Source organism: Gobio gobio (genome assembly GCF_949357685.1).
Source record: "Gobio gobio genome assembly, chromosome: 7".
In the NCBI taxonomy this organism is placed as follows: domain Eukaryota; kingdom Metazoa; phylum Chordata; class Actinopteri; order Cypriniformes; family Gobionidae; genus Gobio; species Gobio gobio.
The window spans coordinates 2,721,184-2,793,272 of record NC_137103.1 but is presented as its reverse complement, the minus strand read 5'-3'; the positions used below and the strand labels follow the sequence as shown (position 1 = coordinate 2,793,272).

Sequence of the window (72,089 nt, the reverse complement as noted above, 5' to 3'; positions counted from 1 at the left end):
CAACGGATGCCCTAAAACAATGGGGGTATAAGGAGACTGAAAAACATAAAAATAAATAGTCTCTTGGTGGTTGCCGGAGAAGATGAGACTCACTGGAACGGTGACACGGCGAACCGAAGAGAGCTCTCTGCCGTCCAGGGCAAATACAATAGTGGAGTCAGTTAAGTTGACCAAGGGAATCTTGTGCTCACAAGCCCATCCCTCGTCGATAAAGTTGCCCTCGGCCCCCGAGTCGATGAGGGCAGGACCAGTAGCTGAAGAACCCGCCCAACGGAGAACAGCAGAGATCGTAGTGCGAGATCTGGGTGAGGAGGAAATGGCAGAAGCGCTCACCAGTACTCCTCGGTCTACTGGTGAGCTCTGGCTTTTAACGTGCATGATGCCACGGCGTGACCAGCCGTTCCACAGTAAAAACAGAGACGATTGAGTATTCGCCGTTGTCGTTCCTCTGAGGAGATGTGCATGCCCCCGACCTGCATGGGCTCAGCCTCAGACTGGTTACGAACGGGAACAGCAGCAGTAAAAGAAACATCGCATGGCTTTGAATAAGAACGAACCCGTCGCCTCTGCTCGAAACATCTATCCAACATCTATCTATCCAAGATCGATGAGCTGATCCAGCTGAGTCGGCGACCCCCGCGCATAAATCTCATCCTTAAGGTCCATGTTCAACCCCTCCAGAAAGCGAGCGATTAGTGCTGGCTCGTTCCACTCACTAGTAGTCGCCAGTGTCCTGAACTCTATAGCGAAATCGGCCACAGACCTTCTGCCCTGACGTAGAACAGCAAGAAGACATGAAGCCTCACAGCCGAAGACAGATCTATCAAAAACCTTTATCATCTCATCCTTAAAGAGCCCATACCGACTGCAGCACGCCGATTTAGCCTCCCAAACAGACGTTCCCCACTCGCGTGCACGTCCCGTGAGAAGTGAGAGAACAAATGCAATGCAAGCCTGATCCTCCGCATACGTCTGAGGCTGCAGAGAAAAGACAACCTCACATTGTATGAGAAAGGCTCTGCACTCAGTGGGCTCACCGGCATAACAGGACGGGTTGTTGACTCACGGTTCTGAGAGCAGCTGTCGGTTGAGCGTCACCGCAAGTTCTTGGTGATAGTGGAGAAAACGGGCTGACAGATCTGAAACTTGAGCAGAAAGACTCCTAAATGCTTGATGGGCGGCAGCCAACTCCTCTTCGTGTCTGCCAAGCATCGCCCCTTGGAACTCGACAGCCGATCGGACGGGCTCCTCCTCTGCTGGATCCATGGTTGGTTGGATCATTCTGTCAGGGTCAATAAAGAATGGATCCAAGAGCAGAGGTTGACAGGATAACAACAGTCTTTAATGAGAATATAAACAAGGCAGTCTGTCGTTAAGGCACACAGAACTGGTGAAGCAAACTCAGAAGGCAGCTGAGATGAACCTGTCTTGAAGAGGTGAGAGATCGGGACACCCGTAGAGGTGGAGGCAGTTCTTGAGAATTAATCACAGTCTGGTACAGAGGACAGCGAAGGTACTCTTGCAGCAAATGCAGAACTCAGACAAAACTTAGGTGCAAGGCTGTATCAGACAAACAAGACCAGGTGAGCACTTCCAAAGCTAATCAGACATGAAGAAAGCAGCAGTCATAACGCATGACATGAAACAATGATCCAACAAGAGGCAGTAAGAACAAACACTAGATAAAGGGTAAGCACTCAAACAAAGCAGCGAGGCGCTGATTGCGATGACTAACAGGTACAGGTAGACAGAGAGAAGATGAGCGTAACGAGCGAGTGAGTGAGTGTAAGTGTGTGTGTGTCTGAAACAATCAGGAAGGAGAGTGAGTGAAGAAAAGGATAGTGAGAAGCAAAGAGAAAGAACCTGACACATGACAAGTACAACATATGGCAGTCTCTGGGGTGGATCCAACCTGGTTCCAGGGGGGAAAGAACACACCCAGAGATGACAGAGCGGGCTCTGTCAAGGGAAAGACACGGGGCTAGCCGAGTAGGGTAACTGCTACCATGGAAGAATACACATATGGGGTTGCCGTGAGGGAACTGCAACATATGGAACCCAGGCTACACACACGTTCCACAAGCATACGTGTGCAGGCCTGGCGTCAGACAGCCGCCACGTCTGACACCGAAGGGTGACGGAGGAGCTTGACAGGGTTAGCCATTTACGGGGAACTAAACTGGAGAAAAATAGACGCACGTATCCGGCCCAGAGGGCGGGAGTGGCGTTGCAAGCCGACACTAGAAAGGGTACTTAGTGCTACTGGCCACTGGGGGCGAGAATGCGGGAAGATACCGGCTCTACACGGAGGCTATAGAATCTAGCGAACGTGTTAGGTGTCGCCCAGCCCGCAGCTCTACATATATCTGTCAGCGAGGCGCCTTGAGCCAGCGCCAAGGAGGAAGCAACACTCCTTGTGGAGTGCGCTCGCACCCCGAACGGGCAGGGCACATCTTGGAACTGGTAAGCCAAGACAATGGCATCCACTATCCAGTGGGCTAACCTCTGCTTGGAGACAGCCTTTCCATTCTGCTGGCCTCCGTAACAGACGAAAAGCTGCTCTGAGGTTATGAAGCTCTGAGTCCGGTCAACGTAAGCGCGAAGAGCGCGGACGGGACATAACAAAGCTAGGGCTGGGTCTGCCTCCTCCGAAGGCAGCGCTTGCAGGTTCACCATCTGGTCCCGAAAGGGAGTGGTAGGAACCTTGGGCACATATCCAGGCCGGGGTCTCAGGACATCTTGAGAGTTGGCCGGCCTGAATTCTAGGCACGATTTGTCGACAGAAAGTGCATGCAGGTCCCCTACCCTCTTGATTGAGGCCAATGCCGTCAGGAGAACTGTCTTCATGGATAGGATTTTTAGCTCAACAGACTGCAAAGGCTCAAATGGAGGACCCTGGAGTGTTCTAAGCACCAGGGCTAAATCCCAAGAGGGTAACGAGGTTGAACGAGGAGGATTCAGTCTCCTCGCACCTCTGAGGAACTTGACGATTAAGTCGTGCTTACCTAAGGATTTACCGTCTACTGCATCATGATACGCCGCTATTGCCGCGACGTACACTTTGAGGGTGGAGGGAGACAGCCTTCGCTCCAACCCATCCTGCAGGAAGGAAAGCACAACGTTAAGAAGAACACCACTCGACTAACAGGTTCCACTTCAGAGAGTAGAGGCGCCAGACATGGAGATTCCAGAGGTCGGGACGCGGGTGCCATAGAGTGCCCTGCCCCTGAGAAAGCAGGTCCTTCCTCAGGGGGATCGACCAGGGAGGGGCTGTCGAGAGGATTGTGAGTTCGGGGAACCAGGTCCGGTTGGGCCAGTTGGGCACAACTAACAAGACCTGCTCCTCGTCCTCCCTGACCTTGCACAGAGTCTGTGCTAGAAGGCTCACTGGGGGAAACGCATATTTGCGTAGGTCCCGGGGCCAGCTGTGCGCCAGTGCATCTGTGCCTAAGGTACCCCCGGTCAGGGAATAGTACCACTGGCAATGGGTCGACTCCGGAGAAGCGAACAGGTCCACCTGTGCAACTCCAAAGTGGTCCCATATCAGCTGGACGCTCCGGGGGTGGAGTCGCCATTCGCCTGGAGGTGTCGACTGACGAGAGAGCTCATCGTCTGTCTGGTTCAGCGCACCTGTGATGTGAATGGCACAAAGTGACCTCACAAACTTCTGACTCCACAGGAGAGATGGCGGGCCAGCCGGAGCATGCAACGGGAGCATAGACCACCCTGACGGTTGATGTACGCAACGGCCGCAGTGCTGACCGAACAGACCAGTACGTGCTTGTCTCGGAGCGGTTTCTTGAACTGGGCCAGGGCAAGACGTACCGCCAGTAACTCTAGGCAATTGATATGCCAACGCAGTTGGGGCCCCGTCCACAGACCCGAAACTGCGTGCCAGTTGTACGTGGCCCCCAAGCCCGTGGATGAGGCATCCGTGAAGACCACAGCATGTCTGGACACCTGTTATAAGGACACTCCAGCCCGGAGAAACGAGGGGTCTAACCACGGCTTGAAGGTTTGGCGACAGTAAGGAGTAACTGAGACCCGGTACTGACCGCTCTGCCACGCCCATCTCGGGACTCAGTCGTGCAACCAGCGTTGAAGCGGTCTCATATGAAGCAATCCGAGCGGTGTAACCGCGGCTGCAGATGCCATATGCCCCAGGAGCCTCTGAAAGAATTTCAGTGGGACCGCTGTCCTGCCTTTGAACGTATTCAAGCAGTTCAACACTGACCAGACGCGCTCTTCCGTGAGGCGCGTAGTCTGGCTGACCGAATCCAGCTCCATTCCGAGATATGAGATCCTCTGCGCGGGGCAGAGTTTGCTCTTCTCTCGGTTGACCCGAATTCCCAACAGGCTGAGGTGACTGAGCACCATGTCCCTGTGTTCGCACAACTGCTCCCGAGACTGGGCGAGTATGAGCCAGTCGTCGAGATAGTTGAGGATGTGAACGGCGCGTTCTCTGAGCGGAACGATGGCTGCCTCGACGACTTTCGTGAAGACGCGAGGCGACAGGGACAGCCTGAAGGGCAAAACTTTGTACTGATATGCCCTCCCCTCGAACGCAAAGCGCAGGAACGGTCTGTGTCGAGGAAGGATAGAGACATGAAAGTACGCGTCCTTCAGGTCGATCGCTGCGAACCAATCTCGGGGACGGATGCATTGGAAAATGCGTTTCTGCGTTAACATTTTGAACGGGAGCTTGTGCAGGGCCGATTCAGAATGCGCAGGTCCAAGATTGGCCTTAACCCACCACCTTTCTTGGGTACAATGAAGTAGGGGCTGTAGAACCCCGACCTCGTATCAGCAGGAGGAACCGGCTCGATCGCGCCCTTCGCCAGCAGGACATCGATTTCGGACCGCAAGACATGGGCATCGCTGCTCCGCACGGAGGTGAAGAGGATGCCCTTGTACTTGGGAGGCCGGCGTGCGAATTGAATCGCATAGCCGAGTCTGATGGTACGGATGAGCCAGCATGACGGCCTGGGGAGACCTAGCCAGGCCCCCAGAGACCAAACAAGCGGGACCAACGGCACCACAGACGTACCCGGGGTGAGGCAGCAAAGTGGAGTACTCAGACCCGACTCGGGAGGCCCGGAGGCGGCCCGGAGTGTTGCCTGAGTATTCCAGGTGGGGCAGAGTGTGGGTGAGAAGGCCCGGGGGCGTCCTCGGTGCCCACACTACTGCCCCCTGGCAAGGGGTGAGAAGGGAGGAAAGGAGTGGCAAGGCCCGGGGGCGTCGCACACCGCCAACCTGTCCCTCTCGGGGCTCACGGAGGGAGGAAACTGCTCTTTTATTGAGAATGTGGGTACCACTGGACCCCGGAGGGCCCTTTTAGTAGAGGAAAACCGCTCCGATCAGTGCCGAGGCACACAGGGGAAATGGCTGCGGCTCACAGCAGTTCAAAGGTGCAAGCCCGCTATGAGCACTCAAAGGAAAACACACAGCAAGCTGTGATAACAGCTGTTTGTTTTTCTTCTTCCAAGCGACCACTGTTGCAAGGCACTGTAACACCGACACTGGACACCGGAAAGCAGGTAAGAAACTTCTCTGACTCGTTAACAAAAACACTCTTCGTAGGAACGTACAAATAGTAATGCTCGGCTCCGAAGTTGAAAGTGATATGCGGTATGGCAAGCCGTTTTAACTTTTATTAATTCGCAGGATATGTATTTGTGATATCAACAAAGTTAATTAATGATATCAGAAATTAGATTTCGACTAGTAACAATGGCAATTTTTGATATCAGAAATTATATTTTCACTAGTAAAAATGTTAATTCTTGATATCAACAATGACATCATCACTCGCAGAAATCGAATTGTTGATATCAAGAATTAAATTTCAACTAGTAAAAAATATTATTCTTGATATCAACAATTTATACAATGGGAATGGCAATAGGCAAGCCGTTTTAACTTTTAATCAATCACAGGATATGTATTTGTGATATCAACAATTCAATTTTCACTAGTTAAAATGTTAATTCTTGATATCAGGAATTAGATTTCCACTAGTAACAATGACCATTTTTGATATCAGAAATTACATTTCCACTAGTAACAACATTGATTCTTGATATCAACAATTCAATTTTCACTAGTTAAAATGCTCATTTTGATATCAAGAATTAAATTTCCACTAGTGAAAACTCTAATTCTTGATATCAGTAATTGTATTTTCACTAGTGAAATGTCCCCATAGACGGCCATTCAAAATCAATTCTTGATATCAACAATTGATTTCTTACTAGTAGAAATTCCAATTTCAGATATCAGAAATACAATTCTTACTAGTAAAAATGCTAATTTCTGATATCAATAATTACTTTGTTACTAGTGCAAACATCTATTCTTGATATCAACAATTGAATTGTTACTAGTAATAATGTTCATTTTTGACATCAATAATTTGATTGTCACTAGTAACAATGTTCATTTCTGATATCATGAATGTGATTGTTACTAGTAAGAAAGCCATTTTAGATATCTGGAATTATATTGATATCACAAATACATTTTCAGATATCAAAAATGAACATTTTTACTAGTAACAATTCAATTGTTGATATCAAGAATAGGCATTTCAACTAGTGACAATTGAATTCTTGATATCAGAAATCCGCGTTTTTACTAGTAACAATATAATTATTGATATCAGCAAAGGCAGTTGATATCTGAAATTGCCCTTGCAACTAGTGGAAATAGAATTGCTATCTTAAATAATATTTTAACTAGTAAAAATACAATTTCAGATATCTAGAAATGCCATTTTTACATGTAAGAATAGCTATGGTAATTAGTTCATGAATATTAATGAGATCTGGTTTTCCCATAATCCTCTTTAGGCCAAAGATGGAGGAAGAACATCCATGCAGAGAAACGGCTCCTCCTTTATTTATTTGTTTAGTTAATGAAACATAAAACATATATGACGGCTTGATTTTTCCTTTCCTGTTAAAAAAAGTAGTTTAATCCTGTTTATTTTTATCGGCCACTGGGTCCTTGAGAATTAACGGAAAAAATTAACAAGGCATTAATTTATCTTTTATTTTATCATTGTCCTGAACATAACATCATGTCGCTTTTTCATGTTTATTTTAGTTTTAATTACACTTTATAATGCATTAAATAAAAATACAACCAAAACCAAACAACCAAAAAGATAATGTGTAATGAGTAAAAGTTTGAACGTTTTACTGAACGATTTTTATATCGTTCAACGACATTTACATATGGATAATAACAAATTCTACAGGTGCGAGTGAAATAGAGCACAGTGTAATGCAATGTTATTAACTCCTTTTCTTTTTTTTTCTTTTTTTACTGTAAATTTTGATGTATTATGTACACAGACACTTTATCTTATGGGATAGCCTGTGCTGAGCTAAACTATTTACACTCTACCCAGCTCGGCTGTGAAGTGACTGCTGCGGTATCACAATTGTGCATGTGAAGTGCATTAAAGTAAAGTGTATTTAAAACAGAATACTGTCAATAACAGACTTGACACTTGAGGAGACCATGCAGTGACAGCATTGTTCGCATTAAAATAAACATGCATTGACAGGAAAATCTAGTAATTTAACCACAGATGCATAACTTAAAGTCTACTCTGTTTCAAAGTCAACACATGGCTTTTTTCCTCAGGTAAAGCTATAATTCCTCATTGCAAAGCTGACAAGCCATGTTCAGTAACAAAAAAAGGGATTTGAAATTAAAAAATAACGAATAGATGTGTTTGTGGTGTACAACCGCGGATCAGTTGTGCACTGCAGACGCGGCATATGTGAAAGCACAACAGCTTGCGCTGCACCTGCATCGCATCGCATCACAACACACACCGTATACAGACTGCAGACGCATATGTTTGAAATTGTTCGCATTAAAATAAACATGTATTGACGCAAAAATCTTATTACATAATTTAAAGTCTACTCTGTTTCAAAGTCAACACGTGTAACAGCATGGCTTTTTTCCTCGGGTAAAGTAAGGAAAATGACACCTGGCATTTAGCATAAGTATCTAATTATAGCACTTGTTCTTTCTTCGAGGTGGAAAAACAGGTTATTTATGAATTATTGTAAACATATTTAACCCTCAATTGGTCCTTGGGGTCAATATGACCCCAATCGACTTTTCATTAGTTAAAAAAATGGTTCCCTTCATCTCAGAGAAATAAAATTTTGCGACTTTTCCTACATTATCTATACATACACAAAAAAAAACTGGGCTTGATTCGGTTGTTCTGAAGTTATGTAAAAAAAAAAAATATTAATCTGGTCTTCGGGGTCAATATGACCCCAATTGAAAATGAATGGGAAATGCAATTTTTTTTATTTATTTTTTCCATTTGACCAAAAAAGAAAATCTATAATTCCAGCATAAATCTGAAAATGTTCACACAGAAATGAAGGCCTGGTCCTTCAGCACAAATGCAATGTAGAAAACACATGCTGACACACACACACACACACACACACAAACACACACACACACAAACACACGCATGTATGACTGCCACAGAGAGCATTTGTATATCATTTGGCAAATAAAATCAGCCACAAATGCAGAAAAAAAATATATAAAGGGGTGAAACCTAATACACACACACTCCCTCTCTCCCTCTCTCTCTCTCTCTCTCTCTCTCTCTGTGCGCATGTGCTGAGTGAGTGGGCGGAGCGTGGAGTGTGAGCGTTTGGTGTGTGTGTCAGGTACGAGTGTTCTACACTTTTCTATCTTTTCTTTCTTTTCTTGAACTTTTTGTTGGAATATTGTTCAATTCAGTTTGTGAGGGTAGGGCAGTTTTAACGTAGCCTGCCTGAGCATCTGCTCCCGGTTTTGTATCGGGAGCATGGCTGCCCCAGGTAGCGGGAGTTTTGATTTCTTGACACGGCGCCATGGTGTTAAAATAGACTCTGCTGTGAGTGTGGAAGAATGCAGTCTGGCAATAGGTGAAATAATTGGTGCTGAAAACATCGTGTCTGCATCCCGCATGAACAACGCTATTGTAGTGTTTGTAAAGACAGTTGATTTAGCAAACCAGATAGTTGAAAGTGGAATAGTGGTCAATGGTATTTTCACCCAAGTGCTTCCCCTTTCTACTCCCTCAAAGAGAGTGACTTTGTCCAATGTGCCACCTTTTATCTCAAATGAGGTTTTGACTGGAATGCTCTCTCGCTATGGCAAACTTGTTTCTCCGATAAAGATGATTCCAATCGGGTGCAAGTCCCCTTTATTGAAGCATGTCGTTTCTTTTAGACGTTATGTCTATATGATTTTGCAGGGTAATGTGGACGATTTGGATTTGGCTTTAAATTTTCGTCAGGATGAATTTAACTATGTTATTTTTGTCACAACAAACAGCATGAAATGTTTTGCTTGTGGGGAAACGGGTCATTTGATCCGTACTTGTCCGGGAAGATTAAATCAGCCTGACGAAAACCGTTTACCGGCTGATGGAGAAAGAAATGTTGCGCGTGGTGATAAGACGCAGAATGTTATTGTTGCGGCTGCAACTGTTGATGCGCCCAGCACAAGTCTGCCTCAGAAATCGGTGTCTAAGACAGTAGTTGACATAATTACAGACGTAATGCCGATTGATACGGTTGATGAAGAGAGGGAGACTGCTGCGGGAAAAGATGCGTCTTCCCCGGTAGATGAGCAGGCAGCACAGGCTTTGGTGAATGAGTCGCGAGATAGCGATGAACCTGTTACAGCTGAGGAGCAAACCTCTCTCAATATAGAGCAAGATCAGATTTCTAACATGGATTTAGACGATGATATTGCTTTTAAGACGCCTCAGAAGAGACATTTAAAGCAACAGAACGCCGGTAAACACACTAAAAAATCAAGTAGGGATATTAGTGACGTGAGTCAATCAGATACAGAAAGCGAAAGTGAGCTTTCTGAATGTAGCATTTCATGCAGTTTACCTCAAAGTGGATTCTCTAGCCGAGCGTACACTGTAGAGGATATAAAATCCTTTCTCAAGGTGACCAAAAATGCCAGAAAAGTACGAGTTGAAGAATATTTTCCTGATGTTCTGCAATTTATTGAAAAGGCAAAGGTTTTTAGGAGTGATGGAGGTTTTACTAACCAGGAAGTGTATCGGCTAAAGAAAATTCTGGCCAAACTTAATGCCCAACCAAGGCTTAATGCTAGCAATGAGAGCACATAAATATTTTCTCCTTTTTTGTTTTTTTTGGTTGTGCTCATTTTGTTTTTTTCTTTTCTTATTTATGGGGGACATTTTTGTGGCTTCTCTGAATGTGAATGGAGCTAGAGACATTGGGAAGAGATTTAAATTATATGAGATAATTAAACAAAAGAAAATTGATGTCTTATTTACTCAAGAAACACATAGTGATATTTTAAATAGTGCTGACTGGGCTAAAGAATTTGATGGGCTATCTGTTTTAAGCCATTTGACTTCAGCCAGTGGTGGGGTGGCCATTCTATTCTCTAAGAATTTTATTCCTCTTTCTTATCAGGTAGAGGAGGTTAAAAAAGGCAGGCTTTTGAAGGTTGTTGCCCAGTTTGAAAATTCTTCTTTTATTTGTATTTGTGTGTATGTCCCAGTCAATGCTTTGGAAAGAATGATTTTTCTAGATACTCTGGGTAAAGTATTATGTAATTGTAATTCTGAGAATTTTTTAATTCTAGGGGGGGATTTCAATTGCACTGAGAGCATTCTTGATAGAAATCATGTTGAACCACACATGCCCTCACAAAAACGACTTATTCAATTATTAAAAACTCATGAGATTGTTGATGTTTGGAGAAATTTCCACGGTATTCAAAAGCAATATACTTGGGCTCATGCTTATGATAATTTGTTCTCACTGGCAAGGTTGGATAGATTTTACTGTTTTAAACACCAGCTTAATCTTTTTAGAAGCTCTTCAATTTGTCCAGTGGGTTTGTCTGACCATAGTCTGTTACAGTGTGTTGTATCTTGTAGTTCCATCAAGCCAAAAAGTGCTTATTGGCACTTTAATAGTAATTTGTTATGTGACAAACATTTTAAAGATATTTTTAAGGAGTTTTGGAATAATTTTAGAGCTACGAAGACTTCTTTTCAATGTTTGCAGCAGTGGTGGGATATTGCAAAAGTGCAAATCAAACAGTTATGTCAACAATATACTCTCAATGTTCCGAGGGACATAACCCGTTCAATGAAAACAATTGAGAAAGAATTAGTAGAGTTTCAAGCGCTTGCTGAAAGTACAGGTAATTTGGCTCATTTGGATTCTGTTAATAAGAAGAAAAAGGTTTTAGCAAAATTATTAGACACAGTTACACAAGGAGCTCTGGTCAGATCACGCTTTCAGAGTATAGAATTGATGGATGCACCTTCCAAATTTTTCTTTAATTTGGAAAAAAAAAATGGGCAAAAAAGATTTATACATGCCTTAAGATCTGATGGTGGATCTTTGTTGTCAGACCCCTCTGACATTCGGAAAAGAGCAGTTAGTTTTTATGAGGAGTTGTACAAGAGTGAACTTTTGCATGAACAAACTGCTGGTAATGTCTTCCTTGAGAACTTGCCTCAGTTATCTGAGGAGGCTAATGCTGAGCTCAGCAAAGCTTTAACTCTGGAGGAGTTGGAAAATGCTCTTCAAGGCATGGAATGTGGAAAAGCACCTGGAGTTGACGGGTTGTCAGTTGACTTCTATAAGTCTTTCTGGCCAGAGGTGGGCCCGGATCTGTTAGAGGTGCTGAAGGAAAGCCTGGCCAATGGCCGGCTACCCACAAGTTGCCGTAGAGCGATTCTCACCTTGTTGCCAAAAAAGGGAGACCTGAATGACATTAAAAACTGGAGACCAGTCAGTTTGTTGTGCAATGACTATAAATTGCTTTCTAAAGCTCTGGCCAATAGATTAAGAGAAGTTTTGGAGCAGGTGATCCATCCTGACCAGACCTATTGTGTACCTGGTAGACAAATATTTGATAATATATCTTTTATTAGGGATGGTTTGGATCTTGGTAAAACCCTTAATTTGGATATTGGTTTTTTGTCACTTGACTTAGAAAAGGCTTTTGATCGTGTTGAGCATAATTATTTATGGGATGTTTTAGGGGCGTTTGGCTTTAGTTCTACTTTTATTTCAATGATTAGGGTTCTGTACAGTAACGTTGAGAGTATTTTGAAAGTTAATGGTGACTTATGTGCTCCTTTTAAGGTTTTTAGAGGTGTAAGGCAAGGGTGTGCTCTTTCAGGCATGCTTTATGCTTTAGCAATTGAGCCTTTTTTAAATAAGTTAAGAATGGATTTGTGTGGATTACAGATTCCAAATTGTCCAAATGTTTTTAAATTATCAGCATATGCTGACGATGTTGTTATTTTAATTAGTTGTCAGAATGATGTTGACTTGTTGTTAAAATTGTTAAAAGATTTCAGAGTTTTCTCTTCTACTAAAGTAAATTGGTCTAAAAGTGAAGCTTTTTTGGTGGGGAGATGGTTAAATGGAGAGGTAAACCTTCCAGATGGTTTATCTTGGACTAGGGAGGGGTTCAAGTATCTGGGAGTGTTTTTAGGTAATGAAGGTGTTGTACAAAAAAACTTTGAAGGAGCTGTTGAAAAAATAAAGGGTCGTCTTGATAAATGGAAATTCTTGCTTTCAAAGATGTCTTATAGGGGGCGTATATTAATTATCAATAACTTGCTAGCATCTTCGCTCTGGCATCGGTTAATGTGTGTTGATCCTCCACCAAATTTCTTATTCAAAGTTCAGTCAAGTTTGATTGATTTTTTTTGGGACAAATTACATTGGGTCCCAAAAGCTGTTTTGTATTTGCCCAAGGAAGAGGGTGGTCATGGTCTTTTGCATTTGCAGAGCAGAACAGCAGCTTTTCGGCTTCAATTTGTACAGAGACTTTTGACTGGGCCAGTGGACTCAAACTGGAGATCAATAGCTTTTATGGTTTTGCAGTCTTTTGGAGGCTTAGACATGGACAAATCTCTGTTTTGGTTGAATCCTAAAAAGATGGATTTATCCAAGCTTCCGATATTTTATCGTAATATTTTTAAGGTTTGGACTTTGTTCACTGTGCAAAGACCTTACGGCATAAGTTCCTTATACTGGTTGTTACAAGAACCTTTAGTCTGTGGTTCACGTTTGGACTTATCTCTTAAGGGCCCCTTCCATGCACTCAATGGGATTCTTCTCTCGTCTAAAGTAACAACTCTTGGGTGCCTATTACAATCAGCTGGAAAGGACTTCAAAAATGTTGATTTAGTTGCTGGACATTTGGGCCTTCACTCAAAACGTACAGTTGCTAAACTTCTTGAGCAATGGAGAGCTGCTCTTACAGCAGAAGAACTCAAGATGCTGGAGGACTATCATGAGGGGCTAACTGTTCCAAACTGTGATGATCCTTTTCCTGTTTTGTCATTATCTCTAAATTTAGAAGATTGTAAAGGTGTTTTTTTGCATTGTAAAGATGTGACCCTAATCGGCCTAGATCCAGCTTCTGGAAAAGAAATGTATAAAATGTGTGTGAAATCTTTGAACAAAATGTTTTTAAATAATAGAGTGGATACTCCCTGGCGTAATATTTTACAGCTGGGAGAGGGTGAGTTTCCTGAATGGAGTACGTTGTACAAGTCACCATTAGCTAAAAAACTTGGGGATCTTCAGTGGAGAATTTTGCATGGGGCAGTTGCTGTCAATGCTTTTATCTCAGTTTTAAATCCTGATGTTGGTCATGATTGCCCTTTCTGTCTGCAAAGAGAAACTGTTTTTCATACATTTATGCACTGTTCTAGACTTGAGACCCTGTTCACTGTTTTACAAAATTTATTTTTGTGTTTTGGTGAGACCTTTTCTATTAAGACTTTTATTTGTGGGTTTAAATATGCACAGAGAAAACGGTTTAAATGTCAACTTTTGAACTTTTTATTAGGTCAAGCTAAAATGGCTGTCTATGGTACTAGGAAAAACAAAATTGAACGGAACATGAGTTACAATTTATTGGCATTTTTTTTCAATTCGGTCAAATCCAGAATCTTTATTGATTTTCGTTTTTTTAAAGCTATGGATGATCTTCTTTCTTTTGACTTGATTTGGTGTTACGGTGGGGCTTTGTGTGAGGTTATTGAAAATAACTTGGTCTTTGCGCCCATCTTGGAATAAGCGCCCATCTTATTTTTACTTTTTTAATTTTAACCGTTACTTTTTTTAATTAATTTTATTATTAATTAATTTTCATTTAATTTTTTTTTGTTAAGAAGTATGTTTTTGACTTGATTGTCTAAACAGTGTGTTAATATTTGTAATAAAGTTTTTTGAAAATCAAATCTCTCTCTCTCTCTCTCTCTCTCTCTCTCTCTCTCTCTCTCTCTCTCTCTCTCTCTCTCTCTCACACACACACACACACACACACACACACACACACACACACACACACACACACACACACACACACACACACACACACACACACACACACACACACACACACACACACACACACATATACACACACTCTCTCTCTCTCTCTCTCTCTCACACACACACACACACACACACACACACACACACACACACACACACACACACACACACACACACACACACACACACACACACACACACACACACACACACACATGTTGGGTTTTCATGTTTTATGGGGACATTCCATAGGCGTAATGCATTTTATACTGTACAAACCATATTTTCTGTCCCCCTACACTGCCCCTACCCCTAAACCTACCCATCACACACACACACACACACACACACACACACACACACACACACACACACACACACACACACACACACACACACACACACACACACACACACACACACACACACACACACACACACACACACACTGCCCCTGCCCCTAAACCTACCCATCACACACACACACACACACACACACACACACACACACACACACACACTGCCCCTGCCCCTAAACCTACCCATCACAGGAGACATGCTGCATTTTTACTTTAAAAAAAAAACATCACTTAGTGTGATTTATAAGACAACATAATTACAAGGTAGCCTGCAAGCTTTCAAACGAAGGCGCTTTAATCCAGAAGCAAGGCTGGATGTGATTTTTGTGGATTCTGATGGAGTTGGAGAAGGAGCTGTAGATGAAGGGGGACCGATCAGAGAATTCCTACGCTTGCTGATGAGGGAAATCCAGATGTCAAAAATATTTGAAGGGCCAGAAGATGACAGACTACTGGCTCTTTATACTCATGGTTAGGATTATCTAATTGGCTTTTCTTTATTTCTTATGAAATTGAAATTTATGTATGTGTGTATATATATTTATGTATGTGTATATTTATGTATGTGTATATGTATGTATGTATGTATGTATGTATATATATATATATATTGTTGGGGTAACAGCCTAGGACCCAGGACCAGATGAAAAATGAAGACCAGGAGTCAGGAGTCAGATTAATTAAAGAAAATTTTACTGAAGAATAGTTTGCAGTTTCATCAGCAGAAGCCAGCTTCAGAGGAGTTCGTAGGCCGCACTCCCTCTAACAGTCTCCCCGCCTCCGTCTAACATACATACAATTTTCTGAACAGTTATACTGTTTTCAAGGTCTAGACACGTCATTACTGCCATGTGGAATGATTCTGATTGGTTCTAACAACATGCAATGTAAGCAACTTTCCACACGTAGACAGATATAGGAGCATATATCACTAAAAATGCGTAGACTTGATGTCGCCCAGGCCCAGATTAATCCCTAGCGACCTCGGAGGTCATAGAAAAGACGCCTCCAAGTCTAGAATCGTCTGCCGAAAGGACCATCTCCAACACTGGATCTGCACAGAATCATGAGACGCACACACAAAGCTTCACAGAATAACAGTTTCCATCAAGGTCGGGAGCATCTTAACTAACTATCAACAAAGCACTTCTCCAAAACATGCTGATACTAACTCTAGTTCAGACGTGAATTTATTCTATTTAGTAAGAAAGAAAAGTATATCAGAGAGGTACATTTCTGTTACATTTTGAGTCCCCAAAAGAGTCACATAGCTGTAACATAGATGACCCCGGGGGTCGCTTTAGGAAGACATACAGTTAACACATGCTGAGCTCTTCTCACTTCAAACACCAAGGACATTTGCCTGTCAGCACGTCTTGACACAGACATCAGAGCTGGATTCAAAAGCACAGAGCAACTAAAACACTACAATATCCAAAATCACTCCTTGAATATAGAGAACTGATTTATCAAATGTAGGAAATGGTTATAACTTGATTATCATTCATTCTTATTTTAATATTGAACATAAAATCATTCTTGAAGGATATGTGTCTGATGAAGAGACAAGTGATGTTTGGCTTGACCCTTGACCCTTCATTCCCCCCTTTTAGACCATATGTGGGGGTCCCATACCGCCACGTCTGGTCTACAAGTGAGGTCACTACGGAAGGTCAAGTGGTGACGCATGTTTCCCGTTAGGGTCACAATTGTCTCTTCACCTCATCACGGACATGCTGGCCACTAAAAAGACCAGTCCCCGTTTTGAGGCTCTTTACCCCTTCCACTCACAAACAAGGCCCCAATGTTCTTCTTTTCTCAAAACTCCTGATCAACCTACTGATAACATGCTTTCTCTCATTGAGAGGGGAACAGACAATATAGTACAATAGTATTCATACAATTCTTTAGGGTTTCAGTAAAAGGAAATATAAAATAAAATAAAATAAAATGAAAGACAAATCCATATTTAATCTCTGGAAGCCGGGCTAAATGAGCAATCTCTGTTGCTGCATTCCCATCAAGTTAGAGGTGTGTGATGCCTCTAAAATCTGAACACATGACTGAAATTTGCAAGGTTAAAGTGACCAGAATGATCTCAGCTGACCCTTGAATGCCAATCTTTAAGGTGTTTCCTTGCTCTCAATTTTGCGGTATTTGGTGAGCGGTATAGAGGGGCCAATATTAGGGCAGGGGCTGCTGTGTCCAGTCTTGACCTTGGCCCCTACGAAACACAGCTTCCCCTCCCCACAGTGATGCTGCTGGCCTCACAGACATCTGCCTCACCTCTCATACACACCTCACATAAAAACACCCCCCCCTTCTGGGAGGTGCCCCAATGGCGGTGACCCCCATTGGCTTAGGTTGTCCTCCGCTGGCCAACAGAAGAGCTTACCCGTCATCGGGGAATCACCTCATGCTCATTGGTCATCGCTTAAGATCTTTGACCCTCAACAGGTTCCGATATTCTCTGGAGCCTTTTGGAAAGTGCATTCAAGAGTCAGCTGAGCCCCGGGTCTGCTTTCAAATGAGTAAAAACATGGAGACAGGTTAATAATACTTCCTGATCACAGTTTTCCTGATACGAGTGTTCTCGTCAGACATCACACACATCTAGGATAGACCCTCAGTCACAACTCAGAGACCAAATACAAACTTAGAACAATATAAAGAAAGAAACAAAATCATACCTAGGGAGGATCATTCAATTCATGATAATAATATAGAAAGATAAATATTGACTAAGTCTTTGATTATAAATTTAATTAAGATATATATATACAATTATATTGGAGAGGCAGTGGATTCTAGAACCCACCCTTTAAGTTTCTACTGAGGCCAATGTGGGGGTATTAATGGTCTACCAATTTAGGCTGGTTCCTAATTTCAAAACAGACCTTTTCAGGTATAAAACTCACTAGTGGCCTGAAATAAAAAAATAAAAATAAAAATAAAAAGTAAATAAATAAAAATAAACAACAGAATAGTCCATCCAATTGCATTCAGTCTTATATAGCATGCGCCACATCAAAAGAATAGAAAATAAAAGAAAACATTCATCTCATCCATCTCATTATTTCCACTTAAAACATAAACTTGTTCCTAATTTTTACTCAAGACCCCTTTTGCTAAATTTACTTTTTCCAACAGACTCATTTTCTCCCCTCATAGCCCACATAACTGTTGATGAACTTATCCATAAAAAGAAAATAGTTAATGTTAAAACCTTTTCATCAAAATGACTTAATTATCAATTCGTATTCCATTCAATAAGCTTGTTCACTCATCTTTATCTTGTTGACATTATGCTTAATCATACTAAATACCAAATTATTAATCACCATGTTATTAGTAAAACATTCAAAATCATTCATCAGGGTTTTCTTTAAAGTACCCCTTTTTTTTAATTTTCTTTTATTCTCAATGTCTTGTTCATTAAAACTCTTCAGGTGTAAGCTCCAAATGACCAAAATCTTAAACCTCTTAATTCATGTCACTTGGTAGTGATACTTCATCGAATCCTCACTAGCCTTATCTTGCCACTTACACCCAAACGTGTCATAACTTTACAAAGAACTTACAGATTTCATAATCTCCCATATTACTTTAAATTTGGACTATAAGTCATCATCAATTTCTTTGAAGCTGTTTTAAAATGATTTGTTCATCCATATCACTCATTTCTATTTATATCAACTCTTTACGGGTGTTCCTAAATTCTATTTCACAACATTAATCTTTGGGCTATTTCTCATTATTCTTCTATCAAAAATATGGTCTGCAGATGCCACACAATATGATCATTATTGTTTCTTATCTCTCTTGCTCTGCAGAAACCAAAATATTATATTCTTCTTATCCCAGTCACACAGAAAGACTTAAAGTCACTTGCTTCTTTAACATTAATTGTGGTTCTCTATATAAATCAAAATATCATAAAAGATTAAAATAAAGTAAAAATAAAACTTTTCATTTTTAGAAGTTATCTCTTTGGTCGCCCTCCGGCCTTTCAGAATTTTGAGGGGGTCTCTGGATAATTTAGATAGTGACTTCAGCCAATTGGTCACTTTGTCTCTGCCGTCAAGTCTATAACATTTACGCCTACTATTTTTAATCAATTGACATTATTAAATTTAAGCCTTCAGTTGAATTTAGACAAGGGTTTTAACCCATGATGGACGGCAATCTTTAACTTTACAATTCCACTTTAACTAATCCAGAGAGTAATTCAAATCAACATCGTAAATGACAAAAGTCGTCATAATAGACAGAGCTAGATAACAATCCATTTAAAGCTCGTCCCGTGTTCTGGATCATCTTTTCACCAGATTCCTTCAAAATTATCAGTTTCTCTAAAGGTTGTCGTTTACCTTAACCCATCTGTAATGGTCAAATACTCATTCCAGAGGTTAATGACACCCAATCAGGACAGAACAGTTCTAGGAACACATACAACATAAAGTGCAGTCACACCCACACACACATTAAACATTAATTGCTCATTCGCAAATTTTACTTTTAGTGTTTACTCAAATTATTATTTAAACTCAGCTTTTGCATCTGCTCATTATTAATTTGTCTCTACAAAAGTCAGCTGGATTGTTTTGGTTCTGATATCATTTTCTTTGTTTTGTTTCAGCTTTAGCAGGGCGATAACAAATTGCACCATCCCTGCTTCCACAAGCAGTCTCTCTCTCTCTCTCTCTCTCTCTCTCTCTCTCTCTCTCTCTCTCTCTCTCTCTCTCTCTCTTTCTCTCTCTCTCTCTCTCTAACCTTTTTAACAGTCTTCTAAGACTTTAACTTTAATGTTAAATTCATCTCATACCTTTTTAAACACTGTTTTCCCTAAAACATGTCTTATTATTTTCAAGTGATGCCATGTGCTTTTACTCATCAATTTCTTCTATCATCTGTGGCACAGGCTCAGATATCAGCCTTGAGCTGGTTTCGAAAGAGAGAGACTTCTATGCATTCAGTACTGGTACTGCATTTTCATAAACTTTTAACTTGTCAATCTAGCACAGCATAAGACTTGGCTAGAGATCACATTTATCTTCCAATAAACATCAGACTTCACACTAGCTCAGCGTAAGACCTGGCTAGAAATTAAAATTGTTTTCAAATAAGCGACAGACATTTTCCTTTTAACTCTATCTTTTGCCAGAATTGACGGTTCCAAATAACCATAATTTTATATTTGTCTTTTGCCCATACAATAAATTTAAACTTCAAACATCTAAATTGAGTCTGAGTTACTCTTCCAATTTTAGCCACAGCACCAGAAATGACATGATGGGCCAGATTCAGATAAGCGAATTGTTTTATTACAGCTCAGCATGAGCTTATCTCTTGAAACCAAAACATCAGCTTCTAGGGTTTTTAGCTTTTAACACCCATTCTCCTACGGTGTTTTTACCAACATCTAGTCAAATAAACTTTATCAGAATTTTTCACGAATAATTTTAACATTTTTATCATTTAAACCCTCTATGTCTCTAATTATATAGTTACGTCGTTATTCTTTTAACCATAATTTATCTTAAAATGATCATAGATCTTTCCTTTTAAAAGGAATTTCTTAAGACTTCAATTTATTGAACTTATTACTTATTTCCTTTTTTCAATCTGTGCACCTCTGTTTAAAATCCCTCAGTGTCCGTGACTATATCTGCTTTTTCCTTTTTCTTTTAAAAAAACAACTTCAAGTCCTTTTACTCAGACTACACAGACTAAATCCTACATAAGTTTCAGTGATTTCTGCCTATTTATCTCACAAACAGTTAGGAATTAAAATGTTTCCAGTCTTTTGGCTTTTAGCCAGTCAAGTTTCTGATTAACTTTTCCAATTAGAATTAAAACCTTTTGCTGCCCATTTACTTAATAATTATTTCAAATTTCTTTGACGTCAGGGCTTCAGAGCAGCGCTGCTTACAGCGTTTGCTGTCTTTCGTCTCAAAATCTTTATCTGGACTGATTATGTAACTCAAATTTTTAGCCATCATTTTAGTCAAAGTTCATACTCACCTGAAATTATACCAGCAGAGATGGAGGCGAAGATCTTTAACCAACACAGCTGTGGCTTCTGCGTGATGAAACTGCAAAGTACACTTATACGAAAAAGTTACTTACTGGTCCATTCCAATTTGGGTCATACCTTACATTTTACTCGGGATCGTTCCTGATGCATCCCTGGCAAACAACCCTGAATCTATTTTTATTTTGTTTAACTAATAACTTAATCCCTAACTGTCTATTGTCCTAAATTCGGGGATCCCCTATCTGAGTTGGAAGAGACGGAGAAGGTTTGCGGTGATGCACTGGCCCCCTTTGTCCAGTGCCGCATGCCCCTTTAGGAGTGGTATCCTTACCTTAGCCCTTAATCAGCTCTCTCCCCTTTAAGCATGCCTACGTTGCACCCCGTTTCCAAATTATTGGCCTACTGGAGCGACTTCTTATACCCCTTTGCGTTTCTCAAAAAGCTCTCGACTTACTCCGAGACAGCCGAAACACAATCCTTAGTATAATTATTCCCTATTTCCCATTGAAATAAAGCTCTCCCGTTCCCCTAACCCAGCCTCTTCCAGTCAGACAAGTCTAATAATAAAAATATACTACCTTATCTACTTGTTTGCCAGAGGTGTACCAAGGAATGATTGCTCGCCAAATCTCCACCATAATCTGTTGGGGTAACAGCTTAGGACCCAGGACCAGTAGTGAAAAATGAAGACCAGGAGTCAGGAGTCAGATTAATTAAAGAAAATTTTACTGGAGAATAGTTTGCAGTTTCATCAGCAGAAGCCAGCTCAAGAGGAGTTTGTAGGCCGCGCTCCCTCTAACAGTCTCCCCGCCTCCGTCTAACGTACATACAATTTTCTGAACAGTTATACTGTTTTCAAGGTCTAGACACGTCATTACTGCCATGTGGAATGATTCTGATTGGTTCTAACAACATGCAACGTAAGCAACTTTCCATACGTAGACAGATAGGAGCATATATCTCTAAAAATGCGTAGACTTGATGTCGCCCAGGCCCAGATTAGTCTCCAGTGACCTCGGAGGTCACAGAAAAGCGTCTATAGGTCTGGCATCGCCTGCAGGAAGGCCCATATCCAATACTGGATCTGCACAAATCATACAACGCACACACACAATACTCCAGAGAATACCAGTTTCCATCAAGGTCGGAACATCTTAACTAACTATCAACAAAGCACTTCTCCAAAACATGCTCATACTACATTTAGTACAGAAGTGACTTTATTCTATTCTATAAAGAAAGAAAAGTATATCAGAGAGGTACATTTCTGTTACATTTTGAGTCCCCAAAAGAGTCACATAGCTGTAACATAGATGACCCCGGGGGTCACTTTAGGAAGACATACTGTTAACACATGCTGAGCTCTTCTCACTTCAAACACCAAGGACATTTGCCTGTCAGCACGTCTTGACACAGACATCAGTGCTGGATTCAAAAGCACAGAGCAACTAAAACACTACAATATCCAAAATCACTCCTTGAATATAGAGAACTGATTTATCAAATGTAGGAAATGGTTATAACTTGATTATCATTCATTCTTATTTTAATATTGATTCAATATTTAATATCATTCTTGAAGGATATGTGTCTGATGAAGAGACAAGTGATGTTTGGCTTGACCCTTGACCCTTCAGTATGTACTGAGCAGGGGGGTATTCCAGAAAGCAGGTTATGTGCCATACCCGGGTATGTTTAGGAGTAAGCGGATAACCTCAACTTTCAGTTCCAAAAACTGAGGTAACTTTCAGGGTATGTAGATAATATTCATACTCTGAGTTGTCTGAACATACTCCCGGACTTGTTTTTGGAACCAGCATACCTCGAGTAAACAAGGTTTGGGTTAATCAACCGAGGGTTCAGGGTATATGCGACGATAAGTTAACCTTGCTTTCTGGAATACCTCCCAGTTAAACTGCCCATCGTTCTTCAGAAAAATCCTGCAGGTCCTACAACTCTGGTTTTCCAGCATCTTCTGCATATTTCTAAAAACCATCACACATCAAAAAGACGTGTGTGTATCTGGGAGTGGAGAGTTGTCAAACATATACCACAACAAAGTTTTTTTTTTTTTGGTAAAGAAACAGACAATGAAAACACCAAGACTTTAAAAGCAGTATCCAGCTTTATTAAAAGTAAAATCCAAATGATATGCCATAAAGTAAAACAAAAAGATTTTAATTACAAGTATACAAAAATGCATGAGTACATAATTCAGTGATTATTATGACTTATGAATCAAACACTTCAGCAGAATTCGATTGGACTATGACTACATCTACAATAATATAGACTGAGCACTAATTTTATTCTTGTTAGACTTTCCCAAAGACTGATTTAGCCACCATATTGAAAGATTTGCAGTTAGGATACATGTGCGAGATTTTAAGAAGAAATTATGTGAGATTTAAAGTAGAATTCTGTCAATTTATTTTAATCATACACACAAAGTTTCAATAATACCATAATGAATAATGTTGTAATTTGTAGTTAAATCAACTGTAACTGAAACATCTCTTATCTATATTAAACTATTCCAGACTCATTTTAAGCAATGCCTGCAGATCTCTAAATAATTGCTTGAGAAGTTACAACTCAGGAATTTAACTGAAGCTGGAGTTAAATCATCCTGATATGTTTTCATGATTGTGCAGGTGGCAGCGGGACTTCAGTCGGAGGGTTTGGCACATCGTCAATCTTTATATCACGGCAGAACAACACTGGTTCCTTGCCAAGACCCATCTTGTACTGCCACAGATATATAGACTCGTTTGGCTTGAGCTCAAATCTGAGTTGTTCTTCCACTTCAGTCACTTCGTTCCAGCTTTCTTTATCAGTGTTGACATGTAAACCTCCATATTCTGCAGAAAAGGTGAACTGGACCTTCGCAATTAACTTGGCAAGCTCTCCAGTTTCAACAGAGGATGACAAGGCTATATTCCAGTTGTGTGTGATCTCGGTCATCTTCTCCTTATTGTATCCAACCTTTTTATTGATTCTCTTTTGCCATGTCACTGGTGTATTGCTGTCATTAGTTATAGTTTTAATATTCTCCCATCTGGCAAAGGCTGGGCCTTTAGTTATTGACAGCCCACCAGGAAGGAAGTTAAGAACATCAGGATGAAAAGAATAGACACCAGCGGGCTCATCTTTGCTGAAGCTGGTACCGGTGTAGAACTCAACTCCCCACTCTGAGGCTGGCTTGACGAAGGACAAGTAGTCTTTCACGCCAAAGTAATAGAGACCGTTTCTGCAGTTGGGATGCAGCGTGTATTCATGGCCATTCGTGTCGTGTTGCAAGTTTTTTGTTCTTCGATAAGTGCCCTTTTCTTGGAAGATGATGTAAAAATAGTTAGTGGTTGCGAGGTAGTGGTCTCCACCCCGGCAGTTGGGATGAAGGTTGAAAACCGTAGCATCAGTGTCTTTCTCCAGGTTGGAGACTCTGCGGAATGAATTGCCCTTGATGATGTAAAAGTAGCCATTCCAATCTCCAAGGTAATGGTCTCCATTTTGGCAGGAAGGGTGCAGACTCCAAATAGACATGTCAAAACCTTTATTTAAATTTTTGGACTGCATAAAGCAGCCGAGATCAGAGCGAATTATGTAATAATACCAGTTGCCCATTGCACAGATGTCAGTGCCTTTTGCTTTGCTCTTGGGAACAATGCCTTTCATCGTGTCTGAACCTGCAACACAGAATAAGACAATCATTCAATCTCCACACCAAATGAATGCTGTTATTCTAGTCCTTCTATAGATTGAGCTCACAGATTACCAAAACAACTTTATATATGAGGGAGGAAACATGAACGCAAACTGATGATATAATCCTGAGCTTTAATTTCAATGTGTTTAATCATCTAGCCGAAGAAACACTTTTTATGTCACAATGTACCTCTTGAACTTGAGGATTGTTCAGAAAGCTGTCATGTCTTAATCACCTTTGATTGATCTGGACTTTGAGTTGGTTTTTCAGCGTTTTTCCGCATTTTGTGTTGGCATTTGTTTCCTTGGTTACTCGTTGTTTGATAATGACATGCACCTGTTTCTCGTTTCCATTCATTAGTCTGTCTTTGTATATATAGCCCTGTGTTTTCTCTGCTCATCGTCTGATCTCGTCATTATAAAGTGTTTGTTCTTTTCGCCATGTTTTTAGTATTCTGTTACTCTGGGAAGTGTTATTTTGAGTTGGTTTTCATTAAATTATACTACTCAATAAAAGAAGATATGTTCTGAATGTTGTTCTGAATTTGATTCTAGCCTGTACAGTTGTGTAGATATGAGGAAAATACACAAGAATGTATTATATAACGTCACCTAGGTTCAAATGGGAACATGATTGAGCGCACATGAGCAGTGTGAGGAATTTAGGACAGCTCTGACAAATTTGGAGTTTCTTGGACTTACCGCTTTGGCATTTAAGGCAGAAAATGAAATAATAACCAAATGACAACCATACACTAACAATAGAAGAACATTCTGTGTGTGCTGAGTCTGTCAGCCATTTTGAGTTGACTCGCATGAAATTTAGCATATATCATCTAGAGACACACAAGACAAAAAGTTAGCAAAATAATTGTAATTTGTCAAATTGTTTATAAGATATAAAGAAATTAACTTTGTAGCTGTGACTCAATTTATTATCAACCTTTATACAGGATGTCCTCATTCAACTAAATGATACACATTCACACGCTTCTCATAATCACAGTGATAAGAGTTAGCATGGTCATATACTGAGCACGAGTCGAGGATTCCACAGTGAAAAGTGAAGGAGGTGGAGCACAGCGAGTGGGCAGGACTGAGGTGGAGCACAGCGAGTGGGCGGGACTGAGGTGGAGCACAGCGAGTGGACGGGACTGAGGCGGAGCACAGCGAGTGGACGGGACTGAGGTGGAGCACAGCGAGTGGGCGGGACTGAGGCGGAGCACAGCGAGTGGACGGGACTGAGGTGGAGCACAGCGAGTGGGCGGGACTGAGGTGGAGCACAGCGATTGGGCGGGACTGAGGCGGAGCACAGCGAGTGGGCGGGACTGAGGTGGAGCACAGTGAGTGGACGGGACTGAGACGGAGCACAGCGAGTGGGAGGGACTGAGGTGGAGCACAGCGAGTGGGAGGGGCTGAGGTGGAGCACAGCGAGTGGGAGGGACTGAGGTGGAGCACAGCGAGTGGGCGGGACTGAGGTGGAGCACAGCGAGTGGGAGGGACTGAGGTGGAGCACAGCGAGTGGGCGGGACTGAGGTGGAGCACAGCGAGTGGGCGGGACTGAGGTGGAGCACAGCGAGTGGGAGGGACTGAGGTGGAGCACAGCGAGTGGGCGGGACTGAGGTGGAGCACAGCGAGTGGGAGGGACTGAGGTGGAGCACAGCGAGTGGGAGGGACTGAGGTGGAGCACAGCGAGTGGGAGGGGCTGAGGTGGAGCACAGTGAGTGGGCGGGACTGAGGCGGAGCACAGCGAGTGGGAGGGGCTGAGGTGGAGCACAGCGAGTGGGCAGGACTGAGGCTAAGCACAGCGAGTGGGAGGGGCTGAGGTGGAGCACAGCGAGTGGGCAGAGGCGGAGCACAGCGAGTGGGCGGGACTGAGGCGGAGCACAGTGAGTGGGTGGGACTGAGGCGGAGCACAGTGAGTGGGCGGGACTGAGGTGGAGCACAGCGAGTGGGAGGGGCTGAGGTGGAGCACAGCGAGTGGGCGGGACTGAGGTGGAGCACAGCGAGTGGGCGGGGCAAAGGAGTGTGACTCAAGAGGATGTGCAGGATATTTTCACTTCAGCTGCCATTACAATCAGCCTTCAGATTTTAAATAATTAATGTATGAATATGTAAATGTTAACGTTCAGTGATAAGGAAAGCCTATTTTTAGACGTACTGTATATTTGTACTGTAACCTACCTCATCACACAATGGTTTATAAGATAAAACTGTACTGGTCCCTGTCACTGACTGATCTCTTCTCCTGAGTTTGGAGAGCGGTCAGCAGTTTAAATGTCCTTACGGTCACTGTACATGCCTTTCTATCTAGCAGACCAACAGGCTATAGCACTATAGAACGACCTCACGCCTGATCAATAGATGTGACCATCAATATAAGTAACAGATAGCTTTTCATATTCTAATGATAAATAAAGGAAATCATAACTTAAATAGCTTTATATATAAGCTTTCTGATGTGTTTTACACATATACACTTATGAGCAATATAATCAGTCTGAATCATTAACTGAAGATTAATGACTGGATGTAAAGCAAACCACAAACGCCATCATATCTTTATGGAAGCATCTGTGTAGCAATATTCAATTTGCAATGCATTTCAGTATTTAAATTTAAATTTTACATACCATGTGTGCAACATTTGGAGCAAAATAATAATTAGGCCTATTATTGTTATAAATAACACCCTTCATATTCCAGATGGACTACCCATCGTTATATGAATATATTTGATGGATGAAACAACAATCAGAATGGAAAAAGAGAGAAAAATACAGCCATACTGATACAGCAAACAGTAATCATGGACAGCTTGTCTAAGATTGTTTGAGAGTAAAATAACCTGTTGTAAACCACCACTCACTTCAGCACTTCAGCAGCGACCGCGCTCGTGTTAAGATGCACGAGCCAGGCGCGTTCTGTGAGAGACGTTCTAACCATAAATATCCATGGTTCTAATAACGTACTGGTCTAACAGAACAGTCACTGACAGACGTGCAGGATCATATCTGTGTTCTCGCTCCACTTCATCTGCCAGTAAACGCCCCGCTCTAATAGCTCTGCTGCTGCCATGTTTCCAACACCTGGCCCCTGATCCGCTCGGAGACCTGATCGGCTCGGATTGCATTTTCAATGTCACATTGAATTTTGCTACATTCATTGCGGGACATTTAATGAAAATGCAATCTCAAGTCTCTTAACTGTGAGTGTAAATACAATTAAGAAAAATTGCATATAAATGTAGCCTGATGTCATCATACTGGATTCTAGTCAGAATATGAGTCTGAAACTGCTCCATTGGGCTGTGATTAAAATATGCTGTCTTTAAATTGTTTCTACATTAATTTGGAGAGTAACTGAAATTACTACAATATCAAAATATTAAAAACTCCAAAAATATTATAAACTTGTGATTAATCGCAATTAATTACAGAAAACAATGATTAATTAGTTGTTGTTTTTATCGATTCCTAGCACTAAAATTTAAATACTGAAATGCATTGCCATTTTAAATAATTCATTGCAAATTGAATATTGCCACACAGATGCTACCATATTATCTTATAGTCTTCTAAGGAACTTTATAGAAACTTTCTGACATGTTTCACAACCAAATACAAGTAAGGTTTGTTATCCAATAATTAACACTGCAATTAGTCGAGGTTACTCCTTAGCCCTGTATTTTATATTCAATATATTCTTGTGAAATATTTAATTACTAATCTTCAATTTCTAATCTATTTGATTAATTACTAGTTAGCATATTAAATAAGTCTGTAAAACATAATAATCTTGACAACTATTTCTGTTTTAGAAACACACTTACCTGTGCGACTGTAGCCAGAGTCAGAAGAGGAGCTTGTTCTCAATTTAGTCTGAGAGATGTTTGTCTGAGAGGTTTCTGTCCTATATAAAGCTCATAAGAGGGCTGGACACACACACACACACACACACACACACACACACACACACACACACACACACACACACACACACACACACACACACACACACACACAGACCAGTCAGTAACAGGAGTTACCAATGGTCCATTCAATCCAACACTGATGGGAAGAGGTATTTGACCCTGTTCTAGTTTTCTCTATTTGTTTTCTCTATGTATGCAGAGTATGTGTGTGTATGCAGAGTTCATTCTTCACTTCCGAGCATTGGCCACCAGTGCTTTTCACGAAAATAATGTATAAATATAAATGTACTAAATAAAAATCATTATTCATTATTGGTCACACGTTGCAAAGTGCAATACGAATATCAGACCATGGCAAGTATAAGTTTCTTTCCATTTGTTCCAACAGCAAAACCCATTATTGTTACAACAGAGGTGACACGGAGAACTGATGGCGGGGGTAAACAGAGTTTATTAACAGAACCAGGATGTGAGCAGATGAGGTGAGTAACAGAAGAGGAAGTCCAGCGGAAATTTAAAGTCAATGGGTAATACTGTACGTCTGATTTCAGGTGACTGGATGAACAGGACGATGGAGCGATGGAAGCCAGGAGACGAGGAGACACTCAGGAGACTGGGAAAACAGGTAGGTAATACAGGTGAGTCCGTGGAAGCAAGCAGTAGCGTGAGCATGTGCAAACGAGACCGGACAGTGACTGAGTGAATGCATGGGGCTTAAGTGCGGTTGGTGATTGCTGTGATGATGACAGGCAGGCGCGTTTAATCAGTATTCTGGTGAATGTGAACGTTGTCTCTGGGAGGGGTGGAGCCTGGCGTGCTTGTGACATTACCCCCCCCTCCATGGCACGCTCCTGAGGGCCGAGGACCCCGATGCCGTGGTGGTCGACCTCTACCCCGAGGCGCCGGTCTGTCTGGATCAGAGAGTGGAAGGTTTCAAGCAGGTTCAGGTCTAGGATGTCGTGTCTGGGTACCCATGATTGCTCCTCTGGGCCGTACCCCTCCCAGTCCACGAGGTACTGGAGCTGACCACCACGACGCCGGGAGTCCACGATGTCCTGGACATAGTATGCTGCTCCATCGTCTAGGAGAAGCGGCTCAACTTCCTGCACTGCAGACGAAGTCTGATGTCCTGGGTTGACAGCCAGGGAACGGGCAGAGGATGGAGCTTTCCTGCAGGCAGATGACGTGGACTCTTGGACATGGCACATTCTCTACATACCTGCATGTACCTTCTGACATCTGATGTCATCTGTGGCCACCAGAAGCGTTGACGTAGCAGTGAGAGGGTTTCATTGACCACGGGGTGACCAGTGCCCAGTGACGTGTGGGAGGAGTGGATGAGAGGAGTGCGTCGTGAACGTGTGATAAACTGCAACCCAGCGGAACGCTGGTGGAGGCATTGGCAGAGGGCAGGGTTTCTTCCGATTAAGTGATTGGACCAACGAACAGTTGGGTAGGGATAATGGGCTCAGTCTCCTCGAGTCTCTCTTCGGGGCTGTGGATGCGGGAAAGGGCGTCCGCCTTGATGTTCTTGGCGCCAGGTCGATAGGAGATGTTGAAATGGAATCGTGTGAAGAATAATGCCCATCTAGCTTGGTGGGGGTTCAGGCATTTGGCCTCTCGGAGGTAACCCAGGTTCTTATGGTCAGTTAGTACAAGGAAGGGGTGTTTAGCGCCCTCTAGCCAGTGCCTCCACTCCTTCAGCGCTAGTTTGATGGCGAGGAGTTCACGGTTGCCGATGTCGTAGTTTATCTCCGCCGGGTTGAGCTTGCGGGAGAAGAAGGTACATGGGTGGAGGCGACTGGGGTTCCCCTGCTGCTGAGATAGGACCGCCCCCACTCGGGTGGTCGAGGCATCCACCTCCACGACGAATGGCAGCTCTGGATCGGGGTGAACGAGGAGGGGAGTGGTGTTGAAGGCGGTCTTGAGGGTCTGGAATACTTCAGTGGCGGATGGGGTCCAGGACAGAGACTTGGGCTTGTTTCGAAGGAGACTGGTGAGTGGACTGGAGATGGAACTGTAGTGTTGGATGAAGCGACGATAGAAATTGGCGGGGCCGAGGAATCGTTGGAGTTCTTTGACTTTGGAGGGGGTTGGCCAGGACCGGATGGCTTCCACCTTCCCCTCGTCCATCCAGATGCCACTGCGGTCGATGTTGTAACCGAGGAACTGCACTGAGGGCTGATGGAACGAGCACTTTTTGGCTTTGAGGAATAGCTGGAAGCTCCTCAGGCGTTGGAGGACCTCCGCAACGTAGTGGCGATGTTCAGCCAGGCTCCGGGAGTATATCAGGATATTGTCGATATAGACCAGTACGAACTTGTGGAGACACTCCCGGAGCACCTCATGGATGAAATCCTGGAATACGGAGGGGGCGTTGGCGAGTCCATAAGGCATCTCACGGTACTCGTAGTGGCTGGAGGGCGTGACGAAGGCGGTCTTCCACTTGTCCCCTTCACGTATTCGGATGAGGTTGTATGCGCTGTGGAAGTCCAACTTCATGAACACAGTGGCACCACGGAGATGTTCCAGGGCAGCTGGGACGAGAGGAAGGGGATAACGGAACTTGATGGTTATGTTGTTGAGTGCTCGGTAATCGATACAGGGCCGCAAGCCTCCGTCCTTCTTTGCCACGAAGAAAAAACTTGAAGCAGCAGGGGAAGTGGATGGACAGATGTAACCTTGCTCCAGCGCCTCCTTGATGTAGTCCTCCATGGCCTTCTCCTCCGGGAGTGAGAGGGGGTAGATCTTACCTCTGGGCACTGGCTCACCTGGCAGCAGATCGATGGCACAGTCCCATGGCCGATGGGGAGGCATCTTGGAAGCCCGTTGGGGACAGAAGACATCGCCGAAGGGGGCGTAGCAGGAAGGGACTTCCACCGAACGTCTCTCTACCAGACTCTCGATGGACGTGGCGCAGACTGGAAGATCTTGGGGACGAGGAGATTGAGAAAACAATTCTTTAAAGATAATGGACTGTTCCAAAAGTTGCATCAGTTCCAGTAAGTGACATCATCTGCCTTTCATGAAGTTGATTGTAGAAGACAAGTAAGTGTTCTCTTCTTTTAATGAAGTTTCTTTGAGTTTATGTAATGTCTGAAGACAGGGGCACGCTCATTGTGTCAGCCCTGTTACCAGAAAAGCATATGTTAAAAAGTTATTTGGACAGATTAAAAAATGTACATATATAACAACATTTAAGCCTCTCATTAAGGCACATAATGTGGTGTCATTACCTATACCTCATGGCTAGTAGTGGCCGCCAGTAACATTTTTCGTCAGCCCTGTTACCGTCAACCCTGTTACCATTCCAGGTTAACAGGGTTGACGAAAGTATGCTTTTGTGTGTCTTACCCATGTTGTATACCCAAGAAGGGTTAAATCGAGGACAACTGGACTTGGTACTTCCATATTTGAAGATGTTTTGCCTCTCATCCAAGGGGTATCATCAGTTCTAAATGACTGATGGGGGAGTGCCAGGTATTTAACCTCTGTGGGGTTGTCACCCCTGAGCCAACCCTTCTTGGATAACTATGACCTGGATGACTGAGAATTTTCACAGACGTACTTTTCTTACTAATAGTATTCACATAATATATATGTTTTTACAGTTTTCATCCCTAAAAATCATGTTTTTTATTTATTCTACTGATAGGTAGGCTAAAATGTGTTGAGGTTACTGATCTATACTAACAGTGGTCGCTAAGGGTGTTGTGCAGTGATATACAGAACCGTTGGGTGAAGCAGTCAGAGCTGTGTTGACCAATCGGAATCAAAGACGGGAATTAACCGTTTTATAATAAAAATCCTGTCATTAATTCCTCACCCTCATGTCATTCCAAACCCGTAAGACCGGAACACAAATTAAGATATTTTTGATGAAATCCGAGAGCTTTCTGAATGAATGTTTACGTTGTTACCGCAGTGCAACGATTTCTACTTCTTCGCTCCTGCGTCAGCATGATACGCATGCGACGTGGTGCTCACGTGAACAGCATTGGCCAATAGTGAGCTGGCTTTCTGACGCTGCACTGTATTTACAACGTCAACAGCAACAGCATATGAGACTGGCACAGACGAGAAGAAATTGTTGAATAAAGTCGTTATTTTTGTTTGTTTTTCGCGCACGAAACGTATTCTCGTCGCTTCATAACATTTCAAGGTTGAACCACTGGAGTCACATGGACTATTTTAACAATGTCTTTACTTCCTTTCTGGGCCTTGAACGTGTTTATTATATCCACTTCACTATGACCACTTCAACAGTTAGCTTTTCCTTTGCCGAGTCCTTTTGCTCCGGTCCTGAGTGCCAGTACTTAAAAGGTTGTTGTGGACGTAGTTGAGGACTAACAACTGTCTGCTGGGCGGGAATGGTTGACAAAAGAAATCGCTGCATCACCATTCCCCTTCAGGATAGAAGCAGGAAATGGCCACTCTAAAATGTCGATATGTGTCTAATCTTTAAACCCAATTTCTCTAGACATAAGATTTTTCACCAGTTTACTTCCTCCATGTTACAACACACTCACCAAATGCCTACATAATCATTATATGATCTGCATTTTGTTTCTTATACTTTTTTATAGTGGCCTTTAGTAAGTGATCGTTAGTGGTTTTTGCTTATTCTGTTAAGGCCAAACATGTTCAATTGGTCATTTAATTGCAATGTAATGTTAATGTTTTAATAAAACAATTGGTTTACATTTACATCCGCAGAATCATCGTAATTTTTCATAATTTTTATGCCAAAATATCTCAATAGAGCTGTCTCCAAAATATGCTGATTAGTCATGTTTAATTAAAGGTTTATAAATGTCCAATTAAGACTCCATTACACCCATAACTGTAACTCAAACAAGCAGTATAACCAATACGGTAACTGTTGTCAACCCTGTTACTGATGTGTCAACCCTGTTACTTGTATAATATTTAGTGGTGGGCATAGATTAATTTTTTTTAATCTAGATTAATCTAGATTAATTCCAAAATTAATCTAGATTAATCTAGATTAAAATGGCTCATTTGAATTCTGCCGAAGGCATTCAGAATATGTGTGCTCGTAAGTGATTGTTTGTCTTTTTGTAGTTTGAATAATAAATAACTTCTGTCCCTTTAAGAACTGACGCACACATGGATCCCACTGTTCCTGTGAGCTGGTTACGACTGTGTATATGTTAAAACTCACCAAGATGGGCATTGAGACATTTTTGAGTGTATTTGACCATTTATAAACTGGAAAAAGGTGTTCATTTTTGCCCATGTATGTCAGAGGCGGCTTTATTACGGTATGTGTGTGTGCGCTTCAGATGCGAGCGCGAAATCTGCGGGGAATTAGTAGAGTGCAACCCCCGTGCAAAATTCAGACCGGGTACTAACAATACTAACAAAAGTCCAGCAGAACACGTGTTTGCCATGTTCAGAGGATTAAACGGACTGAATGAGAGGAGGCAGGTGTGTGTCAATTCGCTGTCGGCCCGAGAGGAGAGCGCAGCTGATATATCGATACTGTAGAAAATGAGTATTGTATCGTTTCAGATATTTCAGTATCGATACATAGCGAAATATGGATATTTTTGACAACACTAGTAGGCATACACACAGGTTCGAAGACTCGTTCTCTCGCCCCCTACAGTGCTATTGGGCTAGGTATACATCCGCGCTAAAATATCAAGGTGAAAGTCATCATAGCTTGCGTAGTATAGACCCAGCTCCCAACCCAACTTTGGGAATAGATTAACGGCAATATTTGTTTTATCGCCCGATAAGAGTCTCACGTTAACGCAGCACATTAACGCCGATAACGGCCCACCACTAATAATATTCTAATATCATTAAAAAAATTTAAATAAAAATGTAATCAACTAATTGTAAATGTTTAGTAAGAGAGGCTAATAATCCACTCAAAGTTGAATTGAGGTGTTTTATTTTTGTTTCCATACATCTTTCTTAAAACAGAAGATGCTGGGAGAGTATCATTTGGAAATGAACGTATTCATCCACTAAAAAAAATTAAACTTTCAATATTCTCAATTCACAAACACATTCTCTTTCACAGTTTATCAGATTTGTTCTATATATGTATTTAAAACCTAAAAAAGTAAATAATATGTCGGTAACAGGGTTGACCAATCACACACATTTACGTTGGTTATATGAAAAAATGTAAGAAAATAAGATAGCCTGAGACGGCACGGCACATTTTCCTGAGAGGTAAGGATCTACTTCATTCAAAAAGGGGCTTAAAATTTTTCAAAACAGTACTTTGAAAATCAAACATTAAAAGTGGGAAATGGCACGTTTTCATATAATGACCCATCTAGTTCTGAATATGAATGAGTAAATTCACGTCCATGCTCTAAATTTAAATAAAATGAAATGGACAAAGACGTGACATTTAACTAAAGTCAATTTGCTGAGATTTGTGTGTTTAAATTATTGAAGGTCAGCAGCAACGCTGGTCTGATTTGTACTTTTGCATCCATTCCGTTTTCCTTTTTTTAATCATGGCAAGAAAGAAAAAAAAGACCGGTTGTTGTATTTTGATTTTAAGATATATGCACATTTTATGCACACAAAATAAAACATTGACTTCTTTCAGATTTTTTTAATTACTTTTTGCATCTTTATGAAAAAATCAAATGGACAGGTGAGATTTCTCCCCTCTTGCCTCAGTTTCTCAATATAAAACAATATAAAACACACAACAGCAAGTATCATATTTGACATCAGGATTTTATTGCTCATGAATAAGGAGAATATGGAGCTCAGAGTTGAGGAGGAAAAAACAGCTCCACTTTATTCAGAGACTCAAACTGAGCAAAAAGAAAACAAAAAGCTATTTGATGATTGAGATGATTGAGTTGCCGATGCAAGTGAGGCACGTAGGCTACTAGAAATATGCTTATTATGAGTACTGTTATTAAATAACATTTTATTAAAACCTGCAAAAACATTTCTGTCCAGAGATTTAAATACATTTTACTGTAGTTTACTGTGCATGCAGATTATATTTTTAGTTGTTAGGCAAAATGTACAAGTTTATTCTTTCTATATATATATATATATATATATATATATATATATATATATATATATATATATATATATATATATATATATATATATATATATATATATATATATATATATATAGAAAGAATAAACTTGTACATTTTGCCTAACATATTGTACATTGTACATTTTGTACTTGTACATTTTGCCTAACATATATATACAGGCCCGTCGCAAGGGCTGTGCCAAGTGTGCGACCGCACAGGGCCTCGCGCCTCACTGGGCCTCGCGCAAAGACGACAGCTGACTTGATAATGTAAAGCCAATAGTTAAAGTTCATGTTTTTGTCCTTCAAAATACTATAAAACATAGCTAAAACTGTGTATCGTGATGCCTTATTATTCTGCTTGTTAAAAATGTATTATGCAGTAACTTGCAATAGCCTATTTCTCTGTGCGTGAGACTGTATGTGTGACGGTGATTTAATGCGCAAACATGTCAGTCAGCGCGGCAGCCCACGTCAAGTTCATAGAGCTTTATTCCCAGTCCATTCAAATTTCATATTTTGGCCATGTCTGAAATGGGTCAAACCATAGATATTACCAAAGAAGTTCAAGTAAATACGCTAGAAATACGCGCTCATTCAAGGATGCATATTTATTGCATGAACGGAGAAAGCGCGGACGCTTGCATTTCATCTGACGGTATGCACAAAATGTTTTTTATTTAACACTATTAAAGTTAAATAAGCATAACCTAACTATTAGCTACTCACATGTCGGAGCAATCTCTAGACGTTTAAAACATTTTTAAATCTGAAAACTGCAAAAAGCAACGAAATTATCAGACATCAGTGATGCGCGGGTTGATCCAAAATGAGCGGGTGCCTGCGGTTATGAGTCATCCAAAAATATTTTTAATGATATTCGGGTCGCTGTCGGTCGGGTCGTCAATAAATCCTTATTTACCTTTTGAATGTTGAGCATTATTAACTTTTGAATAAATGCTGATTTCCCAACACGTTGAACTGAGCAATGCCATTGTACCATTTTAAACGCATATAGCTCAGTAAAGTCAGTTTTATGTATTTTCTGAGAGGGGGCGGGATTTTTGTTGGTAAAGTCGAGGGAAAGACGCACACTTCGATTAGACTGGATAAACACATGCAGCATCTTAATTGTTAAGAAAATGAAACGAAATAAATGAATAAATCAAGCCTGTATTACATAACACTATACAACAGAAAAAGAACAGTTTGCCTTCTCTCAGTTGACCTGCTGATGAATTCTTCAAGCAGGGTCGAAACATAAACATCGCATTCATCAATAATATGCATCTAGACAGCTGAAATTGAAAATTATGGGCCGCCTCAAGAACTGCCTGCTCTCGCCGCTGCACCACGTCAGGGCCTGAAATATTTTCTCAATGGCCCAATGACGCTACGATGAGCATTTACTACTTTTTAAAAATGCGGGTCGGGTACAATATTTTCTTCTTCTTTTTTGCGGTCCGAGTTGCGGGCGGGTTAGTTGAAAACGTTGGTCGGGTGCGAGTTGTTTATACATTGACCCACGCATCACTGTCAGACATCCATTTAGCGCGTGTTCAGACAGGAAATACTGAAAAACAGCGCTGGTCCTCTGAATACTGTCTGTTTATTTTACCGACTGAGAAATCGATTCTGATGATTCAGTGAGAGAGCAGTCCAAACGAATTCAAGTGGATTCAGGCTGTTTTGCAAACGCGTTTGACCCATTCATAATTTTGAACATAATTTTAGCGTCAAAATGTGCCCAGTTCAGTTACACAGTTTAACTTCTTGAACCTGCTGTTAAACTGAATATACGATTTTTTGTAAAATATCCACACAAACAACAAATCGTTCGTCACTATAGCAAAAGTAGACCCCAGTTAATATACAACCGGGCCTCGCACATCACGTTCGCACAGGGCCTCGCACCCCCCTTGCGACGGGCCTGTATATATATATATATAGGCTGCGCGTTTGTTGTTTAGTGCCTGTAAAGTGTACTGTTGCGCAATTTTCTGTTGAATCCGACGTGGAGGATAAATGAATTAACTGTGAACACAAACACCATGGACCCACTTTATATTAGTTATCCTTAACTACTATGTACTAACATTTTAATTAATCCTTTGATATAATGCACTTATTGTGTACATACATGTTTTTACATTGTACTTACATTTTTAAAAATACCTGCATGTAAATACGTCTGTAATTAATTTCTGTAGTTACATTTGTAATTACACAGTTGACACTTCCCTTACACCTAACTTTACCCTTAAACTTATCCATACCACCACACCTGTCCCTAACTTTACCCTTAAACTTACTCATACCACCACACCTGTCCCTAACCCTACCCTTAAACTTACCCACACCACCACACCTGTCCCTAACTTTACCCTTAAACTTATCCATACCACCACACCTGTCCCTAACTTTACCCTTAAACTTACCCACACCCCCACACCTGTCCCTAACCCTACCCTTAAACTTACCCATACCACCACACCTGTCCCTAACCCTACCCTTAAACTGACCCACAGCACCATACCTGTCCCTAACCCTACCCTTAAACTTACCCATACCACCACACCTGTCCCTAACTCTGCCCTTAAACTTACCCATACCTCCACATCTGTCCCTAACCCTACCCTTAAACCTACCCATACCACCACACCTGTCCCTAACCCTACCCTTAAACTTACCCATACCTCCACATCTGTCCCTAACCCTACCCTTAAACCTATCGATACCGCCACACCTGTCCCTAACTCTACCCTTAAACTTACTCATACCACCACACCTGTCCCTAACCCTACCCTTAAACTTACCCATACCACCACACCTGTCCCTAATCCTACCCTTAAACTTACCCATACCACCACACCTGTCCCTAACCCTATCCTTAAACTTACCCATACCACCACACCTGTCCCTAACCTTACCCTTAAACTTACCCATACCACCACACCTGTCCCTAACCCTACCCTTAAACTTACTCATAATCATATTGTACTTATTTTTTGAAGTACATAGTACTTAAGGCCACCTAATATAAAGTGGGGCCAACACCATTAACTTCAGTGAACGAAAGGCAATAATCGGCAAATGCACTCAAGCAAATAACTTTAATCTAATGTTTCCTTGATATGTGATGGGAACATGACATTGAGAAATGCATAGTGACATCATTGCATGATGACGTCAGGAACCTATGAATCAGCTTTTTGAACTGGTTCCTTGAGCCAAACTGTCCGAGAAGAACCGGTTGACGGAAATTAATCAGACTTTGCATCACTAGATGATAGTGAGGATCACAACAGGTAAGGAGTCATGTAAGTACAACATTAAAGGGTTACTTCAGCAATTTAGCATTAAGCTTTGTATCAGTAGAAACCAGCTAGTATATTCAAATAATGGTACTATGGACGCCAAACCTCCACCTCGTCCCACGGTCCTAGCTGAGCTGAAAAACTAATTTGGGGAAAGTTCAATTAAAGGATCCAACTCACCGCTGCGAAGCCAGGTCTCCGTTATAAATAACCAATCCAAGTCTTGTGACTTAAAAAAGTCATTTAAGATGAAAGTTTTGTTATGAAGAGATCTCGCGTTTACCATAGCCAGCTTAGTAACGCGAGTAATTTCTTCAGAAGATATGATCGAAGGCTTCGCATAATCCAGTGACCGGAGATTTCGTAGGTTGGCACCTCTTTTGATGATCCACCACCGCGCTGCAGCGCAAACAGATGCAGCAACATCTGGTAGGATGGGCAGTAGACAGGTGTATTGGGGGACTGTAGTGTGCTGAAGAGAGAGGTTTTTATCCCATCCATCAACTCCATGCAGATCGCAAGAGCCAGACGTGGATGTGTGCAAGGATCTTTTAATCCTGACCAAAATTGCACGCCCGTTTCCCACGCTTTTGATGGCGTCTTTTCCGATGAAATGCACAGCCGACGTGGCAAACCGCCTTCAGAATCGCTGTGGAAAACCGGGTGTAGAAGAAATTCCCTCCACTCGGATACCGAGCACACATATCCGTGACAGTGGATTGTATATCAAGGAGGGTTTGGCGATCATAGGAAAGCAAGGTACTGAGTGTCACGGTTCATGAATCTGCTGTCTCTCTCTCGTCTTGTGTTGTGTCTGTGGGCGTGGTCACTGATCACTGCTGATCAGCAGCGCCAGCTGGTTCCAATTGTTTGTGTCTTTATATGTGCAGTGACTGGTGTCTCATGTTGTCAGATCGTTGTGGTTTCCCCGGTGTGTGTTCCTGCCCTGGTTGTCCCTCGCTGTCGTCTGGTGCCTGGTTCCATGTTCTTCGTCGTGTTCGTTCTGGATTCTCCACTCAGCACTGGGATTACGGGCACCTTCACGAGGATTCACCACACCTGGATTGAGCACGATCACCGTCTGTCCACCGAAGTCCCTGCGTCACCATACCATCCAGCTTGTGTCTGTCTGACCCCCTGTGTGTGTGTGGACTGCCGGTTTTGACCGCGAACCTTGTCATTTAATAAAGAGCGTTTTGCACTTGCATCCTGAGCCTGTCATTGTTACAGAACGATCTGACCAACGATGGATCTCTTAGGTGAGAGATCGAATCGAAGGTTATATCAGCCTTAGAAGGGGTAACGCCTCCGCCCGATTGCCCACCGAATCGTTTGTTTGTGCCAGAGGGAAATCGGTCCGATTCAGTTCAGTAATAAAGATCATCAATTATTAATTTAGTTGATTTCATCTATAAAACAGTTCAAACAGAGATGTCGTCATCATCAGCCCAGTCCAGTTCTCACACAGTAGTAAAAGTGAAGTCAAATCAATAATATTGTTGAATATTAACTGTCTCCAACTAACCAACCAAGGCCTAGGCAACAGTGACAAGGAAATGTAAGACCGAAATTCCTGATAAGGCTGAACACACATACCCTCTCATTTTCCTTTCGCCCTGGTAGAAAATTAACAAAGAATGGCAATATACCACATATGATGTATTGTGTTTATCTATGCTTTTACTCTTTCATGTTTGGTATAATTTTAAATGTATCAGCCCGGTTGGTAAAATGGTGTCAATTTCACAGCAGTCTTATATATTCTGATAAAGATTGAAGACTCTAGAAGAACTCTGTTCTAATGTTAAAGGAGTGTGCCTCTCACAAGGTCTCTGGTCAGAATGTTTTTCTGTTCCTTATCAGCTGTGACCCTCAGTGCTGTATGATTCTCTTGAGTCCTGCATTCAGAACTCACACACCGCTGTGTGTCCCCTTCAGGGAACGAGGGTTACATACGTAACCGAGACGTTTTCTATCATTTCACTGAGAGGGGAATTGGTAAATTGACGCCCTCTGCACAGTCTGCAGGCGCCCCTGCTTGCTGAGAAGGTGCGTGCACTTTGGTTGTGTGTGTGAGAAGGGGGCGCGGGGAACAGTTCACCTCTGGGTCTCTCCCAGAAGAAGAGGTGTGTGTGTTCATCTGAGCCTCATTGGTCTGTCACCGCTCGTCAATGTCAACATATTTGAGAAAACCTATCAAATCAGAGTAGGCGGGCTTTATGTTCACACAGAAGCTGATGAGGCACGAATTTTAGCAACGCGTCTCAACACATTTCATATTTGATCACCTTATTCAAGTCGGAAATGTTGAACAAATGACAAAAATATTCAGGCAAATGAATAAACTTTTGTCTAATTTCGCCATTTTTAATTGAAAATAGGCCTATGGAATGTGCTTCATAATGTAATTAACAAACAATGAAATATTAACAAACTAACAAAGCCAGATTAGGCTAGATTAATAATGAATATGTAGCCTACATTGTAAATGAATAAAATTCCATTTGTAGCATTCAGTAAATAAAAAAGCTCCGTTTTTTTCTGCCTGTATTGGACTTAAGATTAGTAATGAATGTGTGCATATTGTAAATTAATATAATTTAATTTGTAGCATTCAGTAAATAAAAAAGCTCAGTTTTTTTTAGCCTGTACTGGGCATAAGATTAGTAATGAATGTGTGCATATGTGAATTCATTTAATAAACTTAGTTACCTAGCTTTCTTGGTAGTAAATTAACGTGTCTAAGAAAATGATTAATAAAACGCTGGGGTGCTCGAAGGAGGTCTTGCCCAGGGTGCAATTCAATGTAGAACCGCCACTGTTCAAGAGGCAAGGATAATTTAATCGTGCATAAAAACACCTTTTACAAACACATTGCAAATATTTAATTGAAAGTAAAATCGATCATATGCAATTAACTAATCATCTAATAAGATTAAATATCAAGTGTCTGTGTAATATTTGTCCTTTTTCAGTGTTCGGGACTTGTTTTGTTTGGTCTATGGATGGCTCAGATAGACAGGCCAATAAGAGACTATTAACTACTATTATTCCTTTTAATTATACTAATTCCTAATTAAAATGTGTACACATGTATAAAACTGATCAGAGATCAGGGTAAATCCAGACTTGTTCAATGGTTCTAACTGAATCAATCAGGATTCATGGTTCACAGAGATCATCGGTTATGACATAACAAAGCCTCGTTTACTGAAAACCAGGACTTTGTCAGTTTGAAACTTGCTCCGAACCACTGATTCAAAACAAAAGATTTATAAAGGTTTCGAAGCTTCATGAAGCAGAAATCGACCATCACTAATGGCAAGGGAATCACATGACTAGGAAACAGGAACCAAACTACAAGACATGAAACAAAACCCAATGTGACTACTATGAAGAACAAATGGATTTGCAACACTTTGTCGTGTTCGGTGTAGCCAGTGTGTAGACAGGCTGTTGTGGCACGGGGCGACTAATATAGCAATGATGTTCGTGTTGGTTGGGGGGTGTGCGAGTTAAATTTGATAAATGTAGGTCTAAAGAATCTTTGGTAACACTTTACAATAACAGTACCATACCATACCATACCAACTTTATTTGTTAAGCACTTTACAACAACCATAGTTGACCAAAGTGCTGTGCAGAAAAAACATATGTACAATTAATAACCACACAATAAAAGCATTCAAAGTAACAAATTAAATCAAGTAAATAAAGTCGACATCTTACTAGGTGTCAAAAGCCAATAAGAAAAGATGGGTTTTAAGAAGGGTTTTAAAAACAGTTAGAGAAGAGGCCTGCTTAACATGCAAAGGCAAGTCATTCCATAGTTTTGGGGCAGACACAGCAAAGGCACGGTCCCCTCTGAGCTTACGCTTAGTTCCCTTTCGAGGGAACTCGCACTGCATCGGGACGACGCTTTGGGGATACTCCCTTAGCATTAGCGAATCTGAAACCAGAATGCCAACTAGGCCAATCCGATTGGCGTGCGTGATGACGTCATCGTGACGGCATACCCGGAAGTATAAAAGGGGGGCTGGAACGTAATGGCGGTAGTCATTGCTCTTCAGCAAGCGCTATCTGTTACTGTCTGTCTATTTACTGTTGTTTGTCAGTGAAAGTGTGTGAGAAAAAGTATGGAAAGTGTGAGACTGAATGAATTCAAACAGTGTGTGCATCCGTGTCCCAGGTTCATGTCGGGCTCGTATACACACCTGCTTTGTGTGCACTGCCTGGGCGTCCAGCATGGCTCTCGAGGGAGCCGCTTGTGAGCACTGCGAGAAATTGACGCTCAGGGTGCTTCGCTCTCGGCTGGCTGCGTTTGATGAGGCCGGCCAGCCTCGTGAGCCCCGTGGTTCTGGACCCGCAGTCGCTGAGGCGGCTCGGCGTCGCAGATCATGGGGCTCACAGCGGGATTTGTCAGAGGGTTTCGGGACTGCTGCGGCACTTTCCCGATCCTCCTCTGACAGTTCCGAGGATCTTCCTCCCCGTGTGGAAGCCCGCTCTGCGGCTTCTTCCCCCGGGGTGGGAGGTCCGGTGCTTGTTCTCTCTGGTTCCGAGGAGCCGGAAGAGATAGGCACCGAGGCGGGGGATGAAGCAGGAATTGTTTCATCACTTCATCCACCCGCCCAAGAGGAGCTGGTGGAGGTGTTGACTCGGGCAGTGGCCAAATTAAATATAAGTTGGCCACAAGAGGCTCCGGAAATCCAGCCACCCAGCAGGCTGGATGACCGGTTCCTCTCACACCGGGTTCAAACACCTCGCCGGGGCCTGCCTTTTTTCCCGGATCTACACACCGAGGTGTGTAGATCATGGAAACGGCCCTATTCCTCGCGTGTGTCCAATCCTCCAGTGTTGGATTATTCCAATGTTCTGGGGGCACGCGAGGCGGGCTATGGGGCGATGCCTCGGGTGGAGGAGGCTCTCGCGAGCTATCTTTCACCCGATTCTGCATCGTCCCTCAAGGCTCCGGTTTTGCCCACCAAACCCTGTCGGGATACCTCATCTTTGGTGGGCAAAGCATATATGGCGGCTGGTCGGGCTGGTGGTTCCCTGCACACTCTATCAATTCTGCAGGCATACCAGGCCGACCTCCTTAAAGAGTTGGACGAGGGAGATGGTCCCTCTCCGGAGGACATTCTGGAACTGAGGAAGGCTGCAGATTTGTCTCTCCGCGTCACCAAGGAGACGGCCCGCGCTATCGGCCGCTCCATGGCTTCCATGGTGACCGTGGAGAGACATCTCTGGCTGAATCTGTCGGGGATAAAGGAGAAGGATAGAGCTTTTCTCCTGGACTCCCCGATCTCGCCTTCTGGACTGTTTGGAGACGCGGTTAACACCGTCGTTTCCAGACACCAGGAGGCGAAGAAACAGTCAGCAGCCTTCCACCAGTATCTCCCTCGCCGCTCTAAACCTGGGAAGGCTGGCCCTATCGGAACGTCCTTCAGGCGCGGAAGGCTGCTGGGAAGAAGTCCTAGCCACGGCAGGGCTTCTAAGAGCGGTCCCCCCCGCGGAGAAACAACCGAGGTTGTTTCCTCCGCGGCGCTCTGGGGAAATCGATGTGGTAATCCCGCCGTCTATGACGCCTCGGGCCACATCGATTTCCCGCGAACGCATGCTGCACCAGCCGCCTCTGGAAAGACCTGCAGCTGGTCAGCTCGCGCGTCCGCACACGGAGAACCGTTCCCAACTACTTCCTGCCGGTCAGTCGCTTCAGGAGGTTGGGAACGGGAACCGTGTAACACCCGACGCCAGCCTCAAGAGGCTGGTTCCCTTAGTAGATTATTTCGGCGCATGGAAATGCCTTCCGAATATTTCTACGTGGGTCCTGCGTACTGTAGAAAAGGGGTACAAACTGCAGTTCGGTTTTCCTCCTCCACAATTCAGGGGGTTATACTGGACAGTAGTGAGACCCGAGCAGGTTCGGGTAATGGAACTAGAAGTAAAAACTCTTCTAGCGAAGGAAGCCATAGAGCGTGTTCCTCCGTTGGAAAGGGAGTCCGGGTTCTACAGCCGGTACTTTATAGTTCCCAAAAAGGATGGAGGGTTACGTCCGATTATAGATCTGAGGGTTTTGAATCTGTCTCTGAGGAGCTTCAGGTTCAAAATGCTCACTATTCCCATGATCGTGAGTCAGATCCAGTCCAAGGACTGGTTCGTCACGATAGATCTAAAGGACGCATATTTCCATGTCTCCATCCTCCCATGTCACAGGAAGTACCTGAGGTTCGCTTTCGGGGGCGAAGCGTACCAATATCGAGTGCTTCCCTTTGGCCTAGCCCTCTCCCCACGCACGTTCACGAAGTGCATGGATGCAGCTCTGGCTCCAATGAGACTTCAGGGCATCCGTGTGCTGAATTATATCGACGACTGGCTCATACTGGCCCAGTCGTACGAGGTGGCGGTTCGGCATCGAGATGTCGTTCTGAACCACATGAAATGCTTGGGGCTGAGACTCAACACGAAAAAGAGCGTGTTGACGCCGTCCCGGAGGACTACGTTCCTCGGGGTCGTGTGGGACTCGACAACGATGCGGGCACGATTGTCTCCCGCGCGAGTCGAGACCATACAGGCGATGGTCTCAGGAATAAGGCTAGGCCACAACATCACTGTGAGGCACTTTCAGAGAGTGCTGGGTCACATGGCAGCAGCGTCCAACGTAATACCTTTTGGCCTGCTGTACATGAGACCCATCCAGTGGTGGTTGAAAACCAAGGGGTTTTCCCCCAGAGGGAATCCTTTCCGTATGATCAGGGTAACGCGCAATTGCTCTCGTTCCCTAACCATATGGAAGAAACCTTGGTTTCTGTCCCAAGGGCCAGTGTTGGGAGCGTCTTGTTGCCGGAAATCCGTTTCAACAGACGCCTCCCTCACTGGCTGGGGCGCGGTCATGGACGGCCGCTTTGCGAGGGGCCCATGGGAGGGCCGTCATTCCTCCTGGCACATAAATTGCCTGGAGATGATGGCGGTCTACAGAGCTCTCAGGAGCTTTCTCCCGCACCTCCGCGGCCAGCATGTCCTGGTACGGACAGACAATACGTCTGTCGTAGCGTACATCAACCGCCAGGGGGGACTGAGGTCGCGCTTTCTGTACAGGATAGCACGCCGAGTCCTCCTGTGGACCCAAGGGAAACTGTTGTCCATCAGGGCAATGTATGTCCCAGGGGTCCAAAATCAGGGAGCAGACATCCTGTCGAGGCAGGGGCTGAGGCCCGGGGAGTGGCGACTCCACCCAGAGGTGGTGGAGGCCATATGCAAGAGGTTCGGCCCAGTGGAAGTGGATCTGTTTGCGTCTCGAGAGACGTCCCACTGTCCACTGTGGTTTTCCCTCACGCATCCAGCTCCGCTGGGGCTGGATGCCATGGTGCAGACGTGGCCGAGGCTGCGTCTGTACGCATTTCCCCCGATTGCTCTGCTCCCGGGAGTCCTGGAAAGGGTCCGTCGACAGGGGGTCAGTCTACTTCTGGTAGCACCCCGTTGGCCGACTCGAGTTTGGTTCTCGGATATCATAGCTCTGCTAGCAGGTCAGCCGTGGGAGATTCCTCTGAGGAGGGATCTCCTATCTCAGGCGGCGGGTACGATATTTTACCCCCGCCCGGAGATTTGGAACCTATGGGTCTGGCCCCTGAGGGGACCAGATACATAGAGGCTGGCCTATCGGCGGAGGTGATAGAGACCTTACTCAGCTCCAGGGCTCCGTCTACGAGGAGACTGTTCAGCCTCAAGTGGAATGTATTTTCCACTTGGTGCAGAGAACGTGAGGTGGACCCAGTTAACTGCCCAGTGGCTTCAGTGCTGGAGTTCCTCCAAGATCGTTTTTCTGCAGGGCTTACCCCGTCCACACTCAAGGTGTACGTGGCTGCCATTGCGGCTTTCCACACTCCTCTGGGTGATGGGCCTCTGGGTAGGCACCAGCTGGTTGTACAATTCCTCCCTGGGGCTCGGAGGATGAGGCCTGCGGCTCGGACCAGAGTTCCAACCTGGGACCTGGCAGTGGTTCTCGAAGGATTGGCTGAGGCCCCCTTCGAACCATTGGAGTCGGCTGGACCAAAGGATCTGACCCTTAAGGTGGCTTTTCTCCTTGCCATTACCTCTCTCAGGAGAGTGGGAGATCTCCAGGCCTTGGCGGTAACGCCGACCTGCCTGGAGTTTGCCCCGGGAGGAGTAAAGGCCATCTTACACCCTAGGCCGGGCTACGTGCCTAAGGTGCCATCAAGGGTGGTCAGGTCATTGGTCCTGCAGGCATTTCATCCTCCGCCTCATGTGACGGCGGAAGAGGGGAGACTTCACCTACTCTGCCCGGTTAGGGCGCTCAGAGTTTATTTGGCGAAGTCTGCACAGTGGAGGAGATCACAACAACTGTTGGTGTGTTTTGGCTCACCTAAGAAGGGATTGCCTGCGTCTACTCAGACAATCAGTAATTGGATTGTCCAGGCGATTACCATGGCCTATCAGGTGCGCAGTTTGCCTTCACCTGTGGCTGTGAGGGCTCATTCCACCAGAGGCATGGCCTCTTCGGTGGCCCTTCTTTCTGGGGTCCCCTTGCAGGATATCTGCGAGGCGGCCGGGTGGGCTACCCCACACACTTTTATCAGGTTTTATAGCCTGGATCTCCCTACGACGCCTGGTGCTAGGGTGCTCCAGTCCTAGCTGTGCCCGGTTTCCGGCTTCACACTAGGGCAGGCGCTACCCTTCGGTGTGGCCTAGTGGGTACTCGTTCCCCAAAGCGTCGTCCCGATGCAGTGCGAGTTCCCTCGAAAGGGAACTGCTCGGGTTATGTATATAACCCTTGTTCCCTGAGAAGGGGAACGAGCACTGCATCCCGACGCCACACCTTGGCGCGCCTGGAGCGCATGCTTCAGAGCAATGACTACCGCCATTACGTTCCAGCCCCCCTTTTATACTTCCGGGTATGCCGTCACGATGACGTCATCACGCACGCCAATCGGATTGGCCTAGTTGGCATTCTGGTTTCAGATTCGCTAATGCTAAGGGAGTATCCCCAAAGCGTCGTCCCGATGCAGTGCTCGTTCCCCTTCTCAGGGAACAAGGGTTATATACATAACCCGAGCAGTTTTAGGCACAGTCAGGAGCAGCTGATCATCTGATCTGAGAGAGCGGATGGGTTTATAAGAGTGTAGAAGCTCAGAGAGGTATGGCGGGGCAAGACCATTTAGTGATTTAAAAGCAAATAACAGAATTTTAAAATGGATCCTAAATTGAATAGGCAGCCAGTGTAAAGAAGCTAAAATAGGTGAAATGTGCTCATGTTTACGTGTGCCCGTTAAAAGACGTGCTGCTGCATTTTGTATCATCTGGAGACGGGTGATGGAGGACCCACTAACCCCCACATATAATGAATTACAGTAGTCCAGCCGTGTAGTTACAAAGGCGTGGATTACAGTTTCAAAATGTTGTCTTGACAGAATTGGCTTTATTTTGGCCAGCTGCCTCAAATGAAAGAAGCTTGATTTGACAACAGCTTTGATCTGACTGTCAAATTTAAGCTCAGGGTCCACTTTAACTCCTAGGTTCGTGATACTAGGTTTAATATAGGGTGCCAAAGAGCCCAGATCTACTGGCGGGGTCCCAGTGGTGCCTCCAAAAACCATCACTTCTGTTTTTTTATCATTAAAATTTAAAAAGTTCAGAGCCATCCAGGCCTTTATGTCGTCGAGACAATCGAGTAGTTGTCCAAAAGAAATATCATTTTTCTTTTTAAGAGGTACATACATCTGACTGTCATCTGCATAACAGTGGAATGAAATGCCGTACTTTCTAAGTATGGAATCAAGTGGAAGTAAATACAGAGAGAAAAGTAGAGGGCCAAGGACTGAGCCCTGTGGGACCCCACACAAGAGAGGAGCAGAGGAGGATACGGAGTCACCTAAGCTAACACAAAAAGTTCGATCCGTTAAGTATGACCTAAACCACTCCAGAGCTATGCCACTGATGCCCACCCACTGCCTTAAACGTGAAATCAATATTTTATGATCCACTGTGTCAAACGCAGCAGTTAGATCTAAAAGCACAAGGATAACATAGTCACCAGAGTCAGTAGCTAAAAAGATATAATTAAAAACTCTTAAAAGAGCAGTTTCGGTACTGTGGAAGGTTTTAAAGCCAGACTGGAAAACCTCTAGTATATTGTGTTCTTCCAAAAAGGCCAATAATTGACTGTACACAATCTTCTCCAGGATTTTTGAAAGGAAAGGCAATTTGGAAATAGGCCTAAAATTAGCAAGAACTGACGGATCTAGAGCAGGTTTTTTAATCACTTATTCTACTAACCCGAACCATAACACCTAACCATAACCTACCAGTCTACTGACAGACAACTAATACTCTAATGACAGTTAGTTGACATGTAGTTGCAAAGTTACTTATAGTTAGTAGAATGTTTAAAGTGGACTATCGAAATAAAGTGTAACCATTTTTACTTCTAAAATGTTGGTTACACGAGTTTAAATGTTGCCAATATTGTATACATGTCAAAACTGTAATATATGCTGTATTGCTGTAACATTACTCATCGACAATAAAGGCCAGTGTCATGTATAAGTGTGGTTGTGTGGAGTATTTTACAAAGGTTTAGAGGAAACTAAAGTTAATATTAAAGTTATACTATAAGAGTTAATATTGCTCATTAAAGGGTAACTAAACCCTAAACCAACTTTTTTAGTTAATGATCTGTAATACTGGGGCTTTATTAATGCTGTTCATTGATTCGAGTAAATGTTTTGACATTTGAGTATAAAGTGTTTTAATTCTATAAAATATGGTGTAAAACCGCCAAAGTGCTGCCCTCTTAAGGTTGAACGGTGGCTACTGCAGTTGAATTTTCCTATTGGACTTTGTGGGTCATCGTGACGTAGGATGGTACTTCCAACGGCTCACTATCCGCGCCCCTGACACGAGCTCACCACGCCCTCAGAAATGTTTCCCCCAATCACATGATGAGAACGGCTTCACTCCAGTAACTATCATGTTACATGAAGTAGAAACATTATGAACGAAACTGACTTGACACTTACTGTAACACTGTAATAAGGAAAATCCGGTTAAATAATGCAGTTGTCAGTACACGTCAGGCTTTTCTTGCGATATTATTGCCGCCCGTCATGTGTACATCATTTTCATACATGAGACGCGCTTTCAAACCCTGACACGCAAGTGGTTGCCGCGGACGCGGTTACGAACAACAATACTGTAACGTGCTGCCGTATATAGTCTAACTTATTTGAGGAAATCTGTTTATAATAGGCTTTTAGGTCTGAACTTATTGGTCCTGCGCTGCTGCGCTGATTCAGTGAATTTGAATGAAAATACATCGTATGTATATCAGATATCTGATCTATTTTTAGTGGCATTCAGTGTAAAAGGATTTGCCTGTTCATAGATTAGGTCAGTTCTCTTGCGCGGCTGCTTCACTGGCATCCGTGAGGTGCGATTTTACTTTTACTTTGATTTTGTCCTCTGTTTATTTTATTATTAAAGTTATGTTTAACGTTCGCCGGGTCCCCGTCCTTCCTGTTTCAACAAACCTTGTTACACAGATAATAAGCAGACAGTCTACTAATACTCTAATGACTGCTCGTTGACAAGTACTTGCAAAGTTACTCATAGTTAGTAAAATGTCTTAAAGTGGACCATCGAAATAAAGATGTTTTATGTCAGTTTACCCAGAGATCTTGTTATCTGTAAAAAAAAGAGAATGGGCCGCTCTCAGGAACTCAGTGAACTCAAGCGTGGTAAATGTGATCGGTGGCCACCTGTGCAATAAGGCCATTCGGGACATTTCCTCACTACTAAATATTCCTTGCTCAACTGTTAGTGGGATTTTAACAAAGTGGAAGGCATTGGGAACAACAGCAACTCAGCCACAATGTTTTTCAGTGGTTGGGCTTGGCCCCTTAGTTCCAGTGAAAGGAACTCTTAATGCTTTTGGACAATTTCATGCTCCCAACTTTGTGGGAGCAGTTTGGGGATGGCCCCTTCCTGTCCCAGCATGACTGAACAGTGCACAAAGCGTCGCCCCATAAAGACATGGATGAGCGAGTTTGGTGTGGAGGAACTGGACGGGCTTGCACAGAGTCATGACCTCAACCCGATAGAACACCTTTGGGAGGAATTAGAGCGGAGAATGAGAGCCAGGCCTTCTCGTCCAACATCACAAATGCGCTTCTAGAAGAATCCCCATAAACACACTCCTAAACCTTGAGGAAAGCCTTCCCAGAAGAGCTGAAGCTGTTAGAGCTGCAAAGGGTGGGCGACTCCATTTTAAACCCTACCGATTAACAATGGGATTAAAGTTCATGTGCATCTAAAGGCAGGCACCCCATAACTTTTGGCAATATAGTGTGTGTGTATATATATATATATATATATATATATATATATATATATATATATATATATTCATTTCATCAGTTCATTTCATCTGTTTTGCCGAGCCACGTTCATTTCATTAGTTTTGCTGCGTTCATTTCATCAGTTTTGCCGCACCACATTTATTTTCCTCAGATGGAAAGCACTAATTGCTAATGGGGGTGTTTTGAGAGCACCCCTGTTTCACAGGTAACAGTCTGTCTTCAGAACACCCCCTTATTTTCATTTCTTTTGGATTAGCCCAACCCACCGGAGAAGAGAGACAGATTGAAGAAGGCTAGTTTTCTTGTATATTATTTATTTAATTGTGAGCGTTTTTTCTGCTCTTGATCTGGCTAAATATTCCCTTTTTATTAAAGTTGATCCAATGATCCCAGGATACATCACTGAGGATGCGTCCCAGAGCATCCATGAGATGTTTCTTGCATATTTAATGTTTCTGGTGCAGCCAGTGACTCCTAGGAATAGACTAGGTGACAACCAAGAACAGTTTGGTCGACTACTGGAGAGACAGTTGACAGCTCGGAAAGACGGCACCCGGGACAGTATGTGTTAGCACCCCAGCATGTGTCTTTTGCAAGAGAGAACCCAAATAAGCTACGGAAAGCCCTACAGAGAGATACCCCCAGGAGATCCCGAGAGGGGGGGAGGATGAGATCTCCAATCGGACGGACCAAAGGTTAACAACCCATGCAAACGGACAGACGACGAATGTGACATGCATGTGAGGAAAACTGTGCAAGAATCATCGTGGCCTAAAAATCCATCAGGCCAGAATGAAATGTTTGGAGCGGGAAAGTGAGGTGCAACGCACAGGTCTTGAACCTGGTGAGACGCAGGAGGAGCCCGGCCAGGAGGCAACCCACAGAGCCCAGTCCCTCCACGTACCAGAACCTCCCAATCCCAGCAGAGTAGTTCCACAGCAGCGGATTAAGTGGCCCCCAGCCAGCAAACGGAGTGAGTGGCTGCAGTTTGACGAGGATGTGTCCAACATCATCCAAGCCACAGCCAAAGGAGATGCTGACAGCCGACTCCAAATAATGACTACGCAGGAGCTGCGTACCCTCAAGAAACAGCACAAGAAAGCTACTGATGAGGAGAAACAACCATTAGCAGAGTTGCAAAACATCCTGCGAAAGAAGCTGATGACCATACGCAGAGCAGAGTGGCACCGGAGACGGGGGAGAGAGAGAGCAAGGAAGCGAGCAGCCTTTATCGCCAATCCCTTTGGCTTCACAAAACAACTGCTCGGGGACAAGCGCAGTGGTCGCCTTGAGTGTTCAACAGAGGAAGTAAATCGCTTCCTCCAGGATACAGTGAGCGATTCCCTGAGAGAGCAAGAGCTGGAGCCCAACAAATCTCTCATCAGCCCAGCCTCCCCTACAACAGAGTTCAATCAGAGGGAGCCAAGTCTGAAGGAGGTGGAGGAGATCATCAAGGCAGCTCGCTCAGCATCTACCCCAGGCCCCAGTGGCGTACCCTATTTGGTATACAAGCGCTGCCCAGAGCTTCTCCGGCACCTGTGGAAGATCTTGAAGGTGATTTGGCGAAGAGGAAGAGTCGCTGACCAGTGGAGCTGTGCTGAGGGAGTGTGGATCCCCAAAGAGGAAAACTCGAAAAACATCAACCAGTTTCGAACCATCTCACTACTGAGTGTTAAAGGGAAGGTGTTTTTCAGCATCGTCTCACGAAGATTGACAGAGTTTCTCCTCAAGAACAACTACATTGATCCTTCAGTGCAGAAGGGGGGGATTCCTGGAGCTCCTGGCTGCTTGGAACACACTGGTGTAGTTACACAACTTATTAGAGAGGCCCATGAGAACAAAGGTGACCTAGCTGTTTTGTGGTTGGACCTGGCCAACGCCTATGGGTCCATACCACACAAGCTGGTCGAGCTCGCTCTACACCTCCATCATGTTCCCAGTAAGATTAAGGACCTGATCCTGGATTACTACAATAATTTCAGGATGCGGGTCACTTCTGGGTCAGGGACATCAGACTGGCATCGCATTGGGAAAGGAATAATAACAGGCTGCACCATCTCTGTTATTCTTTTCGCTCTCGCCATGAACATGGTGGTTAAGTCAGCCGAGGTGGAATGCAGAGGGCCCCTAACCAAGTCAGGTGTACGACAGCCCCCTATAAGAGCCTATATGGATGACCTTACCATCACAACGACATCGGTCCCAGGGAGCAGGTGGATCCTACAAGGACTTGAGAGACTCATCACCTGGGCAAGGATGAGGTTCAAGCCCTTCAAGTCAAGGTCCATGGTGCTGAAGAGGGGGAAAGTGGTTGACAAGTTCCGTTTTTCCATCTCGGAAACTGTCATCCCAACCATCACGGAGCAACCTGTCAAGAGCTTGGGGAAGCTCTTTGACTCCAGCCTGAAAGACTCTGCCGCCATCCAGAAGTCCAGCAAAGAACTTGGAGCTTGGCTCACCAAGGTTGACAAGTCTGGTCTGCCTGGTAGATTTAAAGCTTGGATCTACCAGCATAGCATCCTGCCCCCGAGTCCTGTGGCCCTTGCTGGTCTATGCAGTCCCAATGACAACAGTTAAGTCCCTAGAAAGGAAGATCAGTGGCTTTCTTCGGAAGTGGCTGGGCCTTCCACGCAGTCTTACCAGCGCTGCACTGTATGGGACGAGTAACATCCTGCAGTTGCCCTTCAGTGGCCTCACTGAAGAATTCATGGTGGTACGCACCAGAGAAGCCCTAAAGTATAGGGATTCCAGGGACTGCAAGGTGTCATCAGCCGGCATTGAAGTGAGGACAGGAAGGAAATGGAAGGCTGGGAAAGCAGTGGAGGAGGCAGAGGCACGCCTAAGACAAAAGGCACTGGTGGGAACTGTGGCGACAGGCAGAGCAGGCTTAGGCTACTTCCCAAAGTCTCTGGTCAGTCAGGCCCGTGGCAAGGAAAGGCACCATCTACTCCAGGAGGAGGTCAGAGCAGGCGTCGAGGAAGAGCGAGTGAGCAGGGCGGTGGGACTTCGGCAGCAGGGAGCATGGACTAGGTGGGAGAGTGCACTGCAGCATAGGATAACCTGGGCGAATATCTTACAAGCAGACTTCCATCGGGTCCGTTTCCTGGTACAAGCTGTTTACGATGCCCTGCCGAGCCCAGCGAACCTCCATGTCTGGGGGAAGAGCGAGACACCTTCCTGCCTTCTTTGCTCTGGAAGAGGCTCTCTAGAACATCTCCTCAGCAGTTGCCCAAAGGCTCTGGCTGATGGTCGCTATCGTTGGCGCCATGACCAGGTGCTTAAGGCAATTGCTGAGAGCTTAGCCTCAGCCATCAGCACCAGCAAACACCATCATGCACCAAAGAAGGCAGTCCCCTTCATCATAGCTGGAGAGAAACCTCAAGGACGACCACAATTAACAACAGGTCTTCTCCACAAAGCCTCGGACTGGCAGTTGCAGGTCGACCTGGGAAAACAACTAAGGTTCCCTCAGCACATTGTAACAACAAATCTCCGCCCAGACATGATAGTTACCTCTGAGGTTGCAAAACATCTTATCATGCTGGAACTTACAGTGCCCTGGGAAGAGCGTATTGAGGAAGCAAATGAGAGGAAACGTGCTAAGTACCAGGAACTGGTGGAGGGGTGCAGGGAGAGAGGCTGGAAAACCTTCTATGAGCCTATAGAAGTCGGCTGTAGAGGCTTTGCAGGACGTTCTCTATGCAAAGTCCTCTGTCGTTTGGGCATTACAAGGGCGGCCAAGAAGAGGGCCATTCAATCCGCGAGCGAAGCCACAGAGAAGGCCACAAGGTGGCTTTGGATTAAGAGGGCTGATCCGTGGACTGCTACTGGGACGCAAGTCGGGGCTTGATCAACCCCGGCTGGGTCGCCTGGGCGAGGGTGTATGATGTTGCGAGACCCGAAACACCCAATGATCCCAGGATACATCACTGAGGATGCGTCCCAGAGCATCCATGAGATGTTTCTTGCACATTGACGTGCCTTTTGTGTTTAACGCCCGTTTCACACATACTCCGTTTGCAGAGCGTATGCGGTGCGTATTTTTTTCCGTACCCATGTTAACGGATTACAGCTTTCACACTGCACGCGGATGCTGTCCGTCAGTCCGTTCCAGGTGCGGTGCGTCTGCAGCAGTCCGCCGATCGTTTCCGTACCGATTCTATTTTTTGCTGTGCTGCACTGCAGAATTAAAGTGACAGCACATTGTTCGCTTTAAAATAAACATGTACTGACACGAAAATCTAGTAATTTTACCACAGATGCATATTATTTAAAATATACTCTGTTTCAAAGTCAACACATGGCTTTTTTTTTCTCGGGTAAAGCAAGGAAACGAAACCTTACCTGGCACTTAGGTTAAAAAAATTTAAATAATGGAGAGCACGTAGGCCTACGTTCCTGGAGGTGGAAAAAAAAGGTCTTTATGACCTGCTTTTAAAAGGGTTTAAAAACTAAAGAAAAGACGAGAGTCGGCTGTTTCTATTGTAAGTTTCTAATTAAAAATGTTTATAGGCTATAAGTTATATTTCAATGTTTTGCCACTTGTGTGAGCTAAAGTATAGGCTATATAAAGTTATATAGGCTATATAAATATAAAGTAATGAATTGAATAAAACGTTGTTTAAATGTACTACGTTAAAACGTGACATCTATGAAAGTGTAAACAAAGAGAATTGCAATTCTGACAAGCCATGTTCAGTAACAACTTTTGGATTTGAAATAAAAAATAATAATGAATAAATGCTGTGTTTGTGGTATACAACCGCGGATCAGTTGCGCGCTGCCAACGCAGCATATATGAAACCACAACAGCGCGTGCTGCTCCTGCACCGCATACGCACCGCAACACGCACCGCAACACGCACCGCATACGCACTGCGGACGGAGTATGTGTGAAACGGGCGTAAGAGTAAAAGCTTTAAGTTAATAGTCTATTCGTGTCTCAGCCGCGAAGCTGAGCTCCTGTTCGAGCTGCACAGAGCGGCTGAAATTATACTGTCTGTCAGTTATTATAATACATATGACAAAAACAATTGTCTAAATTATGTTGCATATTCCTCAAAAGTTCTTGTGATGATATCTAGTTGACAAAACATAGTACTATATTTTCGGAAGTCATAGGCTATGATATTGCGCAGGTGCACGTGATGCACCGCTGTCAGAGCCGACAGACTCGTGTGTCAGACTCATTTCAGTGCAAAATAATCCGGTCAAAAACTATTTAATATTCTGCAAATAGCCTACTATTTTTAATGTTTATTTATAATTAATTTAGGCAGACAACAAGGCTACCAAGTACTGCGCACAGTGTGCAGCTTATTCATTTAATGTTTTTTTTCCTAACGTCATTTTAGTCGATTTTTAGTCTAAAATTTCAGGACTTCAGTCGACCAAGATTTTCTTTGGTTGATTACAGCCCTAATATATATATAGAAAAGAAATGTTAAGAACATCTAAGAAATGTATGCTTTCATCATTGTGCTCTCTTTTGTCCCACAGATATCCCAGTTGTCTGCATGCAGCCTTTCAGCCTTCGCCATCTCTCCAGAACTTTAATTCCTAGACTTCTCAGCTCTGTAGTGTCTTATATTGTGTGGAATATTCCTCTATCGCTCATGCAGTCACATCATGTATCCTGTCTCACGTATCTCACTGTTGCATGTTTGTCTGTTTAGTAAGAAAACAGCTCATAGGTTGTAAATGAACCCTCACGTACAGTAGATATTTGTATACACACATCTATATTGCTTGCATTATAATTCAGGAGAGAACTAGAAATAACTTCCCTTTAGTCTTGCCGAGCCTTAAAGACAGACGGTTCAATATTGTGAAGATTCACATATAACAGTTTGTGTGCGTCATCGTGTAGATTTTGATAAAATTATATTCAAGTACCGACTACCTCCGGTTGTGGAAATAAATATTTGATTTGCATTGTATTTGTTTTCACATCAAAATGATTGGGATGAAAAATGCTGTAAAGAGAACATATCATAGAGATTGACAGTTTCTGCAGTTCTACCAGAAAGACTCGGAAGAATAAATACTGTGACAATTATCCATTTAATAACAACCCAGCAAGTGTAACAGGTACGGAAAGTGTTTTGTTAAAACATATGTATTGATTGTTATAATTCTCACAAAATTGTTCGTTTACATGTACCTGATGTGATTGCCTAAGTGAGTTAAGTGCGTTTCCCCTTTAATTGCTGTGATGTCACCATGAGCCCACCTAATTTCCTGTTTTGTCCCCTCCTCTTCCTCTTGACATTGTAATTGTATGGAAGAGGTGAGTTATTTTTGGCTCCTGCTAATCCTTATTAATCTTTATTTTAATTGTTGCTTTTATTTCTATATATTCATTGCAAATTATGTGTATTATGTTATTTTACTTACCTGTGTGGTTATTTTTGTCATTTTGCCCAATTTAAGTTATATTTGTGTCTTTGCTCTATATGTGGAGATGAAAAGCACATGGTAATTAAATCTACGTCACATTTGTTTTATAGAGAGCGAAATAAGGGTGATTGTACTCAGAGGTTGCTTTTATTTGTTTTATATCAGGTATGTTTTCTCTGTATTTTTTGCTCTTGACATTGTAATTGTATGGAAGAGAGAGCGAAATAAGGGTGATTGTACTCAGAGGCTGCTTTTATTTGTTTTATATCAGATCTCAGAGAGTAAAAAAAACCCAGTGAAACCGCCGCCTGTTGTCCCGTGTCTGTCTTCACAACGCAGAGAAAAGTGATTTTATAACTGGTGTCGCGAGCCACCGGTTACACGTGGTGCCATAACCCTTCGGATTTCGCATGATCAGCTGATTACCGATCGCCGGAGTTGCTACTTCAACAGACGACGGTGTGCCGTGAAAGATCGCTGGATGTGAGGGTGTTTCGCTGATCGCGGAGGCCGCTGCTCATTTCATCTCGGCCGATCTCGTCATCAGTGTTCTATCTTCTGTTGCTCATATCACAGACGGTAAAGGTTGAACGGTTGCCCTTTTTATGAAGTATGATGAAAAACTGTTTTGACTTTTATTAATACTATTCGCTGTGGGCTTTGTGCTGACCTTTTTTTTTTCTTTTCTTTTTGCACTGCTGCACGCTCATTACTGACGGGATATTTTTGTGATCACATTTTATTTTATTTCTCCTCGTGCAACGCTGTACTGAACTGTTCTTTACGTTGCTGCAAGCTGAAGGACAGTGTTTTTGTGATCGTCGTCACACAATTTTTTTTTTCTCCCTGAAACTAACATTGAGAGAATCTAAATGAGTATTTCTGCAAACTACACTTATCTGCATATTAGTTAAGTGATTTCAGTGTTTGTTTGGTTTTTTTTTGTTTTTTTTTTCTTATTTTCTGAAACTGTTATTACTTTTTTTTTAATAATAATTTTTTTTTCTCTCTATTCGAACTGAGTCATGTTTGAGGACACTGTTAGTCAGGATAATTTTAGCCCTGTACAAAGACCTAGTGCCATGCTACCAGTAGGCAGGGGTAGTGGGGCTGTTCTTAATCGTCCTGACAATATGTATGGAGTTTCACCTCATTGTTTTGGGAGAGGGAGGACATTCTTTACTGCAGATATTGACCATGTACATGCATCTGACTCAGCTATTGGTACCTCAGGGAGCCCAGCTGCTTGCTCTACCCCTTTTGCACGCCTTAACACTGATCGTGCAGTTACCCCTGAGTCTTTGGGGAGTATTATTTCTGATTTGGCACTGAAAATTGGTGAAAGCATTTCAGCCAGTCTCAACTTAACGCAACAGCCCAGTCCAGTGCAATCTAAGTCAAATGTACAGCATTCAGGTGAATGTTTTGATGGTTCTAATTTGAAAGTCATTGTCCAACATGATGTTGCGCCTCCACCGTTCTTTAGAGGTGATCAAAGTGATTCGTTTACTGTACATGAATGGGAAGATTTGATGTACAGTTATTTGAACAGAAAGAAATGCACTGATGAAACCGCTTCTGATCTCATTTTGAGCAGGTTAGCTGGAAAAGCGAGAGATGTGGTCAAAGTGTCCTTGCGCAGCTTCCCTGGGCCGACGGCTGCAGTGCTCCCCACCACTGTGTTCGATATACTGAAGCGCAATTTCAGTGAGTTGATGTATTCAAATATGCCTATGTCTGACTTTTATAACACCCTGCCTAGGGCGGACGAGAGCCCAATGGACTACTGGATACGGCTCAATAAGGCGATTGATGTGGCTGATGAGTGTTTGCGTAGACGGAACAAGTGTGTTGAGGACCCTGCTACTGAAGCTGTTATGATGTTTATCTCACACTGTCCAGATCCTGGCCTTGCTTTGTCTTTTCAGTTCAAGCCTGCTGAACAGTGGAGTGCTGCTGAAGTTCAAGAGCGACTGGATAGTCATCGCAGGACTCTGAAGAGAGCTTTTGCTAGAACTTCACGCTCATTGCCTATGTCTGCTTGCCATCAGAACACTGTAACTGTCTGTGACGATTCTGCGTCAAGTTCTCCCAAACAGCCTGAACTCTCAAGTCAGATAGCAAGTTTAGCTGGTCAGTTGAACCCCAACGCTGCTCCTTTTACTCCTGATGCTAGTATGCAGCAGTTGGTTGGCATGATGGACAAAGTTTTATCTCTCTGCACTGCCTCACTGTCCTCCTCCACCCCAAACTGTCCTGTCAGAACTTCAGACCCCAAGCCCAGTCTGAGCTCAGCATGTAGAGTATGTCAATCTAAAGAGCACACTACACATACTCATTGTATGCGCCAGAGGCTTTGTCGTAACTGCTTCAAACCTGGACACTTTAAGAGCAATTGTCCTAGGACGACAGGCCTTGAGCTGCCGCCTTCAGCCATTCAGTTAAACTAAATAGCCCATGTGCGGAGGGGGATAACATGGGCAGTGGCGTATTTCCCCTAAAAGATGAGTCAGACCCATATGAGATTTTTGTAAATAGTTGCAAATTGTTGCCACCCGACAAAACAGTGCTGTATGTGGGATCTCAGAAAATTGATGGTGCTAGTGAACTCTTTTATGCTCCTGTGACTGTCGGTGGCCAGTCCGTGCTGAACGGTATGCTAGATTCTGGCAGTATGGCTTGCACGCTGAGTATAGAAAGTGAATCAAAGTTGCGTGCTGATGGAGTTCTCCCTCAACCCTCAGTGATTCAAGATTCAAGATTCAAGAGTTTTATTTGTCACATACACAGTTATATACACAATATACAACTGGCAGTGAAATGTAAACAGGTCCGCTCCATGGACAGTGCAAATAACAGTTACAAGAAATTAAAATAGAAATAGAATAAAATTAGAATAAAAAGTATTAACATAAGTAGGATTATAAATAAATCAAGTAAAGATAAAAATTGGAAATAAGATAAAATAAAAATATAAAAAATATGTGGATATGATAAGTGAGATAAACTGTAGACTTAAAAATAAGTGGTTAACATAAAATATATATATATATGTATATATAAAGAAGTATAATGTGCAAGGTTTATTACAGGTTGTTACACAGTAACAATAGGAACGTAAAGTGCAGTGCAATGGCAGTATGTGGATGTTAATGTTTAAACTGGATGTTTATGCGTGTGCGGGGTGAAGTGAAGTCACGTGACTGAGTTCAGGAGTCTGATGGCCTGGGGGAAGAAACTCCTCCTGAGTCTTTCAGTCTTTGCCATCAGGCTACGGAAGCGCTTACCAGATGGCAGCAGGGTGAAGTGAGAGTTTGCAGGGTGATTAATGTCTCTGATGATTTTAGTAGCTCTACCTCTGCAGCGTTTGGTGTAGATGTCCTGCAGAGACGGGAGAGCTGAGCCTGAGATGCGCTCGGATAAGCGCACCACTCTTTGCAGGGCTTTGGAATTGTGACTGGTGCTGTTCCCGTACCACGCTGTGATGCACTGAGTCAGGACACTTTCTATCGCCCCTCGATAGAAAGTTTTCAGGATGGCTGGTGAAACCCTGAATTTCCTCAGCTGGCGCAGGTGGTACAGTCTTTGCCTGGCTTTTTTCACCTGTGTCTGGATGTGTGTAGTCCAGGTCAGATCCTCGGAGATGTTCACACCCAGGTATTTGAAGCTGCTCACTCTCTCTACCGGTGTCCCGCTGATCATGAGAGGGGAGTATGACCGATGCTGTCTCTTCCTGAAGTCCACAATCAGTTCTTTGGTCTTGTTAACATTCAGAGAGAGACAGTTGTCCTGGCACCATGATGTCAGTTGCTCCACTTCGTCCAAGTATGCCGTCTCATTGTTGTTGGAGATGAGACCCAGGACAACAGTATCATCAGCAAACTTGATGATAGAGGTGGAGCTGTGTGTGGACAAACAGTCATGGGTGTAGAGAGAGTAGAGCAGGGGACTCAGCACACAGCCCTGTGGAGCTCCAACACTCAGGGTGATGGAGGTGGAGGTGAACTGGCCTACTCTCACCGCCTGGGGTCTGCCAGTGAGGAAATCTTCAATCCAGAGGCAGAGAGAAGAATTCAGGCCTAGATCCAGGAGTTTGTGTGTTAGCTTAATGGGAACTATGGTGTTAAAGGCTGAGCTATAGTCAATAAATAGCAACCTGACATAGTTCCCACTTTTGCTGTCGATGTGAGTGAGGCAGGAGTGAAGGACGTGAGAAATGGCATCTTCAGTCGATCTATTGGGACGATAGGCAAACTGAAGAGGGTCCAAAGTGTCAGGAATGGAGGAGCAAATGTTGTTTTTAATGAGTCTCTCAAAGACCTTCATGACTAAAGATGTGAGAGCCACTGGACGATAGTCATTTAGGCAAGAGGGTTTACTGATCTTAGGTACAGGGATGATGGAGGATCGTTTGAAGGAGGTGGGGACAACAGATGTAGCAAGGGACTCGTTAAATATGGATGTAAAGAGCCCTGCGAGCTGATCAGCACAGGACCGCAGAACACGACCTGAAATACCATCCGGCCCAGCAGCTTTCCTGACATCCACACGTTTGAGTGCCCTCCGAACCTCGTCCTCCGAGACAGAGATCACGTGACCGTTGCTGCTCTGAGGGACTCTCTCTGACGCGTCACTCGCCGGAGTCGCGCTGCCGCGATTACCATCAAAGCGAGCGTAGAAAGAGTTTAACTCGTTCACCAGCAACGGATCAGCTCTCACCTCTGCAGAGGATTTAGTTCCAAAAGCACAGATGGTCCTCAGTCCCTGCCACATCCGCCGGGAGTCGTTGAGTTGGAAATGAGATTCCACTCTGTCTTTATAGCGGAGTTTTGCGGCTTTAACGGCGCGCCGGAGAGCGTAACATGAAGCTTTGTACTCCCTCATATCCCCCGTTAGGAGACCGGCATTGTAAGCGGTGGTGCGCGAGTTTACTGCAGTGCGAATTGAACTGTCCACCCACGGTTTCTGATTAGGGAAGGACGTTATAGTTATTGTTTGTGTGGCTTGCTCTGTCAGTGTGTTAATAAAGCAGAGCGCCACTTCTGTGAACTCGCTGACGTCTTCAGAACTCGCGCGGAACATGTCCCAGTCGACGTCATCAAGAGCTGCCTGTAGCGTGATCTCTGAATGGGATGACCAGCGTTTGACTTCCCTCCTCACCGGGGGCTCTTGAACGAGCCTTTGTTTGTATTCCGGTGTGAGGAAAATGGCGGCATGGTCCGATTTGCCAAAAGCTGGCTGTGAACGAGCTTTGTAGGCGTTCTTAAACGGAGAGTAGCAATGATCCAGTGTGTTTGCTCCTCGTGTGGGACAGGAGACATGCTGGTGAAAGTTTGGCAATACTTTCTTTAGGTTTGCTTTGTTAAAATCACCCGCGACGATGAAAGCAGCGTCGGGGTGTTTGTTTATGAAGCCGCTGGTCACATCATGGAGGGCAGATAAAGCCAGCCCCGTGTCTGCTTGTGGTGGAATATAAACGGCAGTGCAGATGACCGAGGAAAACTCCCTCGGTAGGTAGAAAGGCCGGCACATGAGAGATAAATGTTCCAAGTGAGGCGAGCAGGATCGCGAAAGAATGGAGATGTTCCTAGGATCGCACCATTTCTTGTTTATCATGAAACACACTCCACCGCCTTTAGATTTCCCGGCCTCGGCTGTTCTGTCCATCCGAAAAACAGAGAAGTTCTCGGACGGCGTCACGGCTGTATCCGGGACCGCTGGCGTGAGCCATGTTTCGGACAGACAATAGATGTTGCAGTCTCTCATGTCCCGTTGAAAACTTATCCTGGCTCTAAGATCGTCCATCTTATTCTCCAAGGATTGGACATTTGCGAGCAAAATGCTCGGGAGAGGAGGACTGAATGCTCTTTTTCTCAGTCTGTTGCGGATCCCAGCGCGTTTCCCGCGGTGTTTTTTGAATCTTCGCCGTCGACTCGAGTGGTCATTGTTCAACTCGGCGTCCCGGCGAATCTCAGATGGAAGATTGGAGAAAGTGTCCTGAAACAGGTCAGTGTAGCGGTAACCAATTTCCAGAAGTGTTTTGCTGTCGTAACAGATCAAAGCAGATGATCCGTTGGAAAAAATAGAGAGTAAAAGAGAGTAGAATAATAAATAAAAGCAAAGTCTTAGCGGAGCGACCTGAACGGCGACCGAGCACGGCGGCGCCATCTCATCATCCTGGTAATGTGGTCCTGGTGGGCTGCGGTGGTCTGACTACTCAGCCTAAGTGCACATATGACCTGGAAATCGAAGTCTACAGGTTCAAGTTTGTCGTGCCAACCTTAGTAGTGCCTGGACAGAAGGATGAGTTCATTATCGGTAGTAATGTAATCAAATGTGTGCTTCAGAAGATGAAAGCCGAAAAGAGATACTGGGAACTAATTTCCTGCCAAAACAGCAACCCTGAGTGTGAAGAATTTCTTGAGCTATTGAGCGGTGTTTCTCGTTGGGCTGGTCCCCAACAGCCCGCTAAGCTCGGTACAGTTAGGCTTTGTCAGGCCGTTACCTTGCTTCCCAGGTGTGAGCACCTTGTCTGGGGAAAACTACCAGCTAACACTAATGTCGCCCCAGGAAGCTCCGTCATCGTCGAGCCCACTACGTCACGTTCAGCGCCACGTCATGTTCTTGTTGGACGTGTGGTGACTCCTATGTGGGGTGATCGATGGGTGCCGATGAAGATCTTAAATCCCACCCAGTCTCCAATCACTCTTCGACGTAACGCTAAGCTGGCTGATGTGTCTCCTTGTTTAGCAGTGGAGGATGTTACAGTCACACAAGATGTGTGCAAACCTCAAGTTTCTGGTGCAGCTTTCTCCAAGTCCATTCCACCTGTTGACCCTGTGCGGTCACTGCACGAGTATGGTTTGGGGGACATTGATATCGAAAAGTGTGAGGTCTCAAAGTCATGGAAGGAGCAGTTGACGAGTCTTATCGTGTCCTATCAAGATGTTTTCTCCAGAGACAGACTCGATTGTGGAGAGGTGAAAGACTTTGTCCACCGAATTCATCTGAGCGATGAGCGTCCGTTTCGCCTGCCATATCGCCGAACCCCTCCTGCCCACTACCAGAAGTTGAGAGAGGTACTTTCTGAAATGGAAGAGAAAGGCATCATTAGCAAATCCGTCAGCGAGTATGCATCTCCTTTGGTAATGGTATGGAAGAAGGATGGATCTCTCAGAGTCTGTACGGACTTTCGCTGGCTTAATGCCAAGACCATTAAGGATGCTCACCCTTTGCCTCATCAGGCAGACTGCCTGGCTGCTCTAGGCGGCAATCTTCTCTTCAGCTCTGTTGATTTGACGTCAGGATTTTACACCGTCCCGCTCCATGTTTCTGATCGTCATTACACAGCATTTACAACACCAATGGGCTTGTACGAATATAACCGTCTTCCCCAAGGCCTGTGTAACAGCCCAGCATCCTTTATGCGCATGATGCTCAGTGTGTTTGGAGATCTAAACTTTTCCAGCCTCCTTTGCTATCTAGATGATTTGCTGGTTTTCGCCCGCTCTGAAGAGGAGGCTTTGAAACGCTTGGAAGAAGTTTTTTCACGGTTGAGAGCTAGTAATTTGAAGTTGGCTCCGAAAAAGTGTCACTTTCTCAGGCGCTCCATCAAATTTCTGGGCCATGTGATCAGCGGATCTGGAGTTTCCGTGGATGAAGACAAGGTAGCAGTCATTTCAGCATTTCAAAAGAATGACCTGATGAAGGAAGATAATGTCACACCTTCGCCAAAGAAACTAAGATCATTTCTAGGCATGGTTTTATACTACCAGAGCTTCATCCCTGGCTGTACACGTGTCGCAAAGCCATTGTTCAATTTGACGGCCGGTCAAAAACGTTTGGCGAAAGGCACGAGTGGCCGTAATCGATCTGGCACTTATCGGGAGTTGTCTCCCCAGGACTGGACTCCTGATTGTGATGTCGCCTTCGAAGAGTTAAAGAGAGCCCTTGTCGAGAGCGTGGTCCTGGCACATCCTGACTTTGAGCGCCCCTTTGTTCTCTGCACTGATGCGTCGCTGGACGGCCTAGGTGCAGTACTTTCACAAGTTCCCAGTGGTGAGGACAAAGCACGTCCCATAGCCTTCGCCAGCAAGTCTTTGAGCCGCAGCCAAGCCAATTACCCTGCACACAGACTAGAGTTCTTGGCCCTCAAGTGGGCAGTGTGCGACAAGTTCAGTCACTGGTTAAAAGGTCATGAGTTTACCGTGTGGACGGACAATAATCCGCTCACATACATCTTGACAAAACCTAAACTAGATGCTTGTGAGCAGCGCTGGGTTTCAAAACTTTCCCCGTACAACTTTAAAATCAAGTACGTTCCTGGACGATTGAATGTCATGGCGGATGCACTCAGTCGTGACCCATTCGTCAACCCAGTGAGTCAGCGACTTCTGTCCGAGCCTTACTCTGAACTGCTGAAGTATGTACACAGTGTGGGAGATGATTCTGTGCAGAGGACATTCCGTCTCACGTGCCAGCCACAGACACTTGAAACTGACCTCAATCTAAGCTCTGAGATAAACTTTTCCATGACCTCTGAGGATGTTTCATCTATCTTGTCTGTTTGTGATGATTGGGATTCAGGAGCTGCATCCAGAGCAACATCCATGGGTGATCATTTGACTTCTTTGATTCCCGACTGTCAAGACGTAATCCATGCCTTTCCATTGTCTGAACTGCAGTGTCAGCAACACAAAGACGCAGTTATTTCGAGGGTGGTTTTCTATGTCAGCAGGAAGCGCAGACCTAACAGGCGTGAGCGTGCGAATGAGGATTTGCTAGTTTTGAGGATTTTGAGGCAGTGGGATAAACTCTGTTTGCTTCATGGCATCCTGTATAGAGCTGTCAAAGATCCACTCTCTAAGCATAAAAAGTTTCAATTCGTCCTGCCTGCCTCTATGAAACCGCAAGCACTCTCTGGTGTTCATGATCTGGCCGGTCACCAAGGTCAGCCACGTACCCTGTCTTTAGCCCGCCAGAGGTTCTATTGGCCTGGGATGGAACGTGATGTGCGTGATTATGTCAAGACTTGTGCCCGTTGTGTCCTGAGTAAAACTCCAGAGCCAGCAGCAAGAGCGCCCTTGGAGAGCATTAAGACCACTGCCCCATTGGAGCTTGTCTGTATTGATTTCTGGTCTGCTGAAGACAGGCACAATAAATCTGTGGATGTCTTGGTAATTACGGATCATTTCACCAAGTTAGCTCACGCTTTTCCTTGCCGAAACCAATGTGCTAAAAGTGTTGCTAAGAAACTCTGGGATGGCTTCTTTTGTATCTATGGATTTCCCCAGCGTATCCATTCGGACCAGGGAGCAAATTTTGAGAGTGAGCTGATAGCAGAGCTTCTTGATATTGCCAGCGTTGACAAGTCACGGACTTCACCGTACCACCCAATGGGGAATGGAGGGACTGAAAGATTCAACAGAACGTTAGGTAACATGCTGAGATCGCTTCCACCCAGATCCAAGCACAAGTGGCCACAGTTGGTACAAACAATGACATTCATGTATAACTGCACTGCCCATGAAACAACTGGGTTTGCCCCTTTTTACCTGATGTTCGGGAGGGTGCCGAGATTGCCTGTTGACCTTATGTTTCAAAGCGTGCTTCGTGATGAGTCAATCTGTGATTACAATGACTATGTTCAGTCTCTTGTCAGTGATCTACAGTCTGCTATGGCGCTGGCTCAAAAGAACTCTACTGCCGAACAAAAACATCAGTCTGATCAGTACAATAAGAGAGTCAAAGGATTGCCCCTGTCAGTTGGTGATCATGTTCTCATTGCCAACAGAGGCTGTAGAGGTAAACGGAAGCTTGCCGATAAATGGGAACCCACCATGTATTCCGTTGTTGACTCCAAACCTTCACTGCACATTTACAAGATCCGTGACAAATCTGGTCATGAGAAAGTGGTACATCGGAATCTATTGTTGCCAGTTAACTTTCTTCCTTTGCCTTCAACTGAGTTTTCTGTTGGTGAAAGTGCTAGAGGTAGTCCTTGTTCCACACCTTCTCAATCTGTATGTGATGTGGTTGAGTCAACCTTACCTGTCACTGATGATTTGTCACATGATGAGTCCATGTCTGTCATTTCTCACATTGCTGTTTGTGATGATGATCGTACTGCTTCTTGGGTCTCATCCCATTCTTCTCAAACTCTTTCTGAAGTACAAAATGAGTTTTCTGTTGGCCTTGACACTGTAACTAATGCTTTTTTTACTGTTCCTGTTGCTGACAGTTCACGTGATCCTTTGGTTGACCATAACTCTGACGATCGTTACACTACCAGGTTTGGTAGAGTACTTAAGCCTGTCCGTAGGCTGATTGAGTCAATGGTTCAACTTGAAACCTTACTTGGTGTGGAGTCTGTATCTCCTGTTATTCATGTATAGGTTTGTGTATTATATTACATGATCTCTGGTAATACATCTCAACCAAAGTGTAATCTTCTCTATTTTGTGTATATTAATCCTGTTTATGTATTTGGTATGAGTTTTTCAAAGTGTAATGGGCACTTTGTGTATGCCTGCAAAATGTGTAGAAGTTTGGCCAACTTTCTCCATATTTGTATCTCTTGTTTGGGTAACTTTCTAGGTGGAGTCTTCACTGATTTTAAAGTGTGGACCATGTAATTCAAGTGACCAGTGTTTTATTTGTTATACTCTAAGAATTTTGTGTGAATTCTGGGGGGTGAGTGTAACAGGTACGGAAAGTGTTTTGTTAAAACATATGTATTGATTGTTATAATTCTCACAAAATTGTTCGTTTACATGTACCTGATGTGATTGCCTAAGTGAGTTAAGTGCGTTTCCCCTTTAATTGCTGTGATGTCACCATGAGCCCACCTAATTTCCTGTTTTGTCCCCTCCTCTTCCTCTTGACATTGTAATTGTATGGAAGAGGCGAGTTATTTTTGGCTCCTGCTAATCCTTATTAATCTTTATTTTAATTGTTGCTTTTATTTCTATATATTCATTGCAAATTATGTGTATTATGTTATTTTACTTACCTGTGTGGTTATTTTTGTCATTTTGCCCAATTTAAGTTATATTTGTGTCTTTGCTCTATATGTGGAGATGAAAAGCACATGGTAATTAAATCTACGTCACATTTGTTTTATAGAGAGCGAAATAAGGGTGATTGTACTCAGAGGCTGCTTTTATTTGTTTTATATCAGGTATGTTTTCTCTGTATTTTTTGCTCTTGACATTGTAATTGTATGGAAGAGAGAGCGAAATAAGGGTGATTGTACTCAGAGGCTGCTTTTATTTGTTTTATATCAGATCTCAGAGAGTAAAAAAAACCCAGTGAAACCGCCGCCTGTTGTCCCGTGTCTGTCTTCACAACGCAGAGAAAAGTGATTTTATAACTGGTGTCGCGAGCCACCGGTTACACAAGCAATAAAGTACTTTGGCATAGGCCCTGTCCGTAGCTCGCAATCTGAGGGTGCGGACTCTGCATATCCTGCCTGAAGACGAAGGCAGAGGCGCAGCTGACCCCCCCTTGAGGTATGGAAGGGACCATCCTGGTGGTGGTGGGGTGGATGTTGGGAAGGATTTGACTTGGAGGTGGTGGGGAGGATGGCGGTGGATTGGAGCGTCAGCATCTGCGAACTCAGACATGAGTAATTACCGATCTTTTATACCCAAATATTAGAACGTGTTTGGACAGATAAAAAGTTTAAGTGACGTGACAATTAAGTCTTCCCGGCAGAACTTATGCTAAAGCTATCATTTCTACCAGAAAGACTCGGGAGAATAAATACTGTGACAATTATCCATTTATTAACAACCCTGCAAGCAATAAAGTACTTTGGCATAGGCCCCATCCGTAGCTCGCAATCTGAGGGTCCGGACTCTGCATATCCTGCCTGAAGACGAAGGCAGAGGCACAGCCGACCCCCAAAAATTAGGTGGAAGAACGCTTCCGCCCGGACGGAGCCTATCCCCCAAAACGTTAAATAAAGTAGACCCCCCGGTCTTGTGTCCTGGAGTTCCTAAAAAGAAGAAGAACAAGAGTTAACGTGGTAAGCGTGGACATAGAACGCCGCCTGCTGAATTGTTTTTTTTTATTTATTTTTTTATTAACACATGTATAAACCACAGAGGCCGTAGGGCCACACAGTCTACTTAGACCACAGAGACAAGGCCGCAGGGCCACACGGTCTGCTTAGACCACAGAGACAAGGCCGCAGGGCCACACGGTCTGCTAGACCACAGAGACAAGGCCGCAGGGCCACACGGTCTGCTTAGACCACAGAGACAAGGCCGCAGGGCCACACGGTCTGCTAGACCACAGAGACAAGGCCGCAGGGCCACACGGTCTGCTGGACCACAGAGACAAAGCCGCAGGGCCACACGGTCTGCTAGACCACAGAGACAAGGCCGCAGGGCCACACGGTCTGCTGGACCACAGAGACAAGGCCGCAGGGCCACACGGTCTGCTAGACCACAGAGACAAGGCCGCAGGGCCACACCGTCTGCTAGACCACAGAGACAAGGCCGCAGGGCCACACGGTCTGCTAGACCACAGAGACAAGGCCGCAGGGCCACACGGTCTGCTGGACCACAGAGACAAGGCCGCAGGGCCACACGGTCTGCTAGACCACAGAGACAAGGCCGCAGGGCCACACGGTCTGCTAGACCACAGAGACAAGGCCGCAGGGCCACACGGTCTGCTGGACCACAGAGACAAGGCCGCAGGGCCACACGGTCTGCTAGACCACAGAGACAAGGCCGCAGGGCCACACCGTCTGCTAGACCACAGAGACAAGGCCGCAGGGCCACACGGTCTGCTAGACCACAGAGACAAGGCCGCAGGGCCACACGGTCTGCTGGACCACAGAGACAAGGCCGCAGGGCCACACGGTCTGCTGGACCACAGAGACAAGGCCGCAGGGCCACACGGTCTGCTGGACCACAGAGACAAGGCCGCAGGGCCACACGGTCTGCTAGACCACAGAGACAAGGCCGCAGGGCCACACGGTCTGCTAGACCACAGAGACAAGGCCGCAGGGCCACACGGTCTGCTAGACCACAGAGACAAGGCCGCAGGGCCACACGGTCTGCTGGACCACAGAGACAAGGCTGCAGGGCCACACGGTCTGCTAGACCACAGAGACAAGGCCGCAGGGCCACACGGTCTGCTGGACCACAGAGACAAGGCCGCAGGGCCACACGGTCTGCTAGACCACAGAGACAAGGCCGCAGAGCCACACGGTCTGCTAGACCACAGAGACAGGCCGCAGGGCCACACGGTCTGCTAGACCACAGAGACAAGGCCGCAGGGCCACACGGTCTGCTAGACCACAGAGACAAGGCCGCAGGGCCACACTGTCTGCTGGACCACAGAGACAAGGCCGCAGGGCCACACGGTCTGCTAGACCACAGAGACAAGGCCGCAGGGCCACACGGTCTGCTAGACCACAGAGACAAGGCCGCAGGGCCACACGGTCTGCTAGACCACGGAGACAAGGCCGCAGGGCCACACAGTCTGCTAGACCACAGAGACAAGGCCGCAGGGCCACACGGTCTGCTAGACCACAGAGACAAGGCCGCAGGGCCACACGGTCTGCTAGACCACAGAGACAGGCCGCAGGGCCACACCGTCTGCTAGACCACAGAGACAAGGCCGCAGGGCCACACGGTCTGCTAGACCACAGAGACAAGGCCGCAGGGCCACACGGTCTGCTGGACCACAGAGACAAGGCCGCAGGGCCACACGGTCTGCTGGACCACAGAGACAAGGCCGCAGGGCCACACGGTCTGCTAGACCACAGAGACAAGGCCGCAGGGCCACACGGTCTGCTAGACCACAGAGACAAGGCCGCAGGGCCACACGGTCTGCTAGACCACAGAGACAAGGCCGCAGGGCCACACGGTCTGCTAGACCACAGAGACAAGGCCGCAGGGCCACACGGTCTGCTGGACCACAGAGACAAGGCCGCAGGGCCACACGGTCTGCTAGACCACAGAGACAGGCCGCAGGGCCACACGGTCTGCTAGACCACAGAGACAAGGCCGCAGGGCCACACGGTCTGCTAGACCACAGAGACAGGCCGCAGGGCCACACGGTCTGCTAGACCACAGAGACAGGCCGCAGGGCCACACGGTCTGCTAGACCACAGAGACAAGGCCGCAGGGCCACACGGTCTGCTAGACCACAGAGACAAGGCCGCAGGGCCACACGGTCTGCTGGACCACAGAGACAAGGCCGCAGGGCCACACGGTCTGCTGGACCACAGAGACAAGGCTGCAGGGCCACACGGTCTGCTAGACCACAGAGACAAGGCCGCAGGGCCACACGGTCTGCTAGACCACAGAGACAAGGCCGCAGGGCCACACGGTCTGCTGGACCACAGAGACAAGGCCGCAGGGCCACACGGTCTGCTAGACCACAGAGACAAGGCCGCAGAGCCACAAGGTCTGCTAGACCACAGAGACAGGCCGCAGGGCCACACGGTCTGCTAGACCACAGAGACAAGGCCGCAGGGCCACACGGTCTGCTAGA

General features: G+C 44.5%; 1 protein-coding gene across 1 annotated transcript; it reads right to left on the bottom strand.

Moving 5' to 3' along the window:
• Positions 1-22,875: 22,875 nt before the first annotated feature.
• LOC307128882 (uncharacterized protein) lies at positions 22,876-28,384 on the bottom strand. The gene is made up of 2 exons (XM_079820907.1): positions 28,333-28,384; positions 22,876-24,481 (listed from the first exon to the last, which is right to left on the bottom strand). The coding sequence occupies exon 2, from the start codon at positions 24,468-24,470 to the stop codon at positions 23,436-23,438; it is 1,035 nt and encodes a 344-aa protein (XP_079677033.1). The 5' UTR covers positions 24,471-24,481; positions 28,333-28,384; the 3' UTR covers positions 22,876-23,435.
• Between the last annotated feature and the right edge of the window lie 43,705 nt (positions 28,385-72,089).

What these genes read in the sequence shown, in the direction of transcription:
- LOC307128882 (XM_079820907.1), bottom strand. Translation starts at nt 24,470, where the DNA reads ATGAAAGGCATTGTTCCCAAGAGCAAAGCAAAAGGCACTGACATCTGT.